The sequence below is a fragment of the Pinus tabuliformis genome, chromosome Q, assembly GCF_031772625.1.
Source record: "Pinus tabuliformis cultivar Carrire ecotype Pingquan chromosome Q, CPIR1, whole genome shotgun sequence".
Taxonomy (NCBI): Eukaryota; Viridiplantae; Streptophyta; class Pinopsida; order Pinales; family Pinaceae; genus Pinus; species Pinus tabuliformis.
This window is the reverse complement of record NC_142296.1, coordinates 638,947,574-639,019,662: the sequence shown is the minus strand read 5'-3', so window position 1 is coordinate 639,019,662 and position 72,089 is coordinate 638,947,574. Positions and strand designations below refer to the sequence as shown.

The 72,089-nt window shown below is 38.5% G+C and overlaps 2 protein-coding genes across 3 annotated transcripts; one reads left to right on the top strand and one right to left on the bottom strand.

The window, feature by feature from the left end:
• The first annotated feature begins 39,194 nt into the window (after positions 1 to 39,194).
• LOC149221089 (inositol-tetrakisphosphate 1-kinase 1-like) lies at positions 39,195 to 41,378 on the top strand. Of its 2 annotated transcripts, none has more exons than XM_089384991.1 (2): positions 39,195 to 39,530; positions 39,718 to 41,378. In XM_089384991.1, the coding sequence occupies exon 2, from the start codon at positions 39,892 to 39,894 to the stop codon at positions 40,858 to 40,860; it is 969 nt and encodes a 322-aa protein (XP_089241117.1). In that variant the 5' UTR covers positions 39,195 to 39,530; positions 39,718 to 39,891; the 3' UTR covers positions 40,861 to 41,378. The 2 variants fall into 2 exon arrangements, with proteins under 2 accessions (XP_089241117.1, XP_089241118.1); XM_089384992.1 differs by having other exon boundaries at positions 39,690 to 41,378.
• A 12,285-nt stretch (positions 41,379 to 53,663) lies between these two features.
• LOC149221088 (uncharacterized) lies at positions 53,664 to 57,066 on the bottom strand. Its single transcript, XM_089387319.1, has 4 exons — positions 55,975 to 57,066; positions 54,328 to 54,440; positions 54,088 to 54,234; positions 53,664 to 53,997 (listed from the first exon to the last, which is right to left on the bottom strand). Exons 1-4 carry the CDS (start codon positions 57,064 to 57,066, stop codon positions 53,664 to 53,666), a joined length of 1,686 nt encoding a protein of 561 aa, XP_089243445.1.
• Positions 57,067 to 72,089: the final 15,023 nt, after the last annotated feature.

Sequence of the window (72,089 nt, the reverse complement as noted above, 5' to 3'; positions counted from 1 at the left end):
CCTTACACAATGCCTTAAGATCTGATCGGGGCCAAGTTTGAACAGGTTGCCCCTGATCCAAGTGAACGAGGCACTCTTCCTTACAATTCTGCTTTTCTCTTTGGAAGATAGATGTGGAGGGAACTGTGCTGAGACCAGATAGTTTGCTATATCAGCAAACCATGGGGAGAGTACTGAGATAGCAAACAGATGTTCATCTGGCATCTGGTCGTCCACTGTTCCATCTTCACCTACAGGTAAATCCAATCTAGACAAGAAGTCAGCAACAACATTTTCTTTACCTGGTTTGTCAACGATAGTCAAATCAAATTGTTGCAACAGAAGTAACCATCTAATAATACGAGCATTCACATCTGGTTTATTCATTAAATATCTAATTGCAGCATGATCAGTATGTACAAATGTTTGATAGCCAGTGATGTAGTGTCGGAACTTGTTCAGGGCATGGACCACAGCCAGGAACTCTTTCTCAGTTACAGTATAGTTCAGTTCTGCCTTGGATAAGTTTTTGCTGACAAAGTATATGGCATATGGGGGTTTTTGTTCAACCTGTCCTAAGGCTGCCCCTATGGCTTTGTTCGAGGCATCAGTGTGGATGTGGAAAGGTAGGGCCCAGTTTGGACCTCTTAATATCGGGGCGGACACCAACTTATCCTTTAATTCATTCAGAGACCTTTGACAGTCGTCTGTCCATTTGAACTCAACATCTTTTGCTAAGAGGCCAAACAGTGGCGAGGCTAGCTTACTGAAATCTTTAATAAACCTTCTATAATATCCTGCTAAGACTAGGAAACTCTGAACATCTCTTACTTTCTGAGGAGGTGGAACCTTTTTTATGAGAGCAATTTTATCAGGATCCACCTGCAATCCTTGGCGAGAAATGGTATGTCCTAGCACGGTCCCTTCAGTCATCAAGAATTCACATTTTTCCGGACTAAGGGACAGGTTCATCTCAATGCACTTGGTTAGGACTTTTCCCAGATTGGACAATGCTTCTTGGAAGTTGGACCCATAGGGAGTGAAGTCATCCATATAGATTTCCACCGAATCATGGACCAGCTCAGAAAAGATGCTCAATACTGCTCTTTGGAAAGTGGTAGGAGCATTGCATAGCCCAAAGGGAAGGACTCGGTAAGCAAAGGTACCCCAAGGACAAGTGAAGGTGGTCTTATCTTGGTCTTCCAGGCTGATTTGGATCTGGTTATACCCGTTGAACCCATCTAGGAAAGAGAAAAACTTCTTCCCTGCTAGTCCATCCAACACTTGATCTATGAAAGGCAGAGGAAAGTGGTCTTTCTTGGTGGCTTTGTTCAGTTCTCAGTAGTCCACACAGATTCTCCACTTTCCATTTTTCTTGGGTACCAACACCAAAGGGGACACCCACTCGCTATCCGAGATGGGGTAGATGAATCCTGCATCCAACAATTTTTGCAGTTCTTCTTTGACGATGTCCTTAAGGGCTGGATTCATTCTCCTCTGAGGTTGCCTGACCGGTTTACAATCTTCTTTGATGTAGATGTGATGGGTACAGACCGAAGGGTGGACTCCTTTCATCTCCTTATAGCTCCAAGCGAAAGCATCTAGATGACTGGCCAACAGACTATACAGCTCCTTTTCCTAGGAAGGAGATAGGGAGGAGTTGATCTTTAACGATCTCTCGGGGCCAAACTCCACATTTTTTATCCTGGGAGAGAGTGGATCGGTCACACAAAGGTCCACTAAGGTGCTGGCTTGAGTATCCTCCACCAATTTCTCTAAGGACAATGCACTGGGAGGCGGATTCTAAATCAAGGTCTCAATCAAATCATCCTCAGTTTGAGGACCTCCCCTGGTGGTCTCTAAGGTGCACAAGGGTGCAGAGTACACCTCATCCTCTTCTCCTTCTTCCAACCAAAGTGGTAAGTCATGCTCTAGTAGAGGTTGGGCAGGAGGGTATAGGACTAGCTGCTTGGACATAGGACCATTTTTGATGGTCATGTTCCCTGCTCGGCAGCTTATGTAAGCATCCGCAGTGGCTAGCCAAGGTCTTCCCAAAATAAGGGGGTATCCGGTAAGCTTTGCCTTTGGCTGAAGAACCAAGAAGTCCACAGGATACTCCCAAGAGTCAACAGAGACCAAGACATCCTCCACAATCCCTTCGGGAATCACAGTGGAGCAATCTGCCAACTGCAGGACTGTCGAGGTCTTCCTTAAGGAACCCTGAAGGTTGAGTTTGAGCATGGTATCCCTGGTCATCACATTAATGGTAGCCCCTAAATCAATCAAAGTGTGGGGTATGATGGTGCCATTGATGTGGACATCAACTACAGGACTCCCAGGATCCAAATACTTTGGACAGATTACTTGCCCCAACATAAGATCAGACAGTTGTCCTATGACATTGATGGTTGAGGCATCTCTTTTTCGCCTGCCTGGGTGCTTGAAACACTTTTCCTTAACCAATTTGTTGTATATCGGTACATCTTTGATGGCTTGGAGAAGTGGTATTCTTACACACAACTGTTTGAGTTCTCCCAGAAGCTCATTCTCCTCTGGGTCGGGTTGTGTGGTTACTGTTAGTCTCTCAGGAAAGGGTGGAGTGGCCTTGGGTTCACTTTCCTGTTTGTCTTCCTCGTCCTCTAGGGGAGGAGGTTGGCGATCCGGAAGAGTCTTCCCGGATCGCAGGTTGATCTCCTGGATCTCCACAGCATAGGTAGGGCAGGTTGTTTCCCCGGTATATACCTGTTGGGCCTGTCGGTTGTTGGGGTTCGGGTTCGGTTGAGCAGGCATTTGGGGTTGTCTCGGAGGAGCAGGAGGTAATGGTTGTGGTTGAGCTGGTGGTGGAGGCAAAATGGCGGGAGGAGTGTTGTATTGGGGCCTCCACCCCAGTTGAGGTGCATTCCACTGAGGCTGTGGCTGGACATGTGAGTGAAACGAATGAGTAGTGGGCTGAGTATGGTATTGAGGTGGGTAAGACCATGGAGGAGGCACAGACCAGGGAGGATGAGCAGGGGGCCCCCAAGAAGGCATAGGAGCAGATTGGTTGGGGCTATAATAAGCTTGGGATGTCCCTTGCATCCCCTGCTGGTAAGGTCTAGGTCCATGCGGCCTTCTTTGATTGAGGAGGTAGAGAGGTTCAGTGGGTGCCTCAGTTCCTTGGTACATGGCCTTAAACCCAGGTAAGGTTGGGCATTGGTTTGTGGGGTGGTTCTCCTCACAAACGAAGCATACCTCTACTGAGTGTAAGGGACACTCGTTCTTAGGGTGCTTCCTTGTACACCTAGGACAGAAGATGGCCAAAGCCCTCTCAGCTTCCTCTTTCTTTTGCTGGATCCGGAATGTATCAAGTTGCATGGAAATGGTCTGTCTCACCTCACTTTTGAGGTCCTCCAGCTGATTAACAAACTCGTGCATGGAGAAAGTAGCACTAGCTGAAAGGGGGTTTCCCCTACCTCTTTTTCGGGCTGCCCTAGAGTGGTTTCTAAACACAGGCTTTATATCCTCGTAAGGTAGTTGGTAGATGTCTCCTCCAGCTAGCATGTGAAGGGTATCTAGGAGGTCTTTAGGGACTCCTCGGAGCAGGACCAACTTGAGAGATTCAGGGTCAAGTGTGCACCTAGCCCGTTTATAGCTAAGTTGGAATCTTTCCTCATAATCTTCTAAAGACTCCTCATTTCCCATGGTCATCCGAAAGATCTCTCCCTTGGCTTCCTTGGACCTACAGTAGTCCCGGTATTTGGTATTGAAAGCTTGCTGCATCTGAGCCCAAGTGGTGATACTGTTTCCAGGTAATCCCATGAACCAGCGTAATGCTGCATCCTTGAGAGTAGAGGGAAAGAGTTTCAGTTTTTGCTCATCTTCTGTATAGTCATAGGTTCGACAAAGGATAGAAAACTCAAACAAGAAGGTATCAGGGTCTTCAGTAGTCAATCCATGGAAGTGAGGTAAAGCGGAGGGGCTTATGTTTTTCATTTTCATGTCTCCATTGGTCTCTCGGATGGGAAAGGCACCTTCTATTCTCTCATCTTCTCTTCCATCTTCAGCCATGGCTTCAGGTGGGATGGTTTCTAACTCTTCTTCTGGTATAGGATCTTCGTATGTCTCAGGAGGCTCGCCTATAGGTTCTTCTGGATCACTGTCACCAAAGAAGAGAGAAGGGTGACTCAGTGAAGTGGTGGGGGTGTTGGGTAAGAATTTGTCGGTTTTATCTCTGTTCCTATGAGGCATGAAATGGAAAGGCTTTTGATTGCTTTTTGCTTTTTTTGCTTGTACCTGCAAAACTGAAATAGATTGAACTGCAACTAACTATCTTGCTAAAATGAAAATGCGGAATTGAAATGAAAGCAGGAAAGGACTAATCTATTTTGCTCAAATGAAATTGCAGGAATGAAATGCTAGTCTACGCTTGCGGAATTGAAATGCTAATCTACGCTTGCAGAATTGAAATTGCTAGTCTATGCTTGCAGAATTGAAATTGCTAATCTATGAAAGCAGGAAATATCTATTTTACTTTTGCGGAAATGAAATTGCAAAATGGAAATGAAATGAACTATTTAGCAGAAGGCGAGTGTAGAAAAATAGAAGAAAAGCAACAATCACAAATACTCTGACGCTTCCCCGGCAACGGCGCCAAAAAGATGGTGGGCTCCAGTATTCCAGCAATAATGCTGCAACTCCCGGGACTCCCTTCTTTACTCTTATTAACCCGGTAGTTTGTAACAAACTTGGAAGCGACAGTGTTGTATGCACAAGTACTAGCTCTTGCCGCAGCTGTCACTTGGTCAGCTGGCACAAGTCCGCTAGGGGCTCAAGCCAACTTCTATGAGCTCTTAGAAGAAGCTTTATACCTGATGGATGGAAGCTAACTCAAAGGAAGCTGATCTACTTGCAGAAAGAAACTAAAAGTCAAAGAGTAACATAAACCCTAGCAAACCCTAATTCTACCAGCTAGTCCTACTGATGCAAAGGAGAGGAGGCAAACTATTGAAGAAGATGCCATTACTTCTACAAAGGTGAAATGCACATGCCTATGCTATCTCTATCTAAAGAACATATGTTTTTGTATTTTTGGTTACATGATCAAAATTCTCATACATGTACTTTTAACTGGCTTCTTACTGTGCAGGGGTGGATCAAGGAGGAGAAATGCTTGGAAAAGGTTGGGAAGGTTTAGAGAGGGTCTAAGGAGTCCCTAACACCCTTCCAGAGAGTTTCACCAAGTTTGGCTATCCAACAACCTCACTTGTGAGCTTCTACAGGAAGTCTGCAGGGGTTCTACAGGATGTTTCAGTAATTTCTACAGGATGTTCAGAAATTTCTACAGGATGTTCTGACATTGGATTTTGGAGGATGGGTGAGTGAAAGAGGATGCATGAATGGATAGGGAGGTAGGGTAGGGGTCTGAGATTACCCAGTGACTGATGGATGAAGTGATGAGAGGGTGTGGAGAGCAATTTGTCTTAAGGAAGGCTAAGGCAATGGAAGAGCAAGAAGGTAGGGTTACGTGGACAGAAGAGGAGTTGTGAGATGAAGAAGTTGACTAGGAGATGGAGCAGCTAGCCTGGACGAAGCTTAGGTGGATGAGAGAAAGATGGATAAACCCTGCACAGTGTGCACTTAACTGAATCAACCAAATCCTGCATACAACCGAAATCTTAGCTAATCTATCCAAACTGTCAATGAAACAAATGAACAGCAGTTTTATTTCCAAAGAGAACCATGTACAACACTTAATCAAAGGAACATCTAAAAAGGTCTAAATGCATGACTAACTTCTACAAATGAAAAACATTACACCAATGATTGCATGGTCAAGCAAACTAGTGTTTTTGTTGAGCAGCATTGGCTCCACAATTCCAGCCCCTGATCCAATAAGGGAGAGGTGAAACTGAGAGTGCAGGCAACCCTTTTATGGAGCTTTTATCAATCTTTATCTTATCAATCTGTTCTATACATCCAAAGTAATTCTATTCATCAACAGTATCCTACTTAACCAACACAACTAAATCTTAGCTCAACAAACTTCGTTCAGATGCATAAAAGGAAAATCACAGTGCTGAAAGGAAAGATAACAATACAAATAAGGAGGCCCTAGGCTCTCAGGTTGGGCCCAACCCCGAGAGCTATGGCTCCTATAAGAAAACTCAGAGCTGATATCAAATCTGACTGCTTCCCATTATCAAAAAATAATCATAAGTCAAGAGTTATGCCAATAATGGCTACAAAAGAACAAAACAGAGCTACCAGCACGTAGTGCAGAAAATGCAAGAGTTTTTCCAAAAGTCCTTTTCGAAGGCTGAAGCCTTAACATTTATACACTACGAGGCCCTAGCTGGCCTCCTAAATCTATGGGACTTGGCTGCCCAAACTGTGAGTGAACAGCTCCTTCTAAGAAATCTGCTTGGCTGCCTTCTATATCCGGTTTTGGTGGCCTTTGGAGCTCGGAGTTGGGGGTGAAGATCCCGAGGGAGGCTATTTAATGCTATAGACAACCCCCTACAAATCCTCAACCCAAGCTTGGCTGTCTCCTAGCCCATGTCTGCTCGGTTTTGCTTCAACATGTGTCAAAAAATCCTAAAATGAGCACGTGTTAGCCACCTAGGAATAGTGACTACCCTTATTCGTATAAATGACATAAACATACTAAAAAATAATGCATAAGTTATGAAAAATGAAGGATTGAGCAAGGGTAGTTAGGCCAAATGAGCCCAAAATGTTACCAAATTTGGGGCTCATCAGTTATCAAAGCTAAATTGGAATCGAAAATGAAGACTCGGCCAATGCCTATTGGGTTCAAATCTTAAAAGAAAAATACCTCCGTGAATCTAAGGTAAAAAAGGTGTGTCTTTTTGGGAGGGTGTTTATCTTGGTTGATTACATAACCTCAGATGCTTTTTTATTTTTATAGATTTGGCTTCTTATGGACATATACTTTTGAGGCTATCGAGCCTTCAAGAATTCCTACTAGCATACATGGATGTCATATTTTATTTTTTTTAAGGAACGGGTAGCATTTTTTATTAACAAAACTGGAAATGAGCCAAGTCCCTTACAATCAAGATAATCTTGCCACGAAGTTTTGCAGATACATAATCATAGAGACCCTATTGCTACCAATTTTATTTCTATATATTTTCTTTGCATCATCCAGACTATATATTTTCGAGTAAACCCCACAGATCTTTATTATCTGACAAAACATGGCATAAAAGTGACAGTATAGCTGCGAATTCCAAGTTTAGTTTCCTCCTGAGCCACCTCATATGGTTGGCCCAGTTTCGTGTTCCTTACAACATCAGGCTCTGACTCTCATCTCGCAACAACTACACTTTCCTCCACCATTGGAGTGGGGCTATCACATAACCCAAATACCTCATTTAACACCCTAACTGAAGTTGTTTCAACTCGCACTTCAATATTATGCACTTTGTGTTTCAGATTGACCATTCCATTGTTTAGGTGTTCCATCGCCTTTTTCATCAACTCTATATCCTTCCCTAATCCTAATAGGTGGGAAAACACAACTGCCATATTTTCCTGAATCTCCTTGACTATCTCCTTAACCATTTGGTTGTTGTAATTTTCTATCATCTCAGCCACACTCTCGTTGCACCCGAGCTCCTCTGCTTCATTCCTGTTACGATTGTTACTCACGAAGGCCATCTTTTTCACAATCCTTCCCAACACAAGAATGATTCTATGATTGAGCTGCATTAGCCAACTTTTGCAAATAATCGTCTGCTCCTTATCGAAAGTTACTCCCATATTGTCAAGATTTAATGCCTTTCCTGTCTGCAACATAGCCAAGCCACCTTTTGCCATTTCTATCACCAAATTCCTTTTGACCCGAACCATAATGGTACTGAAACTATATTCACCTGAGTTCCCATTTATTAACCAAGGGAAGCAAGTCCACTTGTCTTGTAACATGGTTGCCTTACGCCGAAATGCCCATTTTTTCTTAAATTCCCAACTACCATCGAATGCTCTAGAGGAGCTCGTGCATATCCTCATGATATTATCATATTTAATGGTCCAATGATCCTTATTTATTCCTATGCTCCAGCTGTGATCCCTTAAGGATTTGATTAATAGCTCATTTAAGGTACATGACATGTGGCACTAGAATGATCAATGTATAATATTCCATGTTCTAATTCCACTCTGTTGTCAGCTTGGAGAAGAACGATATGGTTGTTTTCTCTTTTTGACATGAAAATTTTTGTATTCCCCTAATTTTATGAGAAGATACATGATCCTTATGACCAAACGAGAGGTATCTGAGTCAATAAGGTGCTCATTTGTAGAAATTCTTATGTAATTTTGAATTATCACCAATGAGTCACCGACAATGATCAATTTCCTGATGCCTTTAGAGATGCTAATCTTCAGGCTTTGCCAAAGTGAGAGTGCTTCAGCTTGATTGTTCGAGGCTTTCCCCAGTCCCCAGGTGTAATTTATTTCATATTTTTCTTTGAGGTTATAAAGCACCCCTCCCGCTCCTGCCTCCATGGGGTTACCTTTCGAAGCACCATCAAATCATAGGGATCCCCAAAAGTCTAATACAATAGGGAGAAACTTTATAAGATTTTGAACTAATCACTTGGGTTTTGGAATTGGGAATTCTAAGCCACTCTTTTTCAATAGTACTCAAATCGTTCAATTTTGAGTCCTCGTATCCCCATGAGGAAATCACCTCAAGAAGAAGCATCATTCCTTTGATTGTCCTTGATTTTTGAGAGCACCCTTTTCCTTGGAAGATTGCTTGATTTTGACATAGCCAAATTGACCAACAAATATAATTAGGAACCGCCATCCAACAATGCACACATAAGGAATTTGATTTCTTAGGAATGGGATATTTAAATCTCCAAAGGATAAACATCTCATTCCACTCCTTAGGAATAGAAAGAAACTAAAACAAGGGCATAAGAGAAAACTTCCATGTTTCCTTTGAGAATGAGCAGTGGCAAAAAAGATGCTTAATAAATTCCTCCTCTCTACCACAGAGAACGCAGGGAGAGGGGCCTTGAATAATCCTTTTTCTTAAATTTTCAGTTGTTAGGATTTTCTCATGAACCATTTCCTAACAGAATATCTTGACCTTAGCAAGCCCATCCCTATTCCAAATCTTTTCCCAGATTTTTGAAGGAGTATAGGAGGATAGATTCTTAATGAGAAGAGCATATCCCTCCTTATCTAAATGGATTTTACACTTCCCTCCCAACCAAATACAATTGTCCAATTTACTGGTGACAATTGGTGCAAACCCCTTTAGATGAAGGATCATGGATTTCCAATGATTCAGTAAATGATTGCGCATATCCAAAGACTTCCACCCACTCCAGATTCCTTGATCATCCCATCTGGAAATTCCAGCAAGACGAAAATAACCATGCTCTTCCATCCATTTGGAGAATTCTAGCAAGACGAAAATAACCATGCTCTTCCATCCATTGGGAGAATTCCACAAACCCTTGTTTGGTGGCCAATAGATCTGACAGGGGAAATAGATCTTTCCAGAGGTGGATACACTTCCTGTTGCCCGGTTTCCAACCCAGGTTTTCTAGCATAAACAGGGCCGCTGCTTTACATAGCCTCCAATTTTTTATTCCTTTCCCCTTCCAAGATTTTCCTTCGGGTCTAAGAAGATGATTTTTGTGGAAATACTTCATTTTTCAACCACTCATTGGAGTCTGAAAGAAGCCTCCAAACCAATTCTGCACCAAGAGCCAAATTCATGTATTCAGGATCCTTGATTGTTAATCCTCCAAGTTTCTTTGGTTGTCTTACCAATTTCCATTCGACAAGGTGAAACTTGTGATCATTATTGTTTCCTCATTGCCAAAGGAACTTCCAGATTAAACTGCTTATTCTATGAGTTATATTCTTTAGAGCTAAAAGGCTTGCTCCCAGACACATCAATAGAGAGGAGGGAAGCAACTTGATGAGAGTAACTATCCTCGCAATGTTTAACCACATTACTCCCCATGATTGCATTCTTCTCTTAATTTTATGCAAGATTGATTCCCAATCCTCCCCTGAGGCCTGCTTAAATGAGATTGGGATTCCAAGATAAGAGAAGGAATTTTGATTAATATCCATAGGAAATCCTAGTAATCGAGCAATTGCAATCAAATTTTCCCCTAGACAGTTCCAACCAATCAATTCACATTTCAATTTGTTAATAAACCCTCCAGAAAAATGAAGATAACAATCCAAGACCTTTTTTAATCTTGAGGTTACCACTAAGGAGGCACCTCCAAGCAGGAGGGTATCATCAACAAACTGGGAGTGATTTATTTCTTGAACATTTATGGCAATGCTTAAGCCAGGGAGAGACCCTTCTAACCTTGCAACCTCAAGATTCTGACTCAGCGCTTCAACCATTATTATAGATAACAGAGGCGACAAAGGGAAACCTTGCCAAAGGCCTCTAGAGATAGCAAAAAAGGAGGTTGGTCTACCAATGATCAAAGGGGAAATCCAAGGGGAACCAATGCAAGCATTAATCCATAAAATAAAATCATTGTTGAGTCCTAATTTTTCCAAAACAAGGAAAAGAAAGGAGTGATTTACGCGATCAAACGTACTTTCCATATCCAGTTTAATAACCATTCCAACTTATCCCACTTCTTTACTCGAATGAATAGCTTCCTGAACCAAAATGATGTTATCAAGAATATTCTATTGCTGGATAAACCCTCCTTGATTCTCATAGATGAAGGAAGATAGCAATGGTTTAATCTTGTTGGCAATTATTTTGGTCAGGATTTTATAGGAATAATTGCATAGCGAAATGGGACTAAATCTATAAAAAAAAATGAAGGATTGGCTTCCTTGGGGATTAAAGCAAGAAAGGAAGAGTTTGTTCTCCCTCCAAGCTTCTTTTTGACTCTGTTGTGGTTCAACATTCTGATGAGATACCTTTTTATAGTATTCTAGTATAACCGGACAAAGCAAATGGAGAAACCATCAGGTCCAAGTGATTTCTCAGGCTCCAAGGACCAAACCACTTTTTGAACTTCTTCTTCATTTATTTCATCTAAAAGAGACTTATTAGTAGCAAGGGAGATCACCTGTGGCATTGCCTAAAGAAATTCCTTTGCACGATCAAGAGGAATATGGTATTTAAAAACGAGGGCTTTGAAGAAGAGGAAGGCCTCTTATGTGATTTCCGCAAAGGTGCAGACCTTCAGCCTCCCTTCAGGCTAAATTTCACTAATTCTATTTCGAGTCTCCTAAGATTTAGCGTGTTTATGAAAGAAGGAAGTATTGGAGCCCCCTGATTTTAACCATAAACTGCGGGATTTTAATCTCCACATACTTTCTTCTTGTTTGCCTAAAGAATATATCTGTTTGGAGGGGTCCTTTTCTTGTTGTATGTATTTATCCTCTATAGATACTTCCTCCATCAGCTCGTAGTGCTCGTCAAGTTCTTGGACTTGGTCTCGCCTTATTTTACCAAGAGGTTGGTAATTCTCTTTCAACCATTTCCTTAGTTCCTTATTTACATTATTTAGCTTGGTTTCCCATGCAAAATTTGGAGAGCCTTGAACAAATGTCTTCTAAGCCCTCTTCATTAGTTCCCCGACCTCTTATGGGAGTCCCCAATCTACATTGAACTTGAATGGCAGCGGCTCGAGATTTTCCACCTTCTCCATTTTAATCATAATAGGGTGATGGTATGAGTCTCCTTGAGCTTTTATTGTCGATGAAAAGTCAAGACCTTTAAATAGCCAACAATTGTGGATTACGAAGTGGTCTAAGCGGGTTGCTATATATTGGTCTCATGTTTGTCTATTAGACCATGTGTATTTTCCAAACTTTGGCTTAATATCCATCATATCCCAATTATCTATTATATCCTCCACTTTGTCTCTAAACGGATCCCTCACTGTAGTTCCTCCTCTTTTTTCTTTATTGTTTAGGATGGTGTTAAAGTCTCCTCCCATCACACTATTTGAATGCAGATTCCTATCTTTAAGAACTTCTAAAGAGTCCCAGAATTCTGACTTTTCACTGTATAGCACAGGGGCATAAATATTTATGAATGGGATTCGCTCTCCTGTTTCTCTTACATCCAGTAGATCCAACACCCAATTTTTTGTCTTTATTTCTTCCACAAGGGAGTTCTTATTTGACCAGAAAATACCCAGACCTCCAAAATCCCCTCTGGATGATTGAACAGTGTGAGAGCATTCTTTCCAACAAATCTCAGCAACTTTGGATACCTTTGATTCCTCTAGCTTTGTTTCTTGAAGAAAAACAACCTTCGGGGATTCTTGACTTATAATGTCTCTCACCGCTAGGTTTTTAGAAGGGTTCCCTAACCCCCTAATATTCCAGGATATTACTTTCATTTATTGGAAAAGGTTTGAGTGGATCTGCCATCCTTTCCTTCCTATATTTTTATTACTCTCTTTTGAGAATTTCTGTAATGACTGTTTGGTCTCCCAATTTTATTCAATTCAACTTCTTTTTCCCGTAATACCTTTTGTTTTGGTTTGCCTTTTCTATTTGAGCTTCATGTTTCCTGATTGCTACTATCATCTACCCAGGTTAAGTTTTAAGTCATATGACGAGTAATGACTCTTGCTATATCCTCGTTAACGCTACTTGGTTGTTCATGCGAGGGAGAGCCTTCGAGCCCGAATTTATTTGTACTGCACTCTGCCACTATTTTTCCATCCTCGACTGCCATTTCCCCATCCTTACTTCTTTCTTCTTCTTGCTAGATAGGAGCTTTCTTCTCAACATTTAAGGAACTAAGAACATTAAAAGGATTTGAAGAGGAAGGAACTGTGTTATTGTCGATTATTTCTTGGGGCTTTTGGAATGATCCTTTCCCTTTCGGGCCTCCTTTCTTTGGTTTCTACCATTGCTCTTCTTGGAGAGATGGGGTATCCAAGATTTTATGTTGCCCTACTTTGGAGAAATTTCTTGCAAAATGGTCGTAGTCATGACAATGTCTGCATTTGAATGGAATTTGTTCATATTCCATAATTTTTCTATGCTTCCATTCTCCCAAATTTAGGTTAATCTTCATCGGTAAGCCTTTTTCCAAGTCAACTTCTACAAATATTTTAGCATAAGAAAATTGAGAGCCTTTGGGTTCAGATCTGTTCAGATATTTGCCTAACCTGTTACCAATAGTTCTGAGGAAATCATAACTCCAAAAAGAAATGGGGAGTCGAGGGAGCTAACCCACACTATAATAACAGTGGGAAAGTCCTCATCTGGATTGAAATCCAACATCCATTTGTTACAGCCAAAAAAATAGGGCCCATTTCGAAACAATACATCTCTATATTCTTTTATTTCAAATAAGAAAATAAAAAATCCATTGCCTACAACAAACAAAGCTATCTCCCCTTTCATCATGGAATTACAATATTTTCCTATCCATATTTCCATCGATTGTGGAGAGGGCCACATCCCAGTAAACTTCCCAATCAGGGCTCATTTTGCATATGCAAGAGGTGTGACGTGCACCATCAGACAGGGAGACATTCTTTATTTCTTTGTTTCTCTTGACAAACTTTGACAGAGCCATCGACAGATGTGGGTGATTGGGGAGGGAGGCCACCATGGATTGAAGTGCGACGTCAACAAAGCAATCAAAGAGAGGAGGAGGGGGAGCCTTTGTTGAAGATTCTAGGTCATGGAGTTAATGAGATTCTTCTTAGCATGATAAATATTTGTGAGATAATTAACATTTAGCTTATTAGCATATTCTTTAATGTTAGTGTGTCTTCTTTAATTCATCATATAGCTACCATTACAAAGAGACAAGAACACAAAATATTGGATTTTTTCCAAGGCCAAAACCTCTCCCTCTTGGAGAGGAAAACCCGCAAAAATTTATTCTTATAGAGGTTCCAATTGACGAATACCAAGACCATGACCCTTGAAGTACTATGCCACTCCAAGACCAAGACACCAATCCTCTTCTTTGTTGTTGTTGAGATCATCATCATCACTTCTGCTTCATCAAGGTCATCATCACTTCATTTTCACTAAGATATTCATTATAACAACAAGATCATTACTACGCCTCCATTGTCACATACTTACTGATATCTTCATTGTTTCTTTATTAAGATCATCTCTTCATTCTGTAACTATGTTTTCATTGAGATCATGACTTCATTCAAACTGTGCCAATGCGTGTTACTATGATAACTGTTTATCACAATTACACCGAGATGGGATCACTGAGATTCATTGTGACTTTGTCAATTATGATTGTGTTCATAATGTCGAGACAGAGTATGTCTCTGTTTGATCACTAAAACCTTCTTATTACAATTATCTCGAGACTTTGACTGAGATGTCACGTAAAATTTCTTTACAAGTGTGTTGGGATTGTATCTCTCCATCACAGGTATGTCGAGACTATATTACACAGTGACTATGTGTTGTATGACTGCGTTGAATACTGTGATCATCAGGAGGCCGAGACAGAGACTGTCCTCCTCTTTGCAAGTACGTTGAGACTGTAATGTTGCTTCTATGATTACCCACGAAGGTGCAGAGGCAACTGAGTTTCCTGTACCTTATCCATTTTCCTGAAACACTGTAATCTCATCCGAAAATCTCAGACAAGTTCAAGTTCTGCACCTCTAATTTGCAGATACCCTAGCTGGGTATTTATAGTTGTTATGTCTCCATATTTAGCTGACATGACTTACATTTAATTCATTTGCTGGTCGACGTGAAGAGGATTGTGCTTGTCATTGCTGGAGGGTTGTTAGACACCATTTTATAGACTTGTATACATTACATATATGCTCAAGAAGAGCTCTTTACCCATGTCTTTGACTCTTTGACTTTCCTAGACCTATGGAATGAGTAAGAAACCCATTCTTATAATTTACAAAAGTAATATTTCTTTTTCTTGACAAGTACAAATATCCAACTTACATTTGTAAATATTGAACCTAGTTACACTTTCTTCAACACTCCCTCTTAACTAGGGAGGTATTTATAATGGTACTTGGTCATTCTCAATCTGAAGAATTTCTCATAAGAAGAATCAGATTGGTAACCACTATTATAGCATCATAGTAACCAACATTGTTTCCACAACAAGGACTTGACTGACAACTCTATCCCTTATTATATCAAAGCACAATTTTGGCTAGACCAATGACTATAGACACCTTCATCATTGTCTCTCAAGGTACATACCCACCCAGGTGTTCACTAAGTATGCCCTTCTATGACTATTATTATCTTGTGTTCCCAACCCTCAAAGAATATCGGTCCTCTTGCCTACTCTATTCTTGGATGCCCTACACATCCTCAAAGAGCATCGAATGTCAGATGATTACCCAATCCTCCATTCTTTCTTCCAAAGTGAAGACAAGAACGTTGTGTCTATCTCTCCCTCTCAACTAGGGAAGATATGCCCAAGTTTCCTCTAATCAGAAACTTGCCCAAGCTCCCTTTTAATCTGGAACTTGTCATAGATCCCTCTTAGCTAGGGATTCTTCCATACATCAACAACTTCTTCTTCATGGGTCCTTCAACTAATTATCAACTTCTCTTCTTGATGTCATGAAATTCAACTGAGCTTCTTCCTTGTAGGGCAATAACCATCGATCACTTTCCTTCTTGATTCATCATGTCATTTCTGTCTTCATGGAAAGCGACCTTCTTGGTACATGTCTAGAACCTTCTTCATATGGCTACTTATTTTATCTTCATGCTTCTTTCAGGAGTTTCCATCCATCCAATGAATGTTTGTTGTACTTGTACTTACAACTTTTGTTCTGGTAGCCCTGCATGAGCTCTTTCAGATATTATTCAAGAAATCAAAGCATAACATTAAATCAAATTGTACATTTCGAGATGACTCTTTATCATGACATATTTCTCTAGGTATCAACATCTTGCATACATGTTGACACATTTCCAAAAGATATGCATTGTCAAGGGTCTCTATCTTTTCCAGACTTCCTATCAAAGTCTTCTTATCTTTCAAGGATTTTTCCTAGTAAACTCTTCTTGTTCTTTTGGATGTCGATTGCCTTCATCATGGTTGCATAGTTTACGATCTCTTCCTTCCTCACACATTTCATTCTCAGGGGTTTATAATCAGAGTTCTGTAATCGTAGTTAATCGCCTCATACATTATATGAGGATATATTATGTTGATTTCGTCTATTGTGACTTATGCCTTTTTGCATCCTTTCAGAGGAGGAGATCCTTTTTCCCTGATCATGCTCCTCAAGATAGAAGTATTGATCCATGCTACCTGCAACCATACAACATGAAATTATACAATTTAAACATAATACATACCTCATTTTACCTTTAAGTCATCTAGGCTTCTTCCAGCGGCCTCCTTGATTGACGTGTCTTCAACCCCTTAATATGCTTCTTTTCTTATGTCGTCATAACACCATCCATGAATTCAATAAGTTGGATTTCTTGATGAAACAATTAATTCCTCTCTAGATTTGTAAATCCTTCAATAAGGATTCCATCAAAGAATCTTGAAGATCTTGCATATCTCCATCTAGAAGATGTTTCCTTTTTTATTTGATGTATGACGAGACATGTCCTGGATGACTTCTTCCTTTCCTTCAATTTCCAATGAGGTTCTCAAGAGTTATATCCTTCATGTTTGACTGTCATTGATTTTATCGTTCATGATTCCCATGGTGATGCCACGAGCTCTTGCTTCTAATGCTCTCATGATGCCATGATGCACCTTTATATCATGGTCATATCTAAATATTTAGAAGGTTATGATAGGACCCTTCTTCTTTTTTGTGAGGGAGGCCATCTAATCATAGTGGAGATAAGTTTCTCCCTCTTTCTTTGGCCCTTTTCTTCAGCTTCCTCCATATTTCCGGCAATATGAACTTCTTTTCACAATCTTTCCATAACACTATTTTGTCTTGCTTATCAATTAGAATAGTGATGATTGTCTTCTTATCATCTTTCCCGGATCTCTCAGTTGAGATCTCATGAAGATATTCCTTCATTCTTTGATACCTTCAACCAGGTCTAAGTGATATGACCTTCTTCACTACATTTCATATATCTCTTTTATGTTTCCTTTCTTGCTACATAGGGATGAGAGGACCTTCAGAGTTCCTTCCCATGAATTCAAAGGAGACCTTTTTCTTGATATGTTCACTGACTTCTTTTATCTATGAGGATTATGACAATACTCCTAATTTCATGCAAGGAATTTTTTATGACATATCCAACCCATAGATCTCCTTGAAATCATGAAGTCAATTAACCAAAATTGATTATAAAAATGAAAGATACTTACTTGACAAGTGAAGATGAACTCTTCTACTTGATCACTTTGATGCTTGTTGGAGAAGATGTATTGGAGTTTTCCTCTTGGATGATATTCTCTTTGATAGAAAGCCTTTCTTCAATGGAAAAGGTTGCTCCTTTTTTATGAGGATGCTCTGTTGCTTTCCTTCGATGATTTTCTTCTAGGGCAAGGAAAAGGACCTTTCTTTTATAACCTTGAAGATGATGACAATGATTTTTCTTCTTCAATATGATTTGCCTTCTTTTGTAGATTAGGATTGTTGTGAGGGTTTAAACTTTCTCCAAGGTGATGTGATATTCATTTTGAAATCCTTTGAGCTATTTTTTTTGTAGACATCTTGATGAGGGTCTTGGTGGCCTTTTGATGATGACTGTGGAGACACAAGTTCTTTTTGTTATAGATTGTCTCCTTGATTGCATAGACAAAAACCCTTGCTGATGTAGGTTGTTGTTGTATATTTCTAGGGTTTTATCAAGATCAGGGTTTGTTTCTTTAATGCAGATCTTGATGTCATTCAGCTTGCTTTGATGTCCTTCTAAAAACTTGATCCTTAAAATGTCTCTTTTATTCCCTTCCTTTGACTGTAACCATAGCTCTGATCCCATGTTGAAGAATCTAGGGCATGGAGTGATCCGGATTTAAGCAGGAATGCAATAGATTACAGAGATAACCATAAATATAGAGATGCGATAACCATAAAAATAGAGATGCAGCGGAAATAATACTTCATTTCATTAATGGAGAATATTGAAATATGCTTACAAATAGAAATAAACCAGCTAGGGCGATGGTAGCTTATCTCTGAGAATAGATGTGTCGGCTACATGCCTCTGAACTGTTTCGAACTGTGTTACAATGAGGCTCGAGGGCCTATTTATTGTTGAGAAACAATGGAAAACCCTTCACATTCCAAAACCTAACCCTAGAAGATGAAACGCCAGATTGTGGGCCCCGTTTTTGGGTAAGTTGGTACATCAACTTCCCGGGGTCGCGAATTGGTCGTACTATCTCCGTTTGACGCGCATGATAGCCCGTTGGAAAGATCTCTCCGAGGACTATGACGAAAAAGACGATTTTTATCAGAAAAATCACTGGCGGTGGATTTCCCAAAAAACGTCGTTTAGGGCCTCAAAACGGCTCCGGAAGTTTAGGACCCGAAAAAACTGCTAAAAATAGTAAACTATGCTATAATTAAGGAAACTGAAAGAGACAGTTGTGGGGGTCCAAATGGGATAGGTGGGTGGCCACCAACATCCACCTGGATCATTCCTCCCCCCTTAGGAAGCAATGGTCCCCATTGCGTTGAGTTCCTCCCTGAGATGAGGAAGCTTCTGCTGAGCTGGGTCTCTGGTGAGCTGTTCTGCAATCTCTGATGTGTCCAGAAATGGTGGGGAGCATGGTCGGCGACAGTCCACATTGAACACTCGGTGCAAGCAAAGGAATGGAGGAACGCTGTGCTTCAAAGCATTGTTTCCCGTAGCCTTGTTACTGGTGTAAGGACCATGTCGAAGTGCTCTGAGTTTCTGATGGGTTCTGGTAAGGCGCTCCCTCTGCAAATGTAACCAAACTTTGTCGTCCACCTGAAACTTGTGTGGTACCCCTCCGGGTAAGGAGAAGTTATTCCTGTGTTCTGTCACGACTGTATCCCTCTGTTGTTGCTGCTGTGTGGAGGAACCTTTCGCGGGGGTCATGGATGTAGCAACGATCTTCCCCTTATTTTGGGAGCGAACCAGACAGAAAATAAATTTCCTAGTCTGTGAGATGAGCTTGCTGCCTTTCTTAGCAGTAATCAAAGAGGTGGCGGCAGGTGGGGCTACCTCCGGTATCCTGTATAATGAATCATCCAAAGAAATGATGACAGCGCGAGGCCTTGACTCATACACAGCATGTCGCCTCCACAAGTATGGCTGGCCTAATAGTACATCACAAACATCCAGAGGTGTAACATCACACAATACCTCGTCTATGAAGGGCTTGATGCTATAGGGAAGGCGGCACTGCTGGTGAACTTTGAGATCTCGTCCTTCGTGAAGCCAACCGATACTGTACGGCTGTGGGTGTGGTGTAGTTGGTAGGCCCAACCGCTTCACGACCTCTGCTGAAATGAGGTTCTTTTGGCTGCCACTGTCGACAATGAATTGTAGCGGCGAACGCTTCACCCACATCTGTGAGTGGAAAAGACGTTCCCCCTCCTCTGGATCTTCGGGCTCATTTTCCTGGATCTTGGCAGTAGCAACAGTGGCGCTAGGATCCGCATCAATGATCTGCTTCCCTTTGTCATTCCCCTTGTTGGGTTCTGACTCAGAGTCGGAACATGCATCTAATTTGGAAGCCTTCAGCTCGGCCACCAACGACTGCTTGGTCCGACACTCACTTGTGTTATGAGTGGGACTCTTGTGGAACTCACACCACTTTCCTGTGTCCTTCTTCGGCTTCGTGGTGTTGTTCTTTTCTGACGGGTTGTCTTGGGTCACCCCGCCTTGGCTTTGTCCTTTGGGCTTTGGATTTGCAGATCCAAAGTCTCGCTTCTTCTGTTTGAACTTTTGCTCGATTTTGACAGCGTATCGGTATGCTGTGCCGAGTGAGGAGATGTTCAAGAACTCCATCTCTTCCTGGATGTATCTGTGTAGGCAGCCACGGTATTTGAGTACCAGATGCAGCTCAGAATCTTTGATACCCAATTGTGTGCGAAGGGTATGAAAAATGTTTGTGAACTCCGGCACATCTTGGTCTCGTCCCTGCCGTAGGGTGGTCCATTTGATGTATTTGTCCTCATAGCTTTTGACAGGGTAGTACTGCTCCTTGATGGCATCCCGGAAGTCATTCCAAGTGGGTGCGGCTGAAAACAGTGAGCCTGTACTTTCATCTTTCTGTTCGCAGTAGGTTTCCCACCAGTCCTTGACGTGGGGGGCTGCTTTGAGAAGAGCGAAAACAATCTTTTCCCGACTTGAAAATTCATGAACAGAAAAATACCCATCGAGCAGATTTAACCATTTATCTACGACATCTGCATCTATTTGACCCTCGAAGATGGGGATTTCAAAATTTACTTGTACCTTAAATGGTGTGGCATTTCCAGAGTAACTGTTGGAAGTCGATGCGTCGCCTCTAGGTAGCCGCTGAAGGATTTGGGCAAAGCTGTCCATCATCGCGTTCCTTTGTCGCTCGAGGGCTTCTTCGAGCAATATTCTGATAGGATCTCCTGCCCCCTCGTCTTTCTTCTCATCCGCCATGGGAGGTCGTCGAGATTTGCGAGGCTGGTCTTGCAAAGGTTCGACCAATTCAAGCCCTAACTCCTTATATCCCGACCTCGTTGGGGACATGCAAAGAAAAAGAAGACCGCTCTGATACCACTGATCCGGATTTAAGCAGGAACGCAATAGATTACAGAGATAACCATAAATATAGAGATGCGATAACCATAAAAATAGAGATGCAGCGGAAATAATACTTCATTTCATTAATGGAGAATATTGAAATATGCTTACAAATAGAAATAAACCAGCTAGGGCGATGGTAGCTTATCTCTGAGAAGAGATGTGTCGGCTACATGCCTCTGAACTGTTTCGAACTGTGTTACAATGAGGCTCGAGGGCCTATTTATTGTTGAGAAACAATGGAAAACCCTTCACATTCCAAAACCTAACCCTAGAAGATGAAACGCCAGATTGTGGGCCCCGTTTTTGGGTAAGTTGGTACATCAACTTCCCGGGGTCGCGAATTGGTCGTACTATCTCCGTTTGACGCGCATGATAGCCCGTTGGAAAGATCTCTCCGAGGACTATGACGAAAAAGACGATTTTTATCAGAAAAATCACTGGCGGTGGATTTCCCAAAAAACGTCGTTTAGGGCCTCAAAACGGCTCCGGAAGTCTAGGACCCGAAAAAACTGCTAAAAATAGTAAACTATGCTATAATTAAGGAAACTGAAAGAGACAGTTGTGGGGGTCCAAATGGGATAGGTGGGTGGCCACCAACATCCACCTGGATCATGGAGTTAATGAGATTCTTCTTAGCATGATAACTATTTGTGAGGTATTTAACATTTAGCTTATTAGCATATTATTTAATGTTAGTGTGTCTTCTTTAATTCATCAAATAGCTACCATAACAAAGAGACAAGAACACAAAATGTTGGCTTTCTGCCAGGGCCAAAACCTCTCCCTCTTGGAGAGGAAAACCCACACAAAATTCTTCTTATAGAGATTCCAATTGACGAATACCAAGACCATGACCCTTGACATACTATGCCACTCCAAGACCAAGACACCAATCCTCTTCTTCGTTGCTGCTGAGATCATCATCATCACTGCTGCTTCATCGAGGTCATCATCACTACATTTTCACTAAGATATTCATTATAACAACGAGATCATTATTGCACCTCCATTGTCACATACTTACTGAGATATTCATTGTTTCTTTATTGAGATCATCTCTACATTCTGTAACTATGTTTTCATTGAGATCATGACTTCATTCAAACCGTGCCAATGTGTGTTACTATGAGATCTGTTTATCACAATTACACTGAGATGGGATCACTGAGATTCATTGTGACTATGTTCAATTATGACTGCGTTCAGAATGTCGAGACAGAGTATGTCTCTGTTTGATAACCAAAATCTTCTCATTACAGCTGTCCCGAGACTTTCACTGAGATGTCACGTAAACTTTCTTTACAAGTGTGTTAGGATTGTATCTCTCCATCACAGGTATGCAGAGACTATATTACACAGTGACTACGTGTTGTATGACTGCGTTGAAGACTGTGATCATCAGGAGGCCGAGACAGAGACTGTCCTCCTGTTTGCAAGTACATTGAGACTGCAATGTTGCTTTTGTGATTACCCACAAAGGTGCAGAGGCAACCGATTTTCCTGTGCCTTATTTCGCTATCCTGAAACACTATAATCTCATCTGAAAATCTCAAATAAGTTCAAGTTATGCACCTCTGATTTGTAGATACCCTAGCTGGGTATTTATAGTTGTTATGTCTCCATATTTAGCCGACATGAACCAATGAAGGAATGTGTCATCTTATGTGAGCCGACATGACTTGCATTTAATTTATTTGTTGGCCGACATGAAGAGGATTGTGCTTGTCATTACTGGAGGGTTGTTCGACACCATTTTATAGACATTTATACATTAAATATATGCTCAAGAAGAGCTCTTTACACAGGTCTTTGGCTCTTTGACTTTCCTTGACCTATGGAATGAGCAAGAAACTCATTCTCATAATTTTTAAAAATAATATTTCTTTTTCTTAACAAGTACAAAGATCAAATTACATTTGTAAATATCGAACCTAGTTACACTTTCTTTAATAGCCTCCCCCTCCGAAGGGGCCATTGGAAGGAGCTACAAAAGTCAATGGCAGTAGCAACGAGCAGCAACTCACGCAACTAGGTTAACTCACACCTCTCTATCACATGGATGTCATCTTATTAACATTAATAAAATTACAAGATTTTTTCCTAGGGATTTTTTTTTGAGTTGTTCCACCCTATTAATAACCTCCATATCTCCCATTTGAATATAGGGAGAGAATGTTTCATTCTTTTAGGAAGGGTGATGAAATTCCTTTAACTTTCCCTTATGGTGCATTCTCTTGGATTAAAATTATCTCTAGTTTGAATTAAGTAATCAATCTATTGATCACGACTAACATTTTATAACTGTCCTTTTACCTCAATAAGGTTTAAGGAATCGTTCCACCTGATTAATAAACCCTATATCTCCCATCTGAATACAGGGAAAGGAAGTTCCATTATTTTGGGAAGGTTGATAAAAATATTTCAACTTTCCCCCCTTTGCATAGTTTCTTTATAAAAATTATATTTGGCTTGAATTGAGTAATTAGTTTCTTGAGGGTTATTTTTTTGTGAGAGGCCCCTACTCCCCTTGTGTTCATGGACATGACAATCATTAGTTAACCATTGATGAGGCATTCCTTTCACTAAGGGCCCCATTTATGGTATTTTGTTTTCCTTTTAGGATTTTCTTGTCCACTCTCTTTTACTATGGACATAAAATATTTTCTACCTACAAGGCGTCCCAATTCTAAATCTAGATCCTCTTCAATTCCCTAAGGATGGAACCCTCTCTCCCAAAGCCAGTTAGCCCATTCAAATTAAATCATAATTGGTTTTAGGACCCATTCTTCAAACTCATGATAAAGGAATTCTAGAGGCTAATAAATATGGATGAGAGAGCTTCCCCTACCTATTAATTTTTGGAACACTTAAAGCGATCCAAGGTGGGTATTATCTCTTGGCTGAATAGAAAAAGAGAGAGGGGCAAAAAATTATTGGTGGAAATGGAGACTAATATAAAAGAATTATGGAAAAGGATATGGAGGATTCCTTATTAGATTCTCTTTGAGATCATCTCAATTCTTTGGAAGATAAGCAAAGGAAGATCCTTCTTTGTTGGGAGAAGGAATGGAGGATGAAGAGTTGTGCTCTCTAACTACAGGTTGGGGACAACAATACAAATTATTTTCATCACTTTTCCAATCATTGGAAGGTTGTAAATTCCATCTTGGATATAACAATGGAGGATGGTTATCATGCTACTCTATTCTACAGCTTGGTAGAGTAAGGTTCCAACTATTTCAAATCCATATTCAAGGAAAACATATAAGCCACAATATATTGTATCTTAAAGGTTGTGAGGTTCTTTCATAGATTCATTGATTAGGAAGGAAATGATTTCTCGTGGAAGAGGTCACAAATGAAGAACTAGTGAAGGCACTTCATAGTTTTCAAAAAGGGAAAATTCTTGGTCAAATAAAATTTTGATTGAATTCTATCTATAATGTTTTGATTTTCTTGGTAACGATTTCCTTAATGTTATTGAATTCTCTAGGAGTTCAGGACATATTCTATCTCTCTTCAACATAACTTTCATAGTCCTCATTCCCAAATTATACTCTCCTTCTTCCTTTGACCAATTTAGGCTAATCTCCTTCTATAACACTATATATAAAATCATATCCAAACTTATTACCATGCAACTAAAGAACGTCCTCTTAGAAAATATATCCTCTAAACAATTTGGGTTCTTGAAGGGGCATCAAATCCATGAGGCCATTGGTTTAGCCCAAGAAGGCCTTCATTATATTCAGTTGGGTCATAAAAAGGCAATGGTATACAAGGTATATCTCTCAAAAGCTTTCAATAAATCAATTGATTAAGTCTTGGGATTCTGCTCATCCATTTAGGTTTATGCCACTCATTTGTCTCTTGGGTTATAAATTTTATCAACTCTACCTCTTTCACACTCCTAATTAACGGAGTAGCCTCACCTTTCTTCAATGCAGAGAGGGGTCTTCGTCAAGGGTGCCCCCTCACTTTTCTCTTGGTCACAAAAGGGTTAAGTAGACTTGCAAAACATACTAAATCTAAGAATTATTTAGGAGGTGTTTTTATAAGCTCGAGTTGTTATCTCAATTTGTAGATGACATATTAATTTTCTTGGAGGGAAATTTAAGACATCTAGAATGTTTATATCACATTTTAATCAACTTCTCCATGGCAAATGCTATGGTTATAAATAATTCCAAATCTCAATCATTTTAGTGTGGTCTATCTGAAGAAGATTAAAGAAGGATTAAAAACCTCTTAAGTATCAACTCAATGTATATCAAGGGATGTCTCAAATACTTGGGTTTTCTTCTTAAGCCAAACCACTATTTAAAGGAAGATTGGGGTTGGCTCCTAGCAAAGATTGAGAAGCAAGTATATATTTGGTCCAATAGGTGGCTTTTTTGGGCAGGCACATTGGTCCTTATTAAATCTGTAATTGAAGCAATCCCAACCTAGTGGGTGGCTCTTGCATGGATTCGAAGGGGCATCTTAAAAAAAATCAAACAAACATCCATTGGATTATTATGGATGGGTAAGCAAGAAAAATGTACTTTTTCCTTAGCTTCATGGAAATCAATTATGGTCCTAAAGTCTATAGGTGGGTGGGGACTAAAAAATCTACCATGGTTTATAGTAGCTTTAGCAACAAAATGTGTATGGAGATTAATCTAGGGTGAAGGGATTTGGGCTAGGTTGACTCATAAAAAATACATTAACCCCTTCTAATTTTATTGATTGGGTGGGAACTTTGGTGAATTTAAGTATTAGGGGGTTTACGCAGTGCATTATATTAGATATCATTTTTGGGATTCAACTGCGTTAAGTAAGTCATTAACGTATGACCATTTCCATGAGAGGTAGTCGTAACTGACTAATTTCTCATGATTTTTGAATTGTTCACTTAGCACTCATTGCATCGGGTGATGCTCACAGGGGTGAAGAAGTGGGATTAACCCCTTCTAACTTTGGTGAAATCAACTAAAAATGGATTTCTTATTTGGAAAGCTATAATCTTGATTTTTCCTACTACGGGTCAAGGATTGCAATGAAAGATCAAAGATGGTTCCCTGGTTCTCATTGGGAAGGATCCTTGGATCAAAAGTCTACAAAATCATATTCTCCTTGATTCATTAATAAGAAAATTAAACATAGAGGGTTATCATTATTTGAACCAAATCTCCAGGAGAGACTATAAAATGGACAATCAACAATGGATCTCTTCGTTTGAACTACAGTTGAAGGGTGATCATATTCACTACAACAAAATTAGTTATTAGCATCCCTTTTTGCTTCCTTTTTTGCATCTAGAGCCCATTTTTGGTGCTATTTGCATCCATTCATCAAATATGGTGCAAAATTTGATGGAAAATTTACATCTATTTTTGCACCAACTTTAGCTTTAGGTTTTGCATGAGGTTTTGCACCAAGTTTTGCGCCATGTCTTGCACCACCCTTTGCACCAGGTTTTGCGTCAAGTTTTGCACCTAATTTTTGTTTCACCTACTTTTGCATCCCCTATTGCATCCACTTTTTTGTGCCTACGAGTGCATCAACTTTCACATCATTTTTTGCATCCCTTTTTGCACCAAGTTTTGTGTCAAGGCTTGTATCTAGTTTTGAATCTACTTATGCTGCATCCAATGTTGCATCTTGTTTTGCATCCACATTTGCACCCTCTTTTGCATCCATTATTGCATCTACTTTTGTTGTGCCACAATTTGTGCCTAGTTTGGCACCTACCTTTGCACCCACTTTTTCTTCTAATTTTGCATAAAATCATGCATCTATTTTTGCATCCCTTTTTTTTATCCATTTTTGTATCAAGTTTTGCATAAGGTTTTAAGTCTCATTTTGCATCTACTTTTGCATCAACTTTTGTTGCATCCACTGTTGCACCCATGTTTACGTCCACTTTTGTATCCCCTTTTGCATTTTATTTTGCATCAAAGTTTGCTTCTTTTTTTGCATCTACCATTGCACCCACTTTTGTTGCACCACAATTTGTGCCATGTTTTGTACCTATTATTGAACCCATGTTTGTTTCCACTTTTGCATCCACGCTTTGGATCCAAATTTGCATCAAATATTGCATATCTTTTTTCATCCAATTTTGTGTAGGGTTTATGCACCGAGTTTTGTATATTGTTTTAGATCCACTTTTACATCTACTTCTATTGCATCCATTTTTGTGTCCATTGTTGCACCCACGTTTACGTCCACTTTTGCATCCCTTTTTGCATCTTGTTTTGCACTTTCTTTTGTTGTATCCACTTTTGCATCCCCATTTGAATCCTCTTTTGTGTCCAAGTTTTCTTCAAATACTGTGTATGTTTTTGTGTCCCCTTTTGCATGCACTTTTACGTTAGGTTTTGCATCTCATTTTGCACCTACTCTTGTTGCATCCACTATTTCACCCATGTTTGTGTCCACTACTTCACCCATGTTTATGTCCATGTTTACATTCCTTTTGACATCTTATTATGCATCCAAGTTTGCATCCTTTTTGCTTCCAAGTTTGTGTCCATTGTTGCATCACTTGTGTTTCACCACAATTTGTGCCAAGTTTTGCACCTATTATTGTTGCTTCCACTTTTGAATCGATATTTTCATCCAAGTTTGCATTGACTATTGCATCTATTTTTCATCTCATGGTCAAGTTTACCATTTCTTCACATAACATAATGGTCGCAAGTGCATCCCCATTAGGAGGATGACCTACATTTCCCCCTTGTGGAGGTGCAATATTTGCAACAATCATGATTTGGCATTGTTGTTGAGGTGGGAAAGCATTGTTCAACACAATAGGTTGTGTGATGGGCTTTCACTAAATGTTGTTCTCATTGACCTCGTCCAAATGTGGACAATGATGTGTCATATGGCCCCTACCACAAATCTTGCATGGAAACTTTAGCCTTCACTCTTTCTTGCCCCAAACCTTGGCGTTTGGAGCTTGTGGTTCTTTCTGCTCATTTGAAGTAATTTTCTTATTCTTCCTCTTTTTACCACCTGGTTTTTATCGTCTACCTAGTCTTATGGACTGAATCAAGTTAATGGGTGGCAGTTTGGGAAAAAGTTTTAGTTGTCTTGGCTGCAAGTGCAGTCAACGCAGGAATATGAGAAATAACTAACTAGTTTAACCTCCCAGCCAATTGAATATAACCCATTATTCAAAATTAGAAGAGTTTGGTGCTTCCACTACAAGTAACTCTCTGCTATTGCCCAACACATAGCCTAGATATGGAGGAAGGCCCAAACGATGTTCAATTTGATTCAAGTGTTTCTCTAGGTTCTTCATGGAAAGTTGTAACTCATCCAACACAAGGAATACTTCCTCCTTGGCCTCATTGTGATCTAACAATACACTACCCAATAGAATTTTCAAATGCTAGTATATATCAATAATATACATGTATTAGTTGTATCTTCCTTTGGTGTGTGTTGTGTTAAGCACCTAATATGCTACCTCTCAAACAACTTTGATATCTATCAAACATATGTGCTTTCCTACAATGTCATGTTTCACTGCCATTATTTTGTCATGAATATTCAGTGAGTGTGGATGCAATATAGAGGTGTTGAAGTTTAAGCTTTCTATTGGGCTCAAAAGCCTCCTTGTTTTATGTAGTGGGCCACTCCTCATTGGATTTGAGTGCATCAACAATGCATTGTAAGCTTGAATCAATGATAACACAAACTTTAAATATGAATGTTTGCTCAAGAGATGGAAGTGAAGGGTAGTGGAAGCCAAGGAGGAGAGGAACTTGGGACATGAAGGATTTTCTCAAGGATGGATTCAGATAAGAACTTAAAGGAGTAAAAAATGTTGATGACTTGAAAAATATATGCAAAGTGAAGGATAAACCCAACCAAACCCAACTATAACAATCTAAGTGAGGGGTTGAGAGTTGACACGACAAAAAAGAAAAGAAAGAGAAAACAATGTAACCAATTCCCAAAGGATACATTGGGAGAGAACACTAGAAAAAAAGGAAACAACAAAGGGTAACAAATTATCCACTATATAGAGTTAAAATAGTATCCCTAGAGGAAACCTCCTATGACATTTTTGTAGTTGAAGAACAATAACCCATGAATGCTAATAATTGACCACATTACAAGGCCCCGTAGCCGAAATTAACATATGCCTCGTGCAAATTATGTCTGATTCTTGGAGCAAATTGCCACACCTACAAATTATGAGTGTTCTGCATAGGCATGTATGCTAAGAATGAAACCAATGATGGCTCTAGAAATACATACCCCAATATTATGACTACTATTAATTTCAACTCAGTTGCAATCATTAAAGCAATACTAGTTCTAGAGGGATCTGACACCAAATTGGAGTGATGTAAAATGATCATCCATGCAAGTTCATGATGGCTTATTAATGACAATGGGGAGGGTGCATGTCCACATCCTCATCTGTGAGTACTTAATGGGATGATGGTCATAGACTCTCCCATCTAGCATGTCTTAGTCATTCCATCGAGGGAATATTCAGATTTGTAAGTATGGCATTTCAAAACTTTATATTTAAATTTAGTTAATAAACATATAATAACCTAATACTTACAATATACTCTTTTTCTAAGTATGTGCACACACTCCCTCTCTATATATACTCTATGATATGCATATTACATTAAAAAATTAAATAAAAATAATAACAAAACATGTCTAAAAAAAATTGTTTACATGTATTATGAGGATTATAATAAAATTAATAATAAGAATTTTTATAGATAGAGATGTGAAATTTATATATAATATAAATAGTATTATAAAGAACAAGCATATGTCCATCTTAATTACGAATCTATTAAGTGTCAAGAGGGATCACATCTTTCGACATTTTCTCCAAATTTTCACGAGATTTGATCCCTCTCAACATTTGATAAAGCCAAGAAAGATCTATCTTAATTCCAAATCTATCAAGTGTCGAGAGAGATCAAATCTCTCAAGGTGCAAATATTTTCTTAAGTTTTGCACTCAAAAAGAGGTTTACATCACTAGAAATTCAATCCTTCTCTATGCTTGGTAGATTTAGAGTAAAGATAAATATTTTAATCAATACAATCTCCTTTTGTATTTTACAAATTTAGAATAACCTAAATTAATATTAATTTTACCTTACTCTAATTAGCAGTCAAATCGTTTTTACTCTAATTAGCAATCAAATCATTGCCCGAAGGTGGGTCCCTTGTCCCACAGCCAAGGGGTCTCATACACCAATTTGGTGTCTTATGCGATGAAAAATCATCTGGACATCAAAATTAAATATTAATAATATCCACAATATTTTTTAAGAGATTGACTTCTTCAGGATTAATCACAACAATGTTTTTGGGTTCAACATTTAGAACTCATCCTCATGACATAGATGGAGGACTTAATCTAACAAGGAATATATAATGGGGAGATGCTTAGAAAATTCACAGAAAAAAGAAAGTCAACATTAATTAGTCAAAAACTAATAAAAAAAAAATTACATTTAAACATATAAAAACATAAAAATAATAAGATACAACATAAGGAAAAATATAAATATGAATATATTAAAAGTATATTATTAAAATCAAGACATTTCTTTAATTTGAATGAAAATAAGTTATGAAAAATCCTATAAATAAAGCTAAGTTGTGGGGCTAATGATATTAGATTATATATTATGTATAAAAAATTAAAAAAAAAGAAAGTCAACTTTAATTAGTGAAAAGACTAATAAAACAATAAATTATTTAAACAAATAAAAAGAATAAATATAAATATTTATAAACATAAATATAATAAATTGTTAGAAACCATTATTAAAAACAAAAGCAATTTTTTAATGGAATGAAAATAAGGTTATGAATAGTAAGGCTAAATCACCTTGCTAAAATATAACTAAATTGGAAATAAATTGGTTTTAAATTAGATATTATGTATTAAAAATAGAAATAAATAACTTTTTTTGAATTAAATAATTAATAATTGATTTTTTTCCAAAATTTTTCCTCCTATTTTTTTAACTTATTTTTGAATTTCCTTAGATTATAGTTTTTTCCTCATTTTTTATTGGTAAATTTCCTTCCTACTCTTTTTTTTCACTCCTTACCTATCTATATATTCTATCAATATATCTATCTATTTTTGCTTATAACAATTGCATAACTAAGAAACAAAGCTTCCAGTATGTTACACTTATTTTATAAGCAATTGCATAACTAAGAAGCAGAAGCTTCCAGTATGTTATACTTATTCTAGATACTTTTAAGATTAGAGGGTTTTTATTGTTGTGGAATGCATATATCCATTGCTACATCTAGTTCACCAATACAGGGTTTGATAGATCCAATTTGCTAATACATACATTTGCTAGAAGGGTTTGTTAGATCTAGTTCACATATACAAGGGTTTGCTAGAAGAGTTTGCTAGATCTAGTTTGCCAATACAGGGGTTTGTTAGATCCAATTCATTGATATAGGGGTTTGCTAGATCTAATTCACTGATACAAGTGATTTCTATATCTAGTTCGTTGACATAGGGGTTTTAGATAGAGGATATATATTGTTCTGGAATGCATATATCCATAGCTAATACAAGGGTTTTAGATATATGATTTTTATTGTTCTAGAATGCATATATCCATAGCTAGATCTATTTCCCTCATATACAGGTTTTGATAATGCAGGTCTACCAACAATACTACATGGGTTTTGATAAAAATATTTTATTGTTGTGAGATTCATATATCCATAGCTAGATCTACTGCTCTGATGCATGGGTTTTGATAATGCAGGTCTAACAGTGATAAGAGCTCCATAACTCAGAAGCAGAAGAAGCATTAAGGTTTGAGCACCAAGTTTTCTCGACTTAGTCTAGTTACTTCGAAGAATAAAGGGTTTTTATTGTTGTGAAATGTATATGTCCATAGTAGCTATAGTTCCCTAATACAAGTGTTTTAATAAAAAAAGGTTTCATCTGTGGAGTTGTAGCCACATTGACTAATTAATCGATGTTTTTGCCATGTTCTAAACATATAGCCTCCTTTCCGCCAAATTCTTCCTCCACGAGAATGGCGTGGAATTTACCTTGGCCATTTTATTCACTCGATGGCATTTTCAATCATGAGATATTTAGATTTATATTGAATTTGTTGTTTTTGATTTATAATGAATCCACTTAACCCATTCACTAGATAATATGGAATCATGGCAGTGATATTGAATGTTTAGCGATTTGTTATTATAACTATCAACATTATATATGGTAATCCATATCATTTTGATTAATTGTTAATTTAAATTAAATTTCGATTTAACCTTAACCTTTTAAATCACAGGATATTTCGATTAATATTGAAATTGTTGTTTTTTACTTTTAATGAATCCGCTTAACCCATTCATTAGATAACATGGAATCATCACAACTATATTGAATGGTTAAATATATGTTATTATAACTGTCGGCATGGTATATGGTAATCCATATCGTTTTGACCTAACAACTAATACAGGTGTTTTAATAATGCAGGTCCATCCAATGGGTTCACACATGAGAAAAATGGATTCACAACATAGGGGAATGACATGCATAATTTTAATGTTATGTTTTTGCATTTCCATTGTTCGAGGCTGCATCGTCAAAATTTGCAAGTGGCCTCTCTTGTTGCGCAAGGATATGTGCATGTGGAGGCCTTTCCAAATCCCACCCCCTCCATATCTATAGTATACACAGTGTCCATTCTCCCTGTATATCCCATGTGTTGCATATAGTCCGTTGGTTTTTGGTCCTCCATTGGTTCTCCTTCGACTCTTGTATTTGAGGCTTCAATACCAATGGCAGTAGCAAAAATAGCCTCAGATCCTACACCTGAGGCTTCACCACCACCGACAATAGCTGAAACAACCTCGAATCCTACGCTTGAGGCTTCACCACCATCGATAATCACAGAAACATCCGTAGCACCTGCAACCACTCTTTGCCTTAGTTTCTACTTTTGAAAGGTCAGACATTAGATGTAGACCATCTAAAGCATATGGTAACCTTTGAACTCTTCTCCATATCTTAGCTATTTTAAAAGACCTCCAACCTTATGTATATGATATCGTCTAAAGCATATGACAACCTTTGGATTTTTCTCCATATGTCATCTATTTTAAAAGGCCACTAACGTTAAGTATATGATACCAACAACGTTTGGTTATAAAATTGATGTATATGATACCGACAAAATTTGGTTACAAAATTTATGAATATGATACTCCCACTTGTATGTTCAAGCTTTCATTTATTGAATAATAGTGTGATCAAGGCTTATAGCCTCACTGCGTGCTCTGTTCACCACATATCACTGCATTATAAAATTAAATTTTTTATGCGTCGTGTATATTTAAAAAATTATCAACATTATTTTGATGGAGAATTATGATGATATTATTATTTTTGGATGAATGTTTTGAATTTACCTTAGAATAATGTTATTCATGAAAGATTTTGATATGGTAATCATACATTTGAATTTTAGTTGATTTAATTAAATTTGACAATGATATTATTAGTATTATCTTGTTACTTTATATATGTTTTGAAAATTGTTAATGTTTTTTCATAGAGAATTATTATGTATGTGACATTACTATTTTTGGATCGCTGTTGTGAATTTACATTAGAATACTGACATCTGTGATAGGTGTTTTTTTGGTAATCATATATGTATATTGAAAATTGTCAATGATTTTTTGATGGAGAATTATTATATATGATGATAGTGCTATTTCTTGGATGGATGTTTTCAATTTCTTTTAAATTTATTTACATACATTATGTTATCAATTTGAGTTGTGGTATATTATTTAATGATATTTAGAAACTATAATATATTTCACTATGTAATTGAAATCAGTAAAATGAACACATAAAGGGGGTCATAAATGGAAAAAGAAAATTACACTCTAAACAAGAAGCCAAATGTGGATGTAATCATGGATGCAAAATTGTAAGTAGAATTGGATGTTAAATTATGCATCAAGACAAGATGCAAATAAGGATAGAAAAATGGTTTTAAACTAGAAGTAAAAAAGGGTGCAACACTAGACACATAAGGGAACACAACATGGCATAAAAAAAGGTACCATATCGGGTGGAAACAAGGATGCAAAAATGAAGACGAAGCTAGATGCAAAAAATGATCAAGTGCTCAGTATTTAGCTCAAAATTAAAAGTTCTCATATTGACTCGAAAACTGTATGGTTGCGTCCGTCTTGTCAAGACGATCGCAACACAATTCGTTTCATCGAAAACGGAGTCCGGATGAAGGAGAAAAGGCCTGCTGTTCATTCCTAAACAACTAAAAAAATTGCAGAATGGGACATAATGATGACATGACAGTGCAATCAATAGTTCAGTCAACAAGGGAGATCTTCTTCAGTTTTCACCCAATGGGCCTGTGACAAGTGTCACCTCCAGATTCACCAATGTGGTTGTGTGAGAGGGAAATTGCCTAGTTGGCTCCAAGTGAAATTTGAATTTATTTTTATTTAAATATTATTATATATTATATATATAATATTATTTATATTATATAGTTTTTTAACTATATATATATATATATATATATATATTATTAATTATTAAACCCACAATCGCATTAAACCAAAGTTGGAATGTAATGGCATATTAAACATATTTCAAATGGCACATGTTATATTCGAATGGCATATAAACATAAAGGGCGCATTAACCAAAGTTTATCCAAAGTTTTGTGACCTCCCCCTCCTATTCTCATGCCTTACCAACGAGCCATGGACAACACAATTGAAAGGAGGGCGCGCACACGATAACTAAATGTGAACTTGATGTCGATGGTGGGGTGGTGGGAGCCAGCCCTGCGGGCCAGCGTCACCCCATGTGACCACATAGCATAGAACCAAGGTCCAAAAAATGGATAGTGCTTAGTGCGCTAATCGCATTTAAGTTAATTAATCCACATTTAAGCCTTAATTAACCCATTGACTTTGTTAGTAGAGTTTATGGCGGAGCCACCAAATCCGGAACCGCCACCAAACTTGGCGGACTTAACTAGAGTCTCTCCAGATTTAGCAGAGGTTTTCTAGGAAAAATTGTTTGAGCCATAACTTACTCAATTTTCGACCAAATTGAGATAAGAAATAAGTGTTCTTAGCTAATTTGGACATTCTGAACACATTGGTGCAGGTATCAAGAGCCATAGAGCTTTATAAACAACATTTTTGCCACATTGAGCTAATACAGAGGCCCAAGCCATGGAAGCTGGACCAAGGAGATGTAGCCCAGGAGGGGTGAACTCCTTCATCAAAACACTGTGTTAATGTGTCTTTTTGATGGTTTGTTGTACTATACATGTTTGCTATTCATTATTCATTTTTGAAGCTATTTTTCCAATGAATGTCTTATTTAACTTAAGAAAATTTACCTGTTTGTAAGCACCAACAACTAAGAAACCTCAGAACAAAAAGCAAGAAGCAAGCACATGTTTATTAATCTGTAATTGTTATTACAACAAAACTAATCATACAAATACAGATTAAAAACGGGAAAACAACTAGACATAAAATTGAATGTAAAAGGGGATTCCAAGTTGGGTGCTAAAAAGAAATAAAAAAAGGATGCAAATTTAGACACCAAATGAGGATGCAAAGCCTTGGTGTAAAACTGTGATGCATAATTGGGCTAAAAAAATGGTGAAACTACTGGATGCCAAAAATGATGCATAACTAGATGTAAATTTAGACTCAAACCCAGGCACAAAATGAGATGCAAATGTGGACACAAAATGAGGAAGAAAAAATGATGAAAATTTGGATGCTGAAAAGGATGCAAAATTAGACACCAAATAGGATGCAAATTTGGATGCCAAAAATGGTGCAAAAATAGGCACAAAAATTGGAGCAAAACTAAATGCAAAAATAAGTATAAAATTAGAAGCAAAAAAAAGGCGTAAGATTAGATGCAAAAAATGGCACAAACTAGATGAAAAAAAAGACATTAAATTGCATGCAAAAGATGGTGTAAAACTTGATGCAAATGATGGCATAAAATTGGAAGCAAAGAATGGCACAAAATAGGAAGCAAAAAAAATATGAAAAAATAGATGCAAAAAATTGCGCAAAACTAGAAGCAAAACTATTCGTAGAACTAGATGCAAATCCCGATGCAAAATCTGATGTAAAAAAGGATGCAAAATATGGTGTAAAAAAGGATGCAAAATATGGCGCAAGAAAAGGACGCTTTAAAAGACAATAAAGCCAGGTTTAGCACTAGGTTGCTCGTCCTAGTTGGAAAAAAAAAGCACTAAAATCTAGTGCTAAATCTGACACAAATTGCCTGTTTTGTTGTAGTGATTGAAACTTGGGAACATTTGTAAGATCTCTCCAACAATCCTTCATATCTCTAATCAGATAGACCATATCAACTTATTTGGGCTCCAAATCCTTCGGAGGCATATTAGCAAAATATGGATACTTGTAATTGTCCCTTGATAACCTATGCGGGGGGGAAAAGGCTTTGGAAATCAAAGTGTCCGCCAAAGGTAAAAATATTCATATGGTTTCTTCTATGCAACAAAGACCCAAAATGGCTCAACATAGAGATCTTCCACTATCTGTAGCTTGGGGGTTGTGGTTGGAATGGAACCATACCATGTTTGACAACACTAGGATCTCCTCCTTGAAAATTGCCACTCAAAATTTAGCTATTATGAATTATTATGATCCCCACAAAAACTCTCTACCCAAACCCATTTGAAGTGATATAATAATCAGAATAGACTATTCATGGGATTTTTTCGATGGATGAGCCCAAGGTTCACTTTCTTAAGGGGGCGCTGGTGGGATTCCTTAGTTCTATCTTTCTTATTTCATCTACTTTTTAGCTAGCATAGGTCCTACTACAAATAACTATGTGGAGTTAATGGATTTAAATCTTTTGCTTCAGTTAGGTCAAGAACATAGATTTTCTTACCTTCATGTGTACGGGGACTCAATGTTGGTCATTAATTGGATTAAAGAAGCCTTCTAGACTTATGAGTTACCAATTACAACCTCTATTTCAAAACATAGAACAACAACTAACTTGCTTTTCTTGTATTTTCTTCAATCATGTATAAAGGAACAAGAACCAAGAAGCAGTTAGATTATCCAAGACTAGCTTGGACTTGGACCTAGTCCCATGGAAAGTTACAATATCCGAGGAAGGCCAATAAGCATAATCTTTTCATGACTCTTGGCATTGAATAAATTTTCTATTTCACTCTATGCTCTCATCATGACAAATGCTCTTTTTCAGTGGTTCAATGACTATATATGACCTTTTTATTGTGGTGGGGATGTAACTTATGTAAATATGATAGGTATATGACTTGCTTTTGGATTGTGGATAGAAGGACTAGATAGACGTGTGAAAAGGTGTTTATCTAGGTTGATTACATGAATTTAGATGTTTTTATTTTTATTTTTGTAGATCTGACTTCTTATGGACATACACCTTTTTAGGCTAGTTAACCTTCGAGAATTCCTATTGGAATATATGGATGTAATCTTATTAACACTAATAAAATAACAGTATTTGTTTCCTAGGAAAAAAAAGTTTTAAGGAATTGTTCCACCATGTTAATAACCTCACATATCTCCCATTTAAATCTAGAGAAAGAATGTTCCATTCTTCTAGGGAGGCTAATAAATTGTTTATAACTTCCCCCTTGGCAAAATCTCCTGGATTAAAATTATCTCTAGTTGGAATTGAGCATTCAATCTATTAGGGAATAGATTTTTACAAGTTCCTCCTTTCCCTTGTAAGTTTTAAGGAATTGTTTCACCATGTTAATAACCCCTATATGTCCCATTTGAATATAGGGAAATGAAGTTCCATTATTTTAGGAAGGTTGATAAAAAGCGTTCAACTTTCCCCACTTTGCACAGTCTCTTAATCAAAATTATCTTTGGTTTAAATTGAGTAATCAATTTCTTGAAAGCTAGTTATTTGTGAGAGGCCCCTACTTCCCTTGGGTTTAAGGAGAAACAATCATTGGTTAACCATTGATGAGGCACTCCTTACTTTAAGGCCCCCTTAATGGTCTTTTGGTTTCCTTCTATGATTTCCTTGTTCACTCTCTTTTACTATGAATATAAAATAATTTCTACGCACAAAACATCGATCTCTCGAGTCAACAACCAACACCTCTTCAATTCCCTATCATCCATGTATAATTCACATTCTTAAATTACTTTCTATGTTTTATTTTGTAGGATATAGAAAAGGATTGAATGAATAACTTTCAATAACTTTTACCTTTGAAGAAACTAGCTCATTTGCCATGTGCAAGGCCTTATTCTTGTAGGACAAAGGCTTAATTGGGAGGAGAAGAGGGCTACCTATAACAAAGGGCTTAATGGGAGGTAATTTGACAATCATTTCCTCATACTTAATGTTTTGGGTGCCTACTTGTTCCTCTTCTATTTTTTTTAGAACCAAGGTCACTATTAGAGAATGAGAGGGTAGAAATAGAATTTAACGACATACCTTCAACTTGTGCAACCAAAACTCTGTCGAGCCCCTCTTAGATTGCATCCTAATGGAACTTCTTCTCTGCCTCATTCATTGTGTAAATCTTTTGTCAACCCCTTATATTGTTCTTCCAATTTTTCCTCCTCCTACTATTGAGCAAACTCTTTAGCATTGAGGATTTAACCCTTTGATCTTTCTAAGTCTTTCTCAAGTTCTTAATGACCACCTTGCCTCCCATATTACTTATTATCAAATGATGACTATCTTTATAGTGGATTTCTCCCTTTCCAAGTGCTTATCTTCAAAAAATGTTTTGTGATTTTTTTTAAAATTCATATTAGAACATAGACAATCCTTCATCAAATATCCATAAACATCGATAGACATAACATTTCATAAACTAAACAATAATTTTCAATATTACAAAAACTAGTTATATTTTAGTTACTTAATTTGATCTCTATAACCTTTTAAGAGCCCTTCCATGACATCTAGTTTAGTTATCAGTATATTAACTTTAAACCCTGCATTTTCTTCTAAATAAATGAAAATCCACTCTATGCCTAAATTGATTGAAATTTTTTCTTGAGTTTAACATAAACATAGACTCTATCTCCTAACCCTAATGACATTTCCTCAATCATTTTTGCATCATCTCTTACTAGTTACCTCCGAGGTCAAACTTGAAATGAAGGCATGTACCCGAGTAGACGTTCCAATACATGAAATGATGTACCCGAGTAGACGTTCCATACTTGTTTATCAGCAATGTAAAATCTTGTGCTCAAAAAAATGTGTCGTGTTGGCACTTTCATCGATTAGCTAAGTACATTTGAACTGATACCTCCGGTTTAAAAAAAAAAAGAAACAGCAAAACAGACTGGCCAAATTGAGTTAATGATAGGATGCTCCTTATTATCAAGTCTACTCTCAGCCGTTGGATCGTCTGTGAGTTCCAAGTAAATCTTGGAACATTAACAAAGATTATATTTCTTCTTGGAACCCCACGTGGCGAGCTACTAAGCGGTGCGTGTCTATCGTGAAGTGTTTCTATACACCATTCGTAGCGGCACCATTTCTATTGGAGTCGGTTTTCTGCCGAATGTGATGATACTAAATTTACGCTGCGGCATGAAATTTTGGTCGAGAAACTCACAGGCAAGAGAGCTGGCCGAAGAATCTGGTGGAGAGCTTTTCGGCCACTCGAACGGCAAAATAAAGAGGTATATGCAAAAAAATGCAATGGAGTTTGGAGTACTTGGACGCTTTATGGAGGCCCGAAGATCTTAGAGGAATAAAGAATCACAAAACTACGGAGGTCACAGCTGATAGCTAGTCTGTAGCAGGTAATCTCGAATTTTTGAAAAATTTGGTGCATACATTCTTTTTTCCTTAGGTAAATAGTGTCTGCTAAAGCTCATTTGACATTCATTGTGAGCCAGTTTAGTGGTTTGAAGTAAGTAATTATTCTTGCCTGTTTACAAATGATTTTACCGGTACTGAAGTGTTTTTGGCGGTGGATATCCTATTTAGGCCACGTTGAAGAGATTTAAGCGGTAGAAACAGATTTCAGCGGAGAACAGTGCTTTGAGAGTTAATGCAAGAAAGTCTCAGTAGTTTAGAAGTGCTTTAGGCGGTGAATAAGGGATTTCTGTTGTTTAGTGTAAGGGATTTTTAGCGGTAGATATTTTTTCTTTTTGAGTTGAAATGTCGGAAAAACAGGGTTACCAGATCGGTTATGCTTTGGCGGAGAAGAAACGGACAAGCTTTCTTCAGCCGTCCTTGGTTGAGCTCTGTAGATCTAAAGGTATTGATTTCATTCCCGTAGATTCGGCCAAGCCTCTCGCAGAGCAGGGGCCTTTTGATGCTATTCTGCATAAATTGTCCGGTGAGAGTTGGAACGAACAGCTTAAAGAGTATTGCCAAAAATATCCTGAAGTAATAGTGATTGACCCTCCTGAAGCGATAGAGAGGCTGCACAATCGCATTACCATGTTGCAGTGCGTAGCAGAGGTGAACATTTCCGAGGGAAACGAAACCTTTGGTGCGCCCGTGCAGATTGTCGTGGAGAAGCAGGAGGAGATCAGTGATTTAAAATTTTTATCGGGCTTGAAGTTCCCTGTTATTGCGAAACCCCTTGTAGCAGATGGGAGCGCCGTTTCGCATTCTATGTCCCTTATATTTAATGGTGAAGGCTTAAAAAGTTTGAAGCCCCCTCTCGTCCTTCAAGAATTTGTGAAGCACGGGGGCGCGATCTTTAAGGTGTATGTTGTTGAAGATTTTGTCAAGTGTGTGAAGAGAACGTCTTTGCCCGATGTCCCTGACGAGGAGATACAGAGCTCTTCTGAAGGTTATATGACATTTTCCCAAATATCAAACATGTCATCGGAGAAATATGATGAAAATTCTGACCTCGAACAGGGTGACCTTCCACCCTCGAGATTCATACAGGATCTTGCGAATGGTCTGCGGGAGGTTTTGGGGTTAAGGTTGTTCAATTTTGATGTCATTAGGGACAGCAGAGTCAGAAATCGGTATCTTGTGATTGACATCAACTATTTTCCCGGCTATGCAAAGATGCCAGGCTTTGAATTGGCGTTAACAAATTTCTTCTGTAATTTGTTCCATGAAAAATCCCAAGCTTCAAAGGAAATGGTTACTTCAGATTGCCACTAAATTTTATGTCGAGGTTTTCCTGGTCGAAAGGGTAGAGGATATTTGAATGTTACCGGCAGTATTATACATGGTGTGGATAGGAGAGAAGAAAGCCATGCTGATTGTAGGATTCCCATCACAGTCAGTAATGAATGGAAAATCAACTTCATCACTGTGAACACTGAAACTATGCAATTTCAGTCGGTGCATAGATTGCTGCAGAGAGAATGGGCAACTAGCTTTGTTTAATCAGGGAATGTTTTTTCCTTCTCCCCACCCCCAGAAGGTAAGTTACCATCAAAGCTAGTTGGAACTTCTTTTTTCCGGAAGTTACTGAAAGACATTTTTTTGGCCTACTGATGCTCACGAGGTCGAAATTACAATTTATTTCTACCTTTATAATTTTTTTCTTTTGCTTTTTTAAGTGTATGTTAAAAATGGCACTTCAGCCAAATTGGTTGTCATGCCTGGCTACAATAATTTAATTTCTGTTGTATTGAAATTCGTAACAAAACTAAATTTTGACTTTTCCGTTGTTTCCTTTTCTTGCAAATGCACAACCATGTCAAACAGAGATTGCTTGGATATGAGTATAAAACATGCTTTGATGTTAGTGATCAGCACTGAGCAGAATTGAGTTTTGACCTTTATGTGGCAGAATTTAGAACAGAACAGATACTGAACCTTATGCACTAATCCTTCCCTGCACTGAACTTTGCACGTGTTGAGATACCAATGGGCATCCTTGTATAATGAAGAACAGTTTCTGAAACTGGATTACATGGTTTTTGTTTCCAAATTGGCATCGGAGGAGTCTCTTCATAAATTGCAGGATTTATAGCTGTGCTTTTTTCTTAGATTATAGGCTTGCATTCCTATATGCTTACCCTAGATGCTTGCCTTATCCTGAAGCAATTCTAACTTTCATTTTAAAGCTTTGCATTATGCGTCAGGGCTTGCATGACATCTTTTGGAAGCCATGGCATATTGTTTGACATAAATGTGGCAGGGTCCACAATATATGTTTTTGTTTGATATCAGTTCCAAAGTTCAAATTGATAAGTCCTTAATTTGAATTTAAGTATTTGTTTTTCAGTATCTGAAATGAACCTATTTTATTGATATGTACCCTATAGGATGATAAAAGAAGACAGTTGAGATTAGCTTTATGAAGATATACAAGGGGCTTGCACATCTAATGATCCATCTTAAAGATCAACATAGCAAAGAGAGCTAAGCACTTAGAATCTGCTTCCTATCTTAGAGATTGGCATAGAGAAGAGGGACTTGTGGCATATGCACATGCCTGTCTTAGGCAATATCTGTGTCTGTTCTCAGGAACAACATAGAATTCAAGCAGGGACATATCGGTGCACACAGATGTATTGAACTCTAGAAATTCTCCTCCAAAGTTGTTGTTTGATATCAGTTCGAAAGTTCAAATTGATGAGTCCTTAATTTGAATTTAAGTATTTGTTTTTCAGTTTCTGAAATGAACCTATTTTATTGATATGTACCCTATAGGATGATAAAAGAAGACAGTTGAGACTAGCTTTATGAAGATAGACAAAGGGACTTGCACATCTAATGATCCATCTTAAAGATCAACATAGCAAAGAGAGCTAAGCACTTAGAATCTGCTTCCTATCTTAGAGATCAACATAGAGAAGAGGGACTTGTGGCATGTGCACATGCCTGTCTTAGGCAATATCTGTGTCTGTTCTCAGGTACAACATAGAATTCAAGCAGGGACATATCGGTGCACACAGATGTATTGAACTATAGAAATTCTCCTCCAAAACCTTGAGAATTCATATGATTACCACATGGTATGTGTTGTTGATGCCTGGGTTTCTGCCCTTGACAGATTCCGTATGCCTGGACTTTGGCACTTGATAGGACTTGATGCCCGGGCTTTGGCACTTAGCAAATTCTAAATGCCCCCTCGGACTTCCGGCTAGGTGCACGGTTGCGACTCATGCTGCACCATATGACCAGGTGCTGGAGGATATCGGGGGCATTTTTTGAATTTCCACTAAAAACTTCAATCCCCAGATTTCAGAGTTTAGACTCTAAATTCTTTCCGTTAACACATTAGTTCACATTGTAAGGAAGTTGGTTGCATTTTCTAAGGGAAAGGCTCCATATCAAAGAAACTCATTAAGTCAAATACTCATCATCTACGAAGTATTATCCTTATATCACAGGAAAGGAAGACAAATTGCTGGCAACTACCAAGAATGAAAATGCTATTTCATAAATGAAATATCATATCATAAAGAGAAGAAACTGTAACAATATAGAGAATACAGAGACGGAAATGCAAACTTATATAGTATTCGCTACTTATAGCAAAATGCATTAAATTTTACAGGTTCAACACTCCAAAATACACAACAAATTCCCATTTGTTTACCTATAACATATTTAGAATCTCTAACCAGAATAATGTACAAAAACTAACAGAATTAGAAATAGAAGCGTATCGCCCACGGGGCGAGGGCTTGTTGGTGATTGAGTGTTCTGGCATTCATTTGTTAAGGTCACCATTTCAAACCCCATGGGTGAGCCGTCAAAGGTAACTCTGGCTTATCTTGTCCGGTATGGTTTGTGGGCTATTATGCCGGCCGAGGAGGTATTCTAAGCAGCAAGGCGGTGTGATTGTGGGTGACAGCTATATTTTATTGTTCTCGTTACTGATCTCCCTATTGACCAAAAAAAAGAAAAGAAATAGAAGCATATCTGAATACGACGAGGATGATTAGCAAAACTCAGCAGGCTAAGCACCCAACTTTAGGTAGTTCGCTGTAGAACTGCATCTCGTAGCTAGGCTATGATACCACCAGTGTGAAGTAGGATCAATGGTTCTGGATTCAACCTATAAGAAGTTCAACTAGATAATTGTTAATTTTAGGTATGTTCTATGCTGAGAGCAAATTTACTTCAATTTTCCATATTAGCTCAATATCAATTCCAGATTAGCAATCACATTTAGCATGATAGTAAAACGCAGATAGAACATAAACATAAATTGCAGAAGACAAGCCAAGACAAGAGACACAAGATGTGGCACCAGCCAGGGTCAAACCCCAATGTGGGGAAACCCTTGATCAATTCTTCTTATGTTCTTCAATAGTTCAGCAGAGAGAGAGAGATAGTACATATACATCAGAGGTCAACATTTTGACTTATCAAAATAAGAGCAGAAATCTTCTCTATGAAGATAACACATGAGGTAGCTGATCTGAACTGAGGTGAAGGCATACTTCTTCAACTGATCCTCCAAGGTGACTCCATCACCATGCTGCACCCGTCACTGTGCTGCACCTCATCATCATGCTGCACCTGTCACTGTGCTGCACCCAATCACTGAGCTGCTCTCATCACTATGTTGCTCCCATCACTGAGCTGTACCTCATCATCATGCTGCTCTTCAGCATCATTATGCTGCACTGTGCTGTACCCTTCATTGCACTATGCATACTGCAATACATCATCATCATGCTGCTGCAATACATTCTTGCCGATGCACTACACACATCATCATCAAGCTGCTGCAACACATCATGCTACTGCTACACATCCATGCTGCTGCTATACATCCATGCTGCTGTAATACTTATGCTGCACTTAACATACTACATCCAATTTGCTGCAGCCTTAGCTGCTTGCTATGGCTTGTAGCCTAGCAGAGCAGTTAGGCTATAGTTACAAACTCCTTCAACAGATCTTCATGACACAGTGTTTAGGGTACTCAAGGACAACGTTCAAACTCGGAGATAGAGGACCTTCTTCATGCTTAAGGTCATCTCCTATGACAACGTTAGGCTTCTTCATATTTAGGCAGCGTAGAGCTTCTCCATGATAGTGTTAGGCTTCTCCACATTAGGGCAGCGTAGAGCTTCTTTAGGACAACGTTAAGCTTCTCCACATTAGGGCAGCGTTGAGCTTCTTTAGGACAACGTTAAGCTTCTCCACATTAGGGCAGCGTAGACTGTGATTCTATCTTCCCAGAACTGTGTTTAGGGCACTCTAGAACAGTGGTATTAGACCTTTGTTTAGGTCACTTCCTTGCTGTGATATGGAAGCCTTCGTGTTCCCTGACTGTGTTAGAGTCTAGGGCATCCTTCCATGACAATGTATTAGATTAAGGGCATCCCTTCCATGACAACATATTAGATTTAGGGCATCATTAGGCCAATGTTAGGGCTCCTCTATACCAACGTTTAAGCCTCTCCTCATAACTGTGATCACCCTTCATCTCCATGCCAATGTTAGGAGTTAGGGCATCTTCTTTAGGGCTGCGTAGAGCCTTCTTTCCCATGACAACATCTAGATCTAGGGCATCTCTTCTTAGAACAACATATTCTCGTAGGATCTTCTTCCTTCCACCAAAACCCAAACAAGTAGAGAGGAAGAGATCACATGAGATGAGTAACTAAATGACTTGAGGCCACCTCTATTTATAGTAAAACGTTGAGGATAGATGGGGGTAATTTGGTTGCTGGTCGACCTTGATGAATTGTCACATAACACAAATAAATTCATATCTCCATGAATACATATCGGAATCAGATGATCTTTAGATCAATCCTACACCGCTCGACGAGAGGAATCCAAGAAAAATATTAGCTGCCATAAATAAGAAGACCCACATGGAGTTTGGCCCTAGTTGCTAATTTTAACACTCACTCTCAACTAGGGAGAACTCCATTTGCTAATCCATTTGCCAGTCCGTACTATCACTACCATCAGTGCCCTGCACTGCACTGTTATGCTCTGCACTGCTGAACTATGAAGAAGAAGATGTGATCGAGAATGTATCATACCATCCTCTACTAACCCGAAGTCAGTCCCATATAAAAGAGAGTGTCTCATACCACTCTTACTGACCCGAAGTCAGTTCCAAATAAATAGAGTGTATCATACCACTCTTACTGATCTGGAATCAGTTCTAATAAAGAGAGTGTGTCAAAACACTCTTACTGACCCAAAGTCAGTTCCAATTGATCCCAGATCAATATCATCCTAGCATAAGGAGTATGGTAGTAACACGATGCGTCCATCGATACTACTATGGTCCCTATCTTCATTTCCTTGCTCATTGGCCAGATGAGAGTTACTTCCCATGAGTCCCAGACTGCATGGGTAGGATGTCTTAGCAGGAGAAGGATGAACCACTCATCCTGCTTACATGTCGCCACGAGGTATCCCAGGGGAAGGCTGAACCACTCACCCTGTACACAACAAATTACTAGGGGAAGGCTGAACCACTCACCCTATGATTGTATCTCGGCAGGAGAAGGATGAACCACTCATCTTGCCTACATAGCAGACCACAAGGGGAAGGCTGAACCACTCACCCTATGGTTGCTCATCGCTCCAAGAAGTACCCCCAAGCCCCTCAGAGCTTCCAGAGCTCAATGTCCATATTATACTAGACCTTTAGGAGAGAGTCTCTCCATGACTCCTAGTTGTTCTCGGAAAGTCAAGAATTTGACCTTTCCCAGGGGCTTCATCTGAATATCGATGACAAGGACATCAGTCCCAGAGTGATGGAGCCTTCTTGCTCCCCGTTGTACCATTTCCCAGATAAGGTGGTACCTGATGTCTATATGCTGGGAGTGATCATAGAACACGAGATTCCTCAACAATTGAATCCTCCTCTAGTTGTCATAGAAGATCACGGTGATATCCAACATGTGTCCAAACAACTCACTGAAGAGCTTCCGCAACCAGACAGCTTCACCCGAGGCCATACTTGCAGCTATGTATTGGGCCTCAGTGGTGCTCAAAGCAACCGACTTCTGCTTCCTGCTCATCCAGAATATCGGAGCAGAATCCAAAGAGAACCGACACCCATAATTGCTCTTGTGATCCTCCACACTGCCTGCCTAATCAACATTAGAATAATCATGCAGCTTCACATTTCCGGCAGTGTATCTCAATCCATGAGAGATTGTGCCCTGAAGATATCTCAAATGATTCTTGGCACCAATCCAGTGAGGCTCAACCATATATGAGCTCAACATGCTAATTGCAAAACATATATCCGGACAGGAGTTCACTAAGAACATCAATGCTAGCATGAGTTTATGAAACTCGGGCATTTCCCAAATCAGGTCTAGCATCACTACCGCATAACTTCTTAAAGTTAGGCTTCATCGAAGTAGTCACGGGCTTGCAGTTCACCATTCCAAATCCAGAATCCAACTCCCTTTTACTTTTGCAAATGGGAGGGTCTGCACCTCTTAGAAAGAGGTCGTCCTCATAAGGTACCGGTATGAGAGGCCTATCATCCACAACCCTCAAGCAAAGGTTTGGATCAGCTTCACTCCTAGTGAATCTCAGCTTCATCAGACAGCTACCAATCCTCTCATATCAAACTCGGGGTGTTTGCTCTAAATCATAGAGAGTTTTCTTCAACCTGCATACATGAGATTTCTGATCATGAATCTCAAACCCCTTGGGTTGTTCCAAATCTGTGGACTTGCTACATGAGTGGAATGGTCCCCTTGTAAGCTTTCATTCAGTACATCTCGAACATGTACCTTCATGCTCTTCTTGAGTTCAGGCATCCTTGTCATCATCCGACACACATTGGGTAGGGCCCCATAATGAGTTGACCTCTGGTGCTATAGAAGAGATGTGTCAACCGACATGGTCCCCATTGGACTTCATGCAACTTGATACAAATTGCCAACTCTGAACTTCAAGAGCATCTTTAAAACTCTTTTTTTCAAATACGTACCTTTTCATCGATGAATGTCTTCCATTTCCGAAATGGACACCAGGTTCTTCTTGAGATCAAGTACATAAAGAAAGAATTGAGTTACCCTAATCCAATTGAAGGGTAACATTCCCTACACCCTTTACGGGATAGGTGGCATCGTCTCCAAGAATAATCTCCATGATTGTTTTCTTCTCTCTCAGATTGGAGAGAGCTTCCCTGTGTCCGGTGAAGTTCCTGGAGGCACCATTACCAATATACTACTTTTCCAAAGTGTCCAGAGGAGAGGTATTGAAGAGGGCATAACTCCTCTTGCTTATCCAAAACAACATTTGATTCTTCATACTTGGAGTTCTTTGCTTTCTTTGAAGAGTCTACCATTTCCCAGATGACCTACATTCCTTTTTCATTTGCCATTGTACCTGTCATTCCTTTGATCATTGAAGATGCCCCTGTAATGATTGTTATCATCATCAAGTGGTGTGTCCCTTCTATTTGGACACTTCCTTGCATAATGGCCAAACTTATTGCAAGCAAGGCATCTTCCTTTCCTTCTGTTCTTAGATTCGGTCTTCCCATTGAAGTGACCTATAGGTAGGCCACCAGATGCTTCTGTTGCGCCACTTTGATAACCTTCTTTACTTCAACTTCACCCTTGGTGAATTTGAAGAGGGACGAGGAACCCATTGAGCCTTTTTGTCTTTGTCCAACTGTCTTCGGTGATTACTCTTTCACTCTTGCTTGGGCTTTGTCTTCACCTCAGCTCTAATACCATGTTAATTTTAGGTATGTTCTATGCTGAGAGCAAATTTACTTCAATTTTCCATATTAGCTCAATATCAATTCCAGATTAGCAATCACATTTAGCATGATAGTAAAATGCAGATAGAACATAAACATAAATCGTAGAAGACAAGCCAAGACAAGAGACACAAGATGTGGCACCAGCGAGGGACAAACCCCAATGTGGGGAAACCCTTATCAATTCTTCTTATGTTCTTCAGTAGTTCAGCAAAGAGAGATAGTACATATACATCAGAGGTCAACCTTTTGACTTATCAAAATAAGAGCATAAATCTTCTTTATGAAGATAACACATGAGGTAGCTGATCTGAACTTAGGTGAAGGCATACTGCTTCAACTGATCCTCCAAGGTGACTCCATCACCATGCTGCACCCATCATTGTGTTGCACCTCATCATCATGCTGCACCCGTCATTGTGCTACACCTCATCATCATGCTGCACTCGTCACTGTGCTGCACCCAATCATTGAGCTGCTCTCATCACTATGCTGCTCCCATCACTGAGCTGTACCTCATCATCATGCTGTACCCATCATGCTGCTCTTCATCATCATTATGCTGCATCCTTCATGCTGCACTGTGCCGTACCCTTCATTGCACTATGCATACTGCAATACATCATCATCATGCTGCTGCACCCATCATCATCAAGCTGCTGCAACACATCATGCTACTGCTATACATCCATGCTGCTGGAATACTTATGCTGCACTTAACATACTGCATCCAATTTGCTGCAAATGCATACCAGCCTTAGCTGCTTGCTATGGCTTGCAGCCTAGCAGAGCAGCTAGGCTATAGTTATAGACTCCTTCAACAGGTCTTCATGACACAGTGTTTAGGGTAGTTAAGGACAATGTTCAAACTCAGAGATAGAGGACCTTCTTCATGCTTAAGGTCATCTCTTATGACAACGTTAGGCTTCTTCATATTTAGGCAATGTAGAGCTTCTCCACATTAGGGCAATGTAGACTGTGATTCTATCTTCCTAGTATTGCGTTTAGGGCACTCTAGAACAGTGGTATTAAACCTTCGTTTAGGTCACTTCCTTGCTGTGATATGGAAACCTTCTTCTTCCCTGACTGTGTTAGAGTCTAGGGCATCCTTCCATGACAACGTATTAGATTAAGGGCATCCGTTCCATGACATCGTATTAGATTTAGGGCATCCCTTCCATGACAACGTATTAGATTTAGGGCATCATTAGGCCAATGTTAGGGCTCCTCTATACTAGCGTTGAAGCCTCTCCTCATAACTGTGATCACCCTTCATCTCCATGCCAACGTTAGGAGCTAGGGCATCTTCTTTAGGGTTGCGTAGAGCCTTCTTCCCCATGACAACATTTAGATCTAGGGCATCTTTTCTTATAACAACATATTTTTCCTTCCACCAAAACCGAAATGAGTGGAGAGGAAGAGATCACATGAGATGAGTAACTAAATGACTTGAAGGCCACCTCCATTTATAGTAAAACGTTGAGGATAGACGGGGGTAATTTGGTTGCTGGCCAACCTTGATGAATTGTCACATAACACAAATAAATTCATATCTCCATGAATACATATCGGAATCAGATGATCTTTAGATCAATCCTACACCTCTCGATGAGAGGAATTCAAGAAAAATATCAGCTACCATCAATAAGAAGACCCACATGGAGTTTGGCCCTAGTTGCCAATTTTAACAATAATTCCCACTACCAAGTTTTGCAAAGGACAGAGCAACTTTAGGCACCCACATTACTTGACTCGCAAACCCAAGAGGAATTCCTTCTCTTCTTCTCAGTCCATAAAAAGTCTCTTCTTCTAATGCTCTTTAGTGAAGACACAGAAAGGTCTAGTTGATGTCACAAAACCTCCTTGCAAATTTTCTGGTTTCATGGCTCTTTCAACAAGAATATGGCTTGTTTTCACGACTAGTTTCATCTATATGTTAACTGTGTTTTCTATTTTCTCGTATCTAAAATTTTTTCTTCCCTCTTTCCCAACCTCCTTCCTCCCATTCAAACTTTCTATTCATTTCCTGTAGCAAGAAGCCCCCCAACTCTACTTCTTGTTCCCAGAATGTGGGGGAGACACCTTTCTAAAGTATAGTTGTGATGGGCTGAACTCTAGGAATTGATTTTCTCCACTACTCATAACTTTAATAAGGTGAAGATGATAAGGTAGGTTAGATAGGAAGAATAATAAAGAAATCCTTTAGACTCCCTTATCTTTCCCCACTTGTGGTATCATAGCCCATATAGGCGCTCATGTCATCAAGCCTAAAATGTTTCCATTACACTTTTACTCTTGTGATGGTTTGGTTTTGGAGCAATATTACTTTCCTGTCTAATATGCACATATGCCATAAGGGTTTTTGGCTGGAACTCTCTCTCTAGTTCCATTTGAATTACAACCCAATCAATGACATGGTTAATATATGTCGTAGTTCTTTAACAAAGATACATGAAATACTATAATCTCCCAAGGGGATTACTGCCTTAGGGTTACAATTTGGTCTAGGGTTCCCAAACAAATAAAAAGAGAATCATAGTATAGTAGTAGATACCTTATATGCATGCATGAATATAAAATTTTCTAGTAATAGTATGATTGCGCAATAAAATCCCTCTGAGCTAGGGTTGACTACGCAATGAATAAGTAATCCACTAATATAGTTCAGATTGTGCTAACAATGTCCAATAGATCAACAATTTATTGTACAAACTATTCAATTTTGTGTCGCTAAACTAATAACAAACCATTAATTTGTTACTACTTGTCTGTGCTACCTGCACTTGCCTCTATCGGTACTGATCAATTTGCCTCGCTGCTATAAACTCATTCGTCGTGATGTGAAAGGGGAGGCTCTATTGAATTGCTGTGAGGACCTAGCTAGGGGTTTGCAGGTGCCTTTACCCCAATAAGCCATATGCATAATACCTTCAGAAACCCTATCTGCTGGTTGCAAGAGTAACTCAGACTGCGCTGGTCGCAATACCCAATAGTTGCTGCAGGGAAACTCGCATAGAAGCCTTAATTTGATCACAGAGAGACTTGTGATTTGACCTTAGACTGATGTAGGATTGAACTGACATGAATAGTATCTTCTGCCTTGGGTGGCCACAGATAAAAATGAATTTGCTCTGTCTCAGAGATTAGGCTACAAGGCTGAATTGTACTTCAGAAGGTGGGTTGTAGGTAGATACTAGAAATGAATTCACTTTGTCCTAGAGACGAGGATGTAGGGTCGAACTGTGCTTCAGAAGGTGGGCTGCAGATAAAAACGAATTCGCTTTGTCTCAGAGGCTAGGTCATAGGGCTGAGCTGGCCTCAAAAATGTCCACAAAGAATTTGCCTAGAATGAACCCACAATTGCGCTATAGAAAGCCAGTCTACCTCAAGGAAAGAGCATTGAAACCTGCCTTCCGAATTGCCTTAAAGGATATGTTGTATGCCAGAACAAAGGAGAATATTCAATCCTCAGAACGACCCAGAATTCCTTCAATGACCTGTGCAAGGACAAGAGAAAGGGTGACTAGGTAGGGTGGGATCACCTCCACTGAAACTAGTGAAAGGATAGAAAAGGGGTCTTAAAACCCTTAGAGCCTTAGGCTAAAAGAGAACAGAGACAAATTGATTTAATTCAATGGTGATAATTTGATTCCAACTCTCCTCTATTTACAGTTTTCTCCATGGGCTTCCACATTTGAAGGGTTGTGTAAGCAACCCCCAATTTTGGTCTCTTTTTCCCCAACTGACTCAATATTTGCACTATGTTGCACCAACATTGGAAAAATTGGGTTTAACCCCTTTATCAAGACTATAGCCTACGAAGTTAGATAGACTTATTTATCTTTCCGAAGGCAATTAATTCATTGGGGACATTACAATCCCCCCTTCTTGACATTGCTTGTCTTCAAGCAATTTCAATTTCAACTATTGGATAATTTTCCCTTTCATCAAACTTTTATCACCCATGCATTGCTTTCATCACTTTTGGTTCTATTAGTGTAATGTTGGTCAACTTCATTGCCCTCATTTCCTCGACCTACTATTGCTTCATGTCAATTTTGGTGCTCCCTTGTTGACAACAACGCTTGAGATGTGCCTATATGACCAACATAAACTCAAGGGGACAATCATCTACATGTTTAGTCCAACCTGTTGTTAGTGCTAAAGGCCAAATGTACTTCTTAAGTTCTAATAAAGATGCCTTGATTTCTTTCGTTGTAGAAGCTTGCTCAAGACATTTGTACCAATGGTTACTGTAGTCCAGATTCTCCGATGGGCCAACCACTAAACCTAGCAAGAAATCTTCAATTTATAGTATATATGCAACAACTACAGGAAGACAACCCTCTCCATTCTTTGTTGGACAAAGATTGCCAAGAACATTTGCATCCAAATTCGGTAAGCAGGTTTTGTGGCAACTTGCAATTGGTTGGCATGAAGCACACAACCCGCATCTTTCCTTGGGTTGTTCCATTGACTTCTTCTTATAACTTGGTCAACAAAATTGAACAGCTGCAACTGAAAATATTTTTACTTGTTCTGAGATTGTCTTTGAAGGAGTCTTAAAAGATCCTTTTCACTAATTTGTTGTCCTCAACTGAGAGGGGCGCTAGATTAGTAACTGCTTTGCCAAAACCATAAGTTTGCTTATGGACAACAAACACGCTCATTATACTCCCATCCTCTTGAGCACTTGTCCTATCACTGGTGTACTCTTTTGCTATGTTACCAGGATACGCATACAGATACGGATCCGCTAGTTTTTTGAAAATCCAAGATCCGGATATGACAAGGATACGTCACGTACAATAATAATAATAATAGTAATAATAATAATAATATTTTTAAAATTTTAAAAAACACTTTAGAGCTAAAAAATCAAATACTCCATGAAACCATCAAACTTTTTTAGAACACTGAATGATAAATATGAAGATTGAAACACTGAAATGATGCATCCTCCCTCGTACAAAGTAACAAAAAGGATCATAATATCATAAATGATAATAGTCAAAACATTTACATATCCTCAAATGGATCTATATCTTCTGCATATTGCAACTCTACATTATGAATAGATGATGGGGGTCCTGGAATGTAGGAAGTTGCATCAGTAGGCTAGACTGGTGGTGGAACAATATCCTCAAGTAGGTTGAGGTGAGTCATGGCATTTAGTGTCAGGTTCAAGTCAGAGAGGCCCCACATCCCACATCCTGCTCGGACCATTTTTATACTCTGGTTCAACATGTGATAGAAGATGAAGGTTAGAATGAACATAAACAAGATCCTCAGCCTATGTCGCTCCCATTCTGTTTCGCTTCACTGAATGGAAGAAGCCATATGTACTCCAATTCCTCTTAGCTGATGAGGAACTAGCAACCTTTGATAACAACCTGGTAGCTAGAGTAGAGAGACGAATGCTATCCCCACCATGGAAGCCCCACCAAGTAATAGGATAAAGATGCCCTTGATCATCCATACCTACTGGATCTGAAAAACTACCAGTAGACTCTACAAACCCTCCAAATTCTTGGCGGACATCCATTGCAATTCCCATATCTCTATAAATTTTCCTCAAAGCTGTCTTGTATCCTTGTACCACTTCAGAATCTTTGTTTGGTGCTGTTCTACCAGGTAAAGACAAAATTTTAGAATGATAGTATTTAGGGTGCAATGCATATGCCAAAAGGTGTAATGGTGTGGTCATTTTGTTCCACCTTTCTGTAACTATGTCCTTTACTAAATAATAGAATGTTTCATAAGGGTCATTTTCACTTGCCTTGATAATTTCCCTTATCCTCTCGAACATACTATCAATGTTTTCATAAACTTCCCCCAAGTAAGGTGTATCTGTATCAAATGCCCTGATCAAGGTCAAGATTGGTTCAGTGAACCGTAAAAGGTATTGGACCTTGTCCCATCATGCATCATCAAGAATGATGGACTTGATTTTTTGCCCTCTATCAAAAGTGGAAGTTCTCCATGATTCCCAAAGAGGGTCAATGACCATTGCTTGTAATGCTTGTCTCACTTCCACAAGTCTCTTTATGACAAAATGAGTTTCAACAACCTACAAGTTTCAAAAAGTCAAATCTTAAATGAGAAACCCTAAGTCACCTGACACGGGGATTCGGGACACGTAGGATTCGGGATTCGTGGTGTCGGATTCGGGACACGCTGACCCCCCGGAACAGGACACGTTAGGACACGTTATATATTATTTTATTAAAATATATATATATATATATAATATATATATATATTTAAAAATATATATATATATATATATTAAAAATTAGATATTATCATATTTCTTACACAAATTTTAATTAATGATACAAATTTATTGATTTCAAACACAGATCTTCATCTATAGATATTAGCATGCATAGTACATACAAAATTCAAATAAATGTCAGTGGTACTGGTCACATAAATGATAAATCTATTAAAAATTTAAATCATGATTCATAATTCATAACTGAAAGACAACTTACAACTACAAGATAGTAAGATAAACACACTGACAACTGTAGTTTTCTCATTAAGTCATCAAATCAAAATGTGTTACATAGGTAGTGTTGGTGCAATGCCAATGGCAAATAGAAATAGAAAATATAAAACAACTACAGGTATACAAGCCTCAAGGCATCAATCAGCATCAGAATCAGCATCACTGTCCCCATCATCATGGTCCCCACTGCTCTCCTCTACATCCTCCTCCTCCCTGTATCCATAGTCGCCTTTGCATCTGCTGGTATGGAGGCTGACCCCTCTAAGTCATCAAATCTAACAGGCTCTAGCACTGGATCATTGAGATCCATGTTGGCCAATGCCAACTCAACAATGGTGTCCAGACCCATATCATCAGGAACAGTGTTACTTGGGAGCGGGAGCGAAAGCGGGGAGCGGGAGCGACATATTCAGAAGCTCTTGGTTTGGTGCTCTTGATTAAATACGAGTTCCATACCCTAATACATGACAAAATTCAATGGAAACATTGCAATCCCCCAATCCTAAAATCCTGAAAAACTGATAAGACTGCTGGATTTTGAATGAAATCTAAAATTCTACTTTCTCCATATGGAATCCAATGAGGCCGGAACCACTCTCAAACATCCTGAGTCATTTCATGGTAATGTTAAAAATTTAAGTAAAAGGATGAAAATGAAGATTAAGGAGAATGTCACTTTTACTTTAAGAATTTAACATTACCATGAATAGCATATCAATACTAGGGCCTAGACTTGATTATGAAGCTGCCAAAATGCTCTACTCCTTGCTGCAACAACACAAATCACTTACCAAATGAAAATATTAATGAGCAAACACGCCCTTTTCATACCCGCGCTGAGCTTAGCGAGTCCTGGAAACCGGACACGTGTCCTAAAATCGCGACACGCCCCTGAAAATCGCGACACGCCCTCGGACACGACGTGTCCTGTGATTTGGACACGAATCCGGACCGAATCGTGTCGGATTCGCCAGATTCGGGATTCGCCGGGGGTTTGGGACGAATCCGGTTTCCTAGGAGAAACCATATATAAATTTGTAATTAAAAATAAGAATTTCCAATATAGATAATATTGATTTAAAAAAAGTACCTTCAGTACCTCCAACTTTGCAAAACCCCGATAAATGGCTTGGGACATTGAATAATTTGTTATGAACATTTGGATTTCTTTTGATGCTACATATATTTCATTGATCCATTCAATCTCACCAATCTTGGCAAGCATAAGGTTCAATGAATGTACTGGACATGGAGTCCAAAAGATGTGATCATATCGACTCTCCGCAATCAAACCTGCAGCTTTACAACCCTGTGCGTTGTCCGTAATGACTTGGACAACATTATGTGGCCCCACACTTTCTATTGCATGAATAAGAATTGTGGATATGAAAGATGCATTTTTCTCTATTCCACTGCAATCAACAACCTTAAAAAACATTGCCCCTTGGGGGCATACTGCAACAACATTAATTAATGGGTGGTTTCTTTGGTCTCTCCATCCATCAGAAATGATGGACACCCCTGTTTCTGCCCATGTATCCCAGATTGCCTGTAGCTGTCTATCCACAAATTGTCTCTCTGATGCCAACAAAGTAGTGCAGACTTTTTCATATCTAGTGCTTTTGTACCCTTTTGGCGCTTCATTAACTGCCTTAATCCCTTGTTGCCAATAAGGGGAACACACCAAATTGAATGCTAGCCCATTTGCATAGATGCAACGAGCTACATGTTCATCAACTATGTCTCTACCTTGATTATTGAAACATGCTTCAAGAGGGCCTAGAGTGGGCCTTTTATTAGATGTGGCAGCAAGCCTAGATGGCAATGGAGGCCTAGTTGTAGAGCTTTGCACAGGGTGTTTTCCCTTAGCAAGCTTCCTATCAACAACTTCTTGCAAAGATGCATAGAATTTCATTTTTCCAGGACTCAAACCTTGGTTAGGTTTGCCATTTGCATTTTTTGGCCCGGTGCATACTTGCACCCCTATGTTAGTTTGACCAGTGAGATGGGCCTTCACTCTAGTATATGAGCCATTTTTTATATCTTGGCATTCATTGCACTTCCATTTAAATGAACCACCTCCGGGATTTTTTCCAATAATCTCCACATACTGCCATAGAGGAGATTTTGGGTCTGTTTTGATGATTTCCCCTTCACTATGCTCATGCTGTGATGGTTCCATAATGATAATGGTATAGACTCTATTCAACTATTGGTTACTGCATATAAAATTCAAATTATAATATATTATCAATAAACAATTAAAAATTAAAATACAAAATTAAATAGTAAATACATAAAAAAATTAAAATTTAAATACATTAAAATTTAAATAGAGCTCAAACATTGTCCACAAAAGCCCAAGTATTAACACCATTCCACTCCCTAGAGTTAAATTAGTAATTTAAAATTACCACTAAAAAATTAAAAATTTTAAATTAGTATTTACTATTACCACTAGTATTAGGCTAATATCATATATTATTAATATTAAACACTACAGTAAAAAATATTAAAAATTTAAACACTACAGTAATATTATAATTACCTAAACACTACAGTAAAAAATATTAAAAATTTAAACACTACAGTAATATTATAATTACCTAAACACTACAATAAATATTCTAAATATTATAATGACTTAAACTGAAACACTACATAAATATTATAATTACAGTACACTACAGTGAATATTATAATTTAAATATAACTAATTAAATACAACTAAACACTACAGGAAATAATATAATTATTAATTACCTTGCTGAAGCCCGATTCCTCTGGTTGAATCTAGACAACCAACATACACCGTAAACGGTAAACCTCAATGCTGCATTGCTTTCCTTGTTCAGTGTTCCGTTGCTGTGTGCAACACGGGGGGTCGGCGTGAACTGTGAGAGTGATTGTGTGCAAGGGGCTTGCGTTGTTATGTGCAGGGGTTCCGGCGGTGAGCCCAGAACAAGTGGTTGTGTGCAAGGGGGGGCGGCGGTGAGCCTGGAACAAATAGCTGTGTGCAGGGGGGGGGGCGGCGGTGAGCCTGGAACAAATGGCTGTGTGCAGGGGGGCCGACGGTGAGCCTGGGGTGAATGCCGACAAAGGAAGCAGGGGTCCGATGTTTATGATTGCTGAGTGCCGACAAAGGGGAGCAGGGACCACACTATATGCAAAATAAAATTAAAACCTAAAACTAAAATCGAAACCTAAAAAAAAAATCCGCTTTTCTGACTTTTTCGGCAAACCATTTCGGCGTTTCCGGCAGCCACCATCGGGATCCGTTTCCTCGGAAAGTTGGCCGTTTCTAAAAAGTCAAAATATAAAAAATACATATTTTAGAGGTGTTTTTGGCAGATCCGGATCCGGATCCGGTTCAGATCCGTGGATCCGGCAATACTCCTCTTGCCTCGGCCGGATCCGACAACATAGCTCTTTTGCTACCAAGCAAAAACCTTCCAATGTCCCATTACCCGTAAACAACCTGAAGATAGAAAATTTGCCCCCTTCTCTGAAAATAAGTGACACAATAGGGACAGAAAGAGAATCTGATGACTTAGATCCTCTACTTACTTGATAACAATGATCCCAAGGAAGACCATAATAGTAAGCTTTTGGGTGGGGCACTTGTGCATCAACTTCTTTGGCAAGGCATTTAAATGTATCACTAGAAAGATATGTGAATGGAGTTCTACTATCAATCAAGACTTTAAAACCTATGCATTTTTCTACTGTTGAGCCAACATGAATATCTTCAACTTCAAAAATATACATTGGATGTGTCCCACTAGAGGCTAGGAAAGGTGTAGTCTTCTGGCCTAATGCCCCTTGATTCCCAAAAAGAATCCTTCTAGATCAACAGATTGAAAACACATTGAAAATGAACTTCGCATCAATCCCACTTTTGCAAGCAAACTTGGAACTGAAATGTCCTAAACCAAAGAGACCATCTGGAGCCCCACCGCTTAAAAAACCACCACTTTGTATTTTGTTTCAACTAATTACGATTTGTGTTTCTACTGCATGATCCGATGCAAGCTCGCTTTCAGAGGTCAAGTATAAGACATCCTTCACTAATGACCTAGATTCGTTGTCAAATGATAATTCAACGGTACAGGGACATGCCTATTTCTTCGTTTGGTAATTATGACGTAATGCGCACAAGTTGCTAAATGCAGCAGGTCTATACACGCCCAGGTCTCATTCCTGCAGAATCAGATGCCCTAAATACTAGAGCATGCCTTGATCCCCATGCATATCAGACCTTATATTTGCTTCTCCATCATTCCCCGCTTTCTCTTCTGAAATGTTAGATGGTTCTAGAGATACTTCAGAAACTAACTTACAAGACTCCCCATTTTTGAACTCTTTGTTTCTCTGCTGAATCTTTTGGAACTAGCAAAATGTTGATCCTTGCATGCTCTTCTGGTCTCGAAACATCCTTATTGCCATATTCATACAAACAGACGCCGTTTTACCACTAACCTGATAAAGGTTCTTACCATCAATCGACCCTTTGACACCTCTTTTTTTCTTCTTAATATCCTGCTTAACTTTTGTTGCCTGTGTACAAATACTATTATGCTTTCTATTTTCCAACATCTCAAGCTTAGGCTTAGGTATTCTCCTTGGGAGATCACGATTTTCCCTTAATGATCCTCATTTCTTTACATAAGATATTTCATAGTTTTGGTCATTACTGGCTATTCTCTCTGTGCCAATGTTGGCAACTTTTGTAATTCTTTTAGCCCTTGCATTTGATTTTTCAGTATCTTTACCCTTACCAACAATTGCTTGATCCTTCTGAGTATAAGATTCCTTGATATTAAGCACTGCCTTACGAAATTCTGGGGGATAATGTGTTGCTGGATTTTGATTACCTTGTAATTTGTTGGCAGACCCTTCCCGACCATTGATCTTAACATCTACATCAACATTATTTTGGCTTTCTATACTACCTCCACTTTTCTTAGGTTAGCTGTCGTTCTCAGCCTCTTCCTTTTGCTTGGGTGTTGCAGCTCTTTTGTCCATCTCTTCTAATTTTGTAAGAGCCATTCTGTTCCATTCTTTCAATCTTTTAATAGTTTTCGCTTGCTGCTCTTCTAATTTCCACCAAGAATTTGCATATTCCTTGCCAAAAAATGCTTCCAGTTGTTCCATCTTTAAACATCCTCCAGGCTAGGGTTCCCCAACAAATCAGAAGAGATTTTTACAATAACAGTGCACGTTCAATATAACAATAGATACCTTCTATGCATGCATGAATTTAAAATTTTCCAATAATATATGATTGCTCAATAAAATCCCACTGAACTAGGGCTGATTTCCCAATGAATCAATAATCCACTAATATAGTTCAGATTGTGTTGACAATGTCCAATAGATCAACAGTTTCCTGTACACACTATTTAATTATGCGTTGCTAAACTAATAACAGACCATTAATTTGTTACTATTTGTCTGTGCTACCCGCACTTGCCTCTACTAGTATGGATCAATCTGCCTCATTGCTATAGACACCTTGGCTGTGATGTGAAAGGGGAGGCTCTATAGAATTGATGTGAAGCACTAGCAAGGGGAATGCAAGTGCCTTTACCCACAACAAGCCATACGCAGAATACGTTCAGAAACCCAATCTGTTGGTTGCAGGAGTAACACAGAGTGTGCTGGCCGCATTGCCCAATGGTTGCCTCAGGGATACTCGCACAAAATCCCTATTTCGATCACAGAGAGACTTGCAATTTGACCTCAGACCACTGTAGGATTGAACCAACATGAACAATTTCTTCTATCTTTGATGGCCGTATATAAAACAAATTCGCTCTCTCTTAGAGACTAGGCGGAACTGTGCTTTAGAAGGTGGGCTGCAGGGCTGAACTGTGCTTCAGAAGATGGGTCGTAGATAAAAATGAATTCGCTCTGTGTCAGAGGCTAGGCCACATGGCCGAACTAGCCTCAGAAATGTCCACCAAGAATTTTCCCAAAATGAACCCTCAATTCTGCTACAGAAAGCCAATCCACCTCAAGAATGAGCACCGAAACCTGCCTTCCAATTTTTTTAAAAGGATATGTTGTATGCCAGAACAAAGCAGAATATTCAATCCTTAGACCAAACGATAATTCCTTCAATCACTTGTGCCAGGACAAGAGAAAGGGTGACTAGGTAGGGTGGGATCACCTCCACCGAAACTAGTCAAAGGATAGGAAAGGGGTCTTAAAATCCTGAGAGCCTCATGCTAAAAGAAAACAGAGACAAATTGATCCAATCCAATGATGATAATTTGATTCCAACTCCCCTCTATTTATAGTTTTCTCCATGGGCTTCCACATTTGAAGGGTTGTGTAAGCAACCCCCACTTTTGGACTCTTTTGCCCCAGCTGACCCAATATTTGCACATTGTGGCCCCAACATTGGAAAAATTGGGTTTTGTCTTTCTGAAGGTAATTAATTCATTTGGGACTTTACAAAAATGTTATGTGCTTTATCATTTGCTGGCAAAGCAAGTTTATAAGCTAATTTTCCTATTCTTTCCAAATTTTCGTAGCGTCCACAATATCTGGATGCAAGTTTGGCATAGGTTCCAAGCTGTAGAGAACCTTTTTGTTGTTTCACTTTAAGATACACATGCTCGCCAACTTTGAATTCTGTGTATTATTTTTTTCTCTGTCTTGTGCTATCTTCAACTTTTGTTTTATCTTCTTTCTCCGCATCTTACAACATTTCCGGTCCAAGCGTGATTCTATTCATTGGATTGTCCCAACTTAAAAGTGTATTACATTTTCGACCATATAGTGTCTCACAAGGACTCATTTGTATTGATGCTTGGTAGACATTATTATATGTAAATTCTACCAAATGCATGCATTCCTCCATTTACTTGGTTTACTCATAACGTTCATGTGAAGCATATCTTCCAATGCTTGATTTGTCCTTTCCATTTGCCCATCTGTTTGTGGATGATAAGTAGTGTTGGAATCCAATTGTGGATATAAGCTTTCAAATAATCCTTTCCAAAACCTTGATGTGAACTTTTGATCTCTATTAGATATCGTTGTGGTAGGTAGTACACCCAACCTGGAAATTTCTTTCATAAAAGTTTCTACAATATTTATTGCTTCAAAAGTGCAGTTGATAGGGATAAAGTGAGCATCCTTGCTCAACTTATCAACTACAACCGTGATGGCATCATGTTGTTTTACTGTTCTTGGTAATCTTATGATGAAATCCATGGTGATTACTTTCCATTTTCATTAAGGAATGGGTAGAGATTGTATGAACCTTGTTACGTGTTTGTGTTCCACTTTAACTTGTTGGCACTCAATGCATTTTGCAATGTAATTTGGAATTTATTTTTTCATTTGAGGCCAGAAATATTGTTTCCTTACTGCATTGATCATTTTCTAGTAACTAGGGTGTCCTGAGTAAGGCTTCTTGTGCATTTCATCCAAGATGAGTGTCTTTAATTCATTTGAATGAGGAATATAAAATATGTTCTTACAGATCATAAACCTTTTGTAGTCATTTGATAACCATCACATTTTTGATATGGTCGCTCTTGTTGTATTCCTTTATTTGTAAAACATATTCGTCTTAATTCAAAGCTTCTTTTATTCTGGATTTCAAATTCGATTCACAAGTGTTGATAGTTGCTAAGTGGATAAATTGCGTGGTTCAGATAAGTGCGTTTTCTACCTTATTCTCTTTTCCTTTTATGTGTCCAATTCCAAAATCATACCCACTGATAAATGCTAACCATCTAGCTTGCCTAGCATTTAAGTGAGACTCATCACACAGATGCCTTATTCCTTTGTGGTCTGCCATCAAAGTAAATTTCTTACCCATCCAATATGATGCCACATCTTTAATGCACGTGTAATGGCTGCAAGTTCTAGATCACGGGTAACATGAGTTTTTTCATATTTTTTTTCAGTTTTTTGGATTTGTAGCTTATCGCATAATTGTCCTGCATAGGGAGTCCACCGAATCCTTCCGTACAAGTATTTGTACATATTATGAAATCTTTGTTTGGGTCCTCAATTTTTACAATTAAAGCACCAGTGAGAAGAAGTTTTAATTGTTGAACACTTCCTTCACACTTAGCAGAACTCACAAAATTTACTCCTTTCTTTTACAAAGAAATGTGATGGCCAATTTTTGAAAATCCTTCAATGAATCTATGGTAATATCCTACAAGTCCCATAAATGACTTGACTTCTATTATATTCTTCAGAGTAGGCCAATTCACAATAGCCTTGATTATTTGTGGATCAACTGAGATTCTTTGATAAAAAATAACATGTACTAAATATTGCATCTGTCTTTGATAGAAATCACATGTATTGAAGTTGGCATGCAACTGATGTTTTCTCAATATTTGCAAGACCATTGTAATATGTTCTTCTTCAAACACAGAATAAACGAGAATATCATCTATAAAGATCAATGCAAACTTATCCACGTACTCCCTAAAAATACAATTCATGAGACACATGAATGTAGTTGGTGCATTGGTGAGAACAAAAGGTACCACAATAAATTTATAGTGACCATATCTTATTCTAAAAGTTGTCTTATAAATATCTTCATCTTTGATTTTGACTTGATGATATCTCTATCTTAAGTCAATTTTTGAAAATAAAATTTTTCTCCTTTTGCTTAATCAAATAGATTAACAATATGAGGTAATGGATGCTTATTTTTGATTTGTATTTTGTTCAAATGTATGTAATCAATGCACATCCTAAGGGTATTGTCTTTTTTCTTTACAATAGAATTGGTGCTTTCCAAGGAGATATACCTGGTCGAAATTACCCTTTGTTCAACAATTCTTATAGTTGCATTCTTAGTTCCATCAATTTAGGGGTGCCCATTCTATAAGGTGCTTTGGATAGGTTTTGATCCGGGTTTAAGATCAATGGAAAAATCAATCTCTCTCTTAAGAGGTAAACCAAGTATCTCATTTGGGAATACAACATTAAATTCTTGAAATATGGGATAATCTTCAAGTTTTGACCCTTTCTCTTTTGCTGGCTCTATATGAACTACATAATTTCCTTTTTTGAAATTCTTTTAATTTTAACGTTGAAATTTGTCTCAAAGAAATGGTCTCTGAGTGCCTTTCACTAGGTTTGGCATCCCTTCATCATTTGTACACTCAAAGTTATTATAATAATTTAAACTTATCTTATGGATTGCAAACCAATCCATGCCAATTAGGACAACGTATGATCCCAGAGGTAAAATATTAAAATTCATATTTGTGATTAGTCATTCATTACTAGTAGGCATTCTTCTATCATCTTTCTTACATTTTTCGTAATTCTTGTTGCTTGCTGGACTAACCAAGATTTCTAATATTTACACTTTTGAGAAAAACAAGACTCAACAATTTTAGGTGAAGTGTAGATATGATTAGATCTTGGGTCAATTAAAATTGAGACTACTTGTTTAGCAATCTTACCATCAACGTCCACTACCGAAGCTTTGATTGTTTGCATGTTGGTCCTCCAACACAACATATCTTTTTGGAATATTCTTTGCCACATCATTCATTTTTGCAACTTCTACATCGTAAGTAGGCTTACTATTTTCCTTCCTATAAGGGCAGTCCCAGTAGATGCTCTTCTTTACATCCCCAAATGCTCTTCTTTACATCCCCAACACCTTAGAGGCCCTTCCCAAAGCTCCCTTGGCTTCCCAACTATTGACTCAATTGGTTTGACTCCACCTTGAGTTGGAAAATTCTATTGGAAGCTACTTTTTGCTGGGTAATTTGGTTTAAATATCCTTGATTGATTCTTATGTCGTGGAGTCTTAAATTCTTTCTTCCTTTCTTCAAACTTCTCATCTTTCTTTTCATTCCATAACCTATTGAATTTTGGTTTATTCTTGCTTTGTTCATAATAGTATTTAGCCTTTCTTATTGTCTCGTCAAGAGTCTTAGGCTCATTAAATTCAATTCTGTCCTTGCATGACTAAGGCAATCCACTCATAAAGTGCTGAATTTTCACTTTCTTGTTTTTGATAAATGGATATATTTCAACATTTCCAAGGACTTGCTTGCATAGTCTTCCATGGTTGATTGACGCAACTTCATTTCATGAAATACTTTAATTTTTCCATCATAATGCTTCTTTGAGAGATATTTCTAATGGAAATGCTTTTAAACCAATGTTCCACCAAGACGCGGGTGCGGGGAGATGCACAGGGGGGACGTGTGGGAGTACCCTCAAATTTTAGGGAAATTTCGGGGGTGCGGGGAGTTGTCGAGGTATATATATATATATATATATATATATATAATTCAAGTTCATATTCATTGTTCACTGTTCAATAATGAAAGCATAAAAATATTAAATAGACAATTGAAATTTGAATCATTGATCCATCCTCATCATTCATTTTGATACATACATCATTCATATGACATACTCAAGTGACAAGTCTCATTATTGAATTAATTATTATTCATACATACCATGAGATTCGAAAAACAAAAATAAAAATCAATAATAAAATATTCAAATACATTGATCGATATCATTCATCATTCAATGGTTCATCATTCTACAATCTACATTGATTTAAAAACTAAATTCATCATTCATCATTCTAGAATCTAAATTGAAAGCAAAACATACTAGTATATTTTCAAAGTTTGAACACTAAATTTATATAACTCAAAGTTTCAAAGTTCAAACTCAAAAATAGTTAAGAGTGAAGAGTCAAGTCATCAATATCTAGTGTTGCAACTCAAAAATGAAAAATGGATAGTGAGCATTGAAAATAAAATGATAAATCAGCATCAAGGACTCAATCTAAATGATTGGTCGTCTACATCTATCTGCTGCATGAAGTCATCAGGACCATCAATGGGAATGTCAGTATCCGAGTCAGAGTTGCTCTCTTCAGTAACCAATGAAACTCCAACCAAACCATGTCGCAACTCATCTGGTCCATCCTCGTCATCTATCTGTGCACTATCCTCTGGATCCACATCCCATCGTGTTGCCGGTCCCTTCTGATACTCTGGTTTCTTCCTATGTGCAAGACGTAGAGAACTGTGCATTGCAACTAGCTTCTCTGCTCTCCTAGAGGAAAGTCTATTCCTCTTGATAGAGTGGATGAAGCTATATGTGGACCAATTCCTGTCTGCTGCAGAGGAACTAGCAATCTGAGACAATAAGCGAATAGCAAGGTGTTGGATCTCTGGAGCATCATCCCCATGCATGGTCCACCAACCAATGGGGTCAGTCTGGCCTAAATCATTGCGATCTTCCCTTGCATCATGCTTGTTGAAGGGACCACTGAGACTTGCAAATTGCATCCACTGTCTCCTAATTATTCTCCCTTCTTCTGAATTATACATCTTTGTAATGGCAGCTCGAAATCCCTTTTGACCTCTGGATCTTCAATGGGAAGAATTCTACCAGTCCTTGCCACATACCATTTTGGGTTGAGTGCATATGTTGCCATGTGCAAAGGTGTATTCATTCGATCCCACCTACGCTGTATAATGGGTCGAATTTGGGTCGTATAGAACTCTAAGGAAGGATCTTTCTCACGAATGGCCACCCTTACTTGATCCAACATAGTATCAAAAGTCTCATATATTTCTCCAAGAGTAGGAGAATCTGTATCAGTGTAGCGAATGACCTCAACTACAGGACGTAAAAGTGACACCAAATAACCACAATCTGTCCACCAATCATTATCCAATATCTGAATCTTGATTTTTTTTCCTTTCTCTGTCTTGGATTCTGCCCATTTGTTCCAATCTGGAGTTACAACCATGGCCTGCAATGCTGACTGCATCTCCAACATCCTCTCTAATAAAAGAAAATAACTAGCATATCTGGTATCAGTAGGTTTGAGGAATTCCTTCCTCGCATGAGACCTGTACATGGCTAAAGAGGTATGGTGATTGCAAATAAACATCTGCACATTTCTTGCAGCTATCACCAAGTTAGACCCACTCAATTTTTCCAATGTCTTTCAATGCATTATTGAGCGCATGCACACAACAAGGGGTCCAAAAAATATGCCTGTATTTACTTTGAATCATTAATCCTACTGATGTACACACTGCTGTTGCATCTATCACAACCTGTACAACGTTTGTAGATCCAAGTTCCTCTATAGCATCATAAAGAAGTTCAAATTGAAAAGTTGCATCTTTGCGCTTTCCAGAACAATCAATAACTCTAAGAAAGAAAGGCCTTTCTCGGCAAGTAACTATGATGTTGATAAGTGGACGTTTGACAATGTCTGTCCACCCATCCATAACAATAGAACAACCTTCCCTCACCCATGTTTGCCTTATATTTTCCTTTTGCACATTAATATTGGCCACTTGCCTTTCTAATATCACTGTGCTCAACTTATGTTCACCTGGGGGCACATATGAGGGTCCTGCTGCTGCAATTGCCTTCACCATCTCCTTGTAGTAAGGAGAACGACTAACATGGAAAGGAATGCCATTGGCAAAAATAAATTTTCCAATGGCATCATTTGTATCATTACGGTTCAACTTACCATACATTCCTGTAAGAGTTGGTCCCACTGCACAAGAACGAGAACCCTTAGTCCCAACAGCAGATGGTGGAGGCATATCTTTTATTTTTCTTTTGGAGCTTGTGGCTTCATCAATATTTTGGTGAGCTTGGGCCATGACATTTTTACTTGAGAAGTTGCCCTTTGCATTTGCTGCCATTTGCATCCTCAAGAGCTCTGATTTTTGCAATATGGTTAATGTTGAACATATATGAACCCCTTTGCCACCTACACCCAAAAGATGCATCTTGATCCGACTATAACTCCCAACCAAGAATGACCACAAACATTGCATTTCCAATGGCGTGTTCCACCTGTTTTGTTTTCCTGGTTTTGGTTGAGTTGAAGAGTCAACCATTTTGGTAACATATAACAAAAGAGATTTGATTGGATTAAACGTCCCTTTTGCATATTCAGCTAATGCCTTTGACGGGGTTGTAGTTGCAGTTGCACTGGGAGAAACACTCGCTGCACTGCTGCCATGGGTTTCATTCATTGTTGATGGGATTTCAGATCCAAGAGGACTTTCTGTTTGAACATCATAATCACTATCACCATCAGTGTCACTGTGGTTGCTCATGTTGTAATCAACGATTTTACACTTGTAGGCTTGCAGCTTGTTGTGTCACTATTTTAATTTATTTTGCAATTTTTTTTTGTTTTTTTGCCCTGCAGGAAGAGTTTAAAAAAAAAATTCATGATGTAAATTAAAATTTACAATGCAAATATAGTAGAATTAAATTTAAATTATTAAAATTTTAAAACAAAAACATAAACAAAAAATAAAAATTAAATTTGAGTGACTGTGTTTTGAAGCATTTTGAAGTTTTCATTAAAGTTTATATTTAAAAATTATTAAAATTTAAAACATTATAATTATAGTTTAAACAAATGATATCAAATTTAAAAAAAAAATTAAAAATTTTAAAAATTACAGCAGGGCCGCAGGCTGTATGTTCATTGTTACAACAATTTTTTTTTTTTAAACTACAACATTAAAACAGTTCAGATTTCAAGCTTTAATGTCTACCTGGAGGTGGAGCCGCACAACGTCAGGGACAGAGGGTTGACGACAAAGGACTTGGGAGGTTCGAGGATGCTGGGTTGCGGCTGAAACTTGAAAGTCGTGGTCAAAATTTTAAACAACAGCGGCTGGAGCAACTGCCAACAACAAGCCTGCAAGGGGACGCAACACGCTGTCTCGGCTCAGCGTCTCTCAACGGCAATGACTCGGCTCACCGTCCCTCAGCTCAGCGTCTCTCAGCCGCAGCGACTCAACGTTCAGGCAAACAGCGGGCTGGAGCAATGCAAGGCGACTGGCTCAGAGTCTTGGCTCAGCGGCGGCGGCAGGGAGGTTGGCTGGGCGTGTTCATTGTTCACGCTTTCAGCTGTGCGTGGAAATGGTATTTCAGCACTGCGTGGAAATGCCTCTGCGTGGAAATGGAAATGACTTTGGGTTGAAATGAAATGAGCTTTTAACTTTAAGTTTTGCCTTTCATGACTTTTAGGTTTAGGCTTTTAAGTTTTTGTTATTTAGTTTTAATTTTTTTTTTTAGACTTTTAAGTTTTAGTTATTTAGTTTAAAAAAAAAAATTAATGGTTTTGATTTTTGAATTTTTTATTTTTAAGTCTTATTAGACAAATTTAAAGGGGGACGCCCAGGCGCACCCTTTTTGGGGAGTCTAGACTCCCACACTGAAGGGGGACGCCCAGAAGCACCCTTTTTGGGGAGTCTTGGGGAGTCTAGATTCCCACACTGGGGAAACACACCCCCTTGCATCTCCCCGAGACTCCCCAAAAAGGGTGCGTGGGGAAACGCACTCCCAAGAGACTCCCTGTCCCGGGTGCGTGGGGTGCGAGGGGTGCACGCACCCGACCCTGGGGGACGCGTCCCCGTGGAACACTGTTTTAAACTACTTCCTAGTGATTTTCTTTTCACTGATCTTTTTAACATTCTTGAGATCTTCCCACCAAGGGGATGTCCTACTGTTCACATTGTAGATAACCACTCTAGTTCTTGTGTTTCCAGTATAGTCGTGTACTTGGAAATACTTTTTCATTTCCAAAATCTAAACTTTAGCTTCCTCACTAGGTTTCACCTCACCATTAAAGGTAGGTGGTTTGATCTTCTAAAACTCCTCGTGTAAGATATCTTTAGATATTTTCTTCTTCTTCTTCTTCCTATTTCGAAAAATATTTGGATTTATTGCCGGTATACTCATTAGAAGTAGTTGTTTTTTGGATTGAAGCATTTGATGATGTATTAGTATTCTAAGTGTGGACTTGAGCCTTATCACGATGAGATCCCTTCCTTGAAGGCATTTTACCAACATTACTTGATACTTGTCCTTGCTAAATGTTCTTGTGCATCTTAGTCAAGCTTTGTGGCAAGGTAACATTGGCTTTGATAATCTTTTTATTCTCCACTTTGTAACTTTGAAGTTACATTTTTAAACATCTCATAGTCTCTACCATATCCAGAGAGTCTCCACGTCTCCTCTTTGATGGCTTTCAAATTCATGATATTATGGTGAATCTCCCATGATGTTTATCTCTTTCTTTGTGAGGATAAGGTAAGTTAAGGTGTTAGATTTTTCTTTAAACAAAATTATAATAATGATGTCTTTATCATTTTTACTATGAGTCCACACAACCTCAAGTGTTGTAAACTTGGCTCTGATACCAATTTGTATGACACCTCATTTATTAAAATTATATATATATATATATATATATAAATAACCAAATTTTAGATAAGGAATGGCAATAGATGTTAGCTTTTGTTAGCTCGGATGTACTTCTACATTGGCAGTGCCTAACATGTAGAAGTGGTCGAGCACATTTCACTCCTTAGACACTTTACTTTATAAAGCGATTTTATAAAGTTGAAAAGCATACCTATTTAATTAATGACTAAAAAGTGACTTTTTATAAAGTGAGTGTGACTTTATAAAGTTGAGTCCCTTAGGTGATTTAAGTGGGTCCATTGTGAAATTAAGCCATGATCGTTGATCTTGAGATGGTGAGATTTAATCTTAGCCATTGAGATCTAGGTTTAAGGATTTTGGTCATTAAAAAGGTAAAAGGAGAAAGGGAGTGTGAAGAGGCACACTATTCGTCATGAGATTTGGAGAAGAGGAGGCAGAGAGCCAAGGGAGGAGTTTAGCAGAGAAGGGAAAAGTACAACGGGGACGATAGTAAAGACAACAACCATGCAACATGAATTCCAAGGCAAAGAACAAGCACAAAATTTGAGGCAAGGACAATGGGAATTTCGAGGCAGTTGGGCTCCTTTAATGCGTCAAGTGGGATGTGTTGGCTTTGCTGCCTACACCTACCTACAAGTCAGTGAGAAAATCCTTCAACCCCACAATGTGTGGTTGGTGGCAGGGAATTAAGAGAAGGGCCTGTCACACTAAATCCCCTCTCTCTGCTTAAGCTATCTCCTAGGTTATCGATGGGGGGTGGTCCCTAAATGGAAAACTAAGTTAAAGAAATGTGAGGTTCTAGGAGAGATGTTAAAGTGAAAGTGGACTACTTTTAAGAATTATGAGCAAAATATGATATGAACAATAAAATTCATTAACATAATGAAACCATAAAGCCAGTGCCTTAAGATAAATTGCTCAACAGTGATGAAAGATACATTTGCTCAAAACAAAAGTAAATCATCCAAAAATGAAAGCAATGCAATCCTGAAATGGAGACAAACTGTTAGCACGTTAATTGATACAAGATATAAAATGCTTTCAAAATATACATAATGCCTAAATCAAAGCATATAGAGATATTTTGCAAAATGAAAAGCAATTAGTGTTCTACTTGCAAAAGGAAAATGAAACAGTGCTTGACAACATAAAATATTCAATAATGACAAGTAAAATGGACAATTGTAAGTGAAATCATAAAATGTATTAGCATGAGATGCACTTATACTAGATTTGAATGCAATTAGTCTTGGTTATTTTTAATCTAAAATGTCTAATCTAAATGAAAAGTCTTCCTCTTGAGCTCTTACCAAAGGGTAGAAATTGAGGTGACTATAAGAAAGAGGGGGCGAAGGCACAAAGGTGTCATTAATGATTCTCGCCGCTAAGTCTTACGAGTCAGCGTGTGCCTTCGTTCCTACAAGTCACCTTCATAACTGCAGGGTCCACCTTACTTAGTACCAGATGGAAAAACTTTCCAAGAAAGTTTTTTTCCCTATACTTTCTATCAACTAAGCTTATGCTTGGAGGTCAATTGATTTAAAATGCAAACTATGCTAGAATATGTAAATGACATGCAAGTAAGTTTTCCCAACAAGATTTGCAATGCTTCAAAATAATGGAAGTGAGATAATGCTCAAAGTAAATTGCAAGTGTAACTTCAATTTGAAAAAGGAAATTAACTTGTAAGTGAATTAAAGTGATGCAAGTAAGTTTGCTTTGCAAAAAAGGGAAATCGCCTCAAGTAGATGGAAATGCTCACAATGATGTAACTTGAAAAATTTCTCTCAAAGTTGTACAAGACATGTACATTGTAAACATAAACTTCATAAATAAATAGAATTGTAAATTGCTCCAAGTAAATGTCACAAACCATGAACTTATAAACTTATAGCAATTGAAAATGAGATGAAGCTAAAAAGTGAATGTTGGCTTGTAAAGTATGCTTTG

Excerpts from the sequence above, each read along its gene's own strand:
- LOC149221089 (XM_089384991.1), top strand. The coding sequence starts at position 39,892 with ATGTCGGAAAAACAGGGTTACCAGATCGGTTATGCTTTGGCGGAGAAG.
- LOC149221088 (XM_089387319.1), bottom strand. The coding sequence starts at position 57,066 with ATGGAACCATCACAGCATGAGCATAGTGAAGGGGAAATCATCAAAACA. Across the intron at positions 54,235-54,327 it reads ACTTCCACTTTTGATAGAGG|GGCATTTGATACAGATACAC; the intron begins GCAAAAAATCAA and ends GACCTTGATCAG. Across the intron at positions 53,998-54,087 it reads AAGGACATAGTTACAGAAAG|AACAGCACCAAACAAAGATT; the intron begins GTGGAACAAAAT and ends TTTACCTGGTAG.